This window comes from Patiria miniata, unplaced genomic scaffold (assembly GCF_015706575.1).
Source record: "Patiria miniata isolate m_02_andy unplaced genomic scaffold, ASM1570657v1 HiC_scaffold_10, whole genome shotgun sequence".
In the NCBI taxonomy this organism is placed as follows: Eukaryota; Metazoa; Echinodermata; class Asteroidea; order Valvatida; family Asterinidae; genus Patiria; species Patiria miniata.
The window spans coordinates 6082967-6155055 of NW_024037048.1; the positions used below are offsets into that span (position 1 = coordinate 6082967).

The 72089-nt window shown below is 39.0% G+C and overlaps 3 protein-coding genes and 1 long non-coding RNA gene across 4 annotated transcripts in view; 3 read left to right on the plus strand and 1 right to left on the minus strand.

Annotated features, from left to right (window-relative positions):
- Window positions 1-7229: 7229 nt before the first annotated feature.
- On the plus strand, window positions 7230-18242 carry LOC119740383 (sterile alpha motif domain-containing protein 9-like). The gene is made up of 6 exons (XM_038215661.1): window positions 7230-7477; window positions 8543-8717; window positions 9744-9855; window positions 10102-10257; window positions 11185-15773; window positions 16067-18242. The coding sequence occupies exons 1-6, from the start codon at window positions 7230-7232 to the stop codon at window positions 16184-16186; spliced, it is 5400 nt and encodes a 1799-aa protein (XP_038071589.1). The 3' UTR covers window positions 16187-18242.
- A 4903-nt stretch (window positions 18243-23145) lies between these two features.
- Window positions 23146-26648, minus strand: LOC119736298. The gene is made up of 2 exons (XR_005272305.1): window positions 26530-26648; window positions 23146-24833 (listed from the first exon to the last, which is right to left on the minus strand). It is a non-coding gene; the product is annotated as an uncharacterized LOC119736298 (long non-coding RNA).
- Window positions 26649-29786: 3138 nt separating this feature from the next.
- On the plus strand, window positions 29787-48709 carry LOC119736303. Its single transcript, XM_038210349.1, has 10 exons — window positions 29787-30851; window positions 34067-34140; window positions 35518-35715; window positions 36193-36263; window positions 37177-37354; window positions 39876-40061; window positions 41124-41183; window positions 41987-42070; window positions 43303-43489; window positions 44724-48709. The coding sequence occupies exons 1-10, from the start codon at window positions 30190-30192 to the stop codon at window positions 45196-45198; spliced, it is 2175 nt and encodes a 724-aa protein (XP_038066277.1). The 5' UTR covers window positions 29787-30189; the 3' UTR covers window positions 45199-48709.
- Window positions 48710-62963: 14254 nt separating this feature from the next.
- Window positions 62964-72089, plus strand: part of LOC119736311 (collagen alpha-1(III) chain-like) — a 13822-nt gene continuing 4696 nt past the window's right edge. The window contains exons 1-9 of the mRNA XM_038210361.1: window positions 62964-63045; window positions 65491-65580; window positions 66446-66716; window positions 67245-67515; window positions 67955-68152; window positions 68504-68834; window positions 68995-69030; window positions 69363-69413; window positions 70090-71643. Of these exons, the coding sequence (XP_038066289.1) occupies window positions 62979-63045; window positions 65491-65580; window positions 66446-66716; window positions 67245-67515; window positions 67955-68152; window positions 68504-68834; window positions 68995-69030; window positions 69363-69413; window positions 70090-71643 (2869 nt within the window). The 5' untranslated portion in view covers window positions 62964-62978. The remainder of the gene's footprint in view (window positions 63046-65490; window positions 65581-66445; window positions 66717-67244; window positions 67516-67954; window positions 68153-68503; window positions 68835-68994; window positions 69031-69362; window positions 69414-70089; window positions 71644-72089) is intronic.

The following is a 72089-nucleotide window of genomic DNA, read 5'->3' on the forward strand; positions in this document are numbered from 1 at the left end:
ACGACAAGACCGTTAGTACATTATGTGACAGATTCAAAGGTAAATCAAAATGGTAAACTTTTTTATTTCCGCAATGGTACAAGAAAGAATTTGTACACGGTGACGATTTTATCACTAGAACTAGAAATATAAGGCCGGAAAGATGTGAAAAGTAGAACACAATTTCGGATACAGTCTCATACAGAGTTTTAAAAACTGATAAATGGGACATTGAGCTATCCATGGGTGATTTTTTTTTTTAATATCACATGTGCAACGGCACCAAGCTCGAAAAGGGAACATTTATCGAGAAAAAGTAGTCACGTGACCGCGCATGCAATGAACACTGCGGATAATTTGGTATCGCACTTACAATCCGGACATGAGGAGTGCCCGGAACGTTGGTGCGATACCAAACTTTCCACATCGTGCGTGGTCACATGACTACTTTCGCGATAAATTTTCCTTTTTCGAGCTTGGTGCCGTTGCATGTGATATTTTTTTAAATATTGTCACCACCAAACAAAATCTATTTCTCAACTTATTATTATTTACAGTGATGACCCCAAGTTTTCGAAAACTTAAATGAAGAACACAACCAAGGAAGAACCAAGAGACTCTCAATTGATATTTACAAGTACTGTTATATAGCTTAATTAGTATGTTCAAATATAGGCCTATTTACAAATATTTTAAAAACAAGTCTGACCTTCCCCCCTCCCAATTATGCCTTTTTAGTTACGGATGGTTTACGTGTGCCCCCAGGCTATTGCGCAATCACGATTTTAAGCAAGATGGCAGTATCCGCGAAACGGCTTATGTTGTTATGCCGTCAGTTTGAGATGAGTGCACACAGGTGAATAGGCCTAAATCCATCAGCCGAGCTCATGAATAACAGTATACCCTCAAAATATTAATATTAGAGAGTTCTGAGAGCCATAACATTGGGGAATTGAAGAGATATGGCAATGAACCTATGGCCCGGACACGGGGCTTCCAATTCTGAGCATTTTGGATGAAATTGGGCTCGACAGTGGCCCGCTGTAACAAAAAAAATTTTTCAGAAGTATTTTCAGTAGAATTGTTGACACTTTGAGTTTTCCGTCGTATTTTATAAAACAAGGCCTTGGCAACGATTTCTTCGCTAAAGCAACAAAACTGAACTTTGCTTGGCCGTTGCCCCATCACGCGATATGAGATTAGTTTAACAATGGCTGAATGCAAATTTCTCATTGGTTACTCTCCCTTACCACTCAATTAGACAAGTTTGCAGTTCAGAAAATAGGCCCCAAATTGCCTACGCCGTCCAAATCACTAGAAATGTTTGTGGCCTAGCACTATATTGTACTAATGAGAGTCCCAGCTCCGAACCGGTCTTTTGACATGTAATATTCTGGGGAAAAAATAGATGAAATTTCACATTTGCAAGTAAATAGATCATTTAATTTGAAAATGGCGATTCGATTCAGGACTAATTCCTGAAACAGAAAAAGAAAGTGAAAGATTACATTACCTTAACTTAATTCGATGTGCGACGTGAATAACTCGGAGATTCGTGGACATTTCCCCACATTTTGTTTAAGTGAGGGTATTTATCATTGGTGTTTCTGGCAATTTATTTACTGTTCTGTAGCTGCAGCCAACCACCTATTACCAACTTGAGTGCGCTCCCATCAGAAGTGCACTACACTTTTGTACAATAGTTGGGTAAAACAAATTGTCTAATATAATATCCACTGATGGAAGAACATTACATGACGTTTGCTCCTTTTTATCCGAAATAAAAAACAAAACAATATAAATTGTGTACTATATACAGTTGTGGCGGAGTGATGATTTAAATGAAACATTTCAACGTCATGATGTCAAAATTGTAAAACAATTTTGACTTTTTCCTACATGGCTACAGTGCCGCAGGGCTCTTGTTGAAACGGAAAACCGTTTTCAAATTTGGAATTAAAGAGCGTTGTTTTTCGGTATGTCAAAAAAATTCAGTATGAAAAAAAAGGGGTTTTGATAAGTATTTTCAGTACAATTGTTGACAAGGTTGACTTTATGTCGTACTTTAAAAAACAAGGCCTTGGCAACGATTGAATCGCTAGAGCAACAATTAACAATAAACACGCAGTGATGAGAAAGGTAGACCCGACAAAAGTTTTGCTTAGCAATTTGACCCACGTTGAATGCCATATTTTGATATGAGATTAGGTTAACAATGGCTGCAGTGCAAATTTCTCATTGGGGTACTTCCCCTTCGCACGTAATCACACAAGGTCGCAGGTCAGAAAATAGGCCCCAGATGGCCTATTTTCTTAAAGAATATGTTACTTGGTTTGTTTTTTTAACATTTACTGAATATAAGCCTAAAACTAATGGTTTCTGTCTTTAAATGGTTCTAAATTATTGCGTTTAGATACATAGAGAACATTACTAGCCAATACTTATAACCAAATTTAACATGTTGTTTGTTTGTTTGTTTTGTTTGTTTGTTTGTTTGTTTGTTTGTTTGTTTGTTTGTTTGTTTGGAGCGGGGGTGTTTGTTTGTTTGTTTTTTGATTCGGGGAAGGGGGGTTGGGTTTCCCCGCTTTCTCTGAACTTGTAAAACGACAAGACCGTTAGTACACTTTTCATTTGACAGATTCAAAGGTTAATCAAAATAGTATACTTTTTTTATTTTCGAAATGGAACAAGAAAGAGTTTGCATACGTTGACGAATTGATCACCGTATTTAAATGGTTCTAAATTATTGCGTTTAGATACATAGAGAACATTACTAGCCAATACTTATAACCAAATTTAACATGTTGTTTGTTTGTTTGTTTTGTTTGTTTGTTTGTTTGTTTGTTTGTTTGTTTGTTTGTTTGTTTGTTTGTTTGTTTGGAGCGGGGGTGTTTGTTTGTTTGTTTTTTGATTCGGGGAAGGGGGGTTGGGTTTCCCCGCTTTCTCTGAACTTGTAAAACGACAAGACCGTTAGTACACTTTTCATTTGACAGATTCAAAGGTTAATCAAAATAGTATACTTTTTTTATTTTCGAAATGGAACAAGAAAGAGTTTGCATACGTTGACGAATTGATCACCAGAACAAGAAATGTAAGGCCGTAAAGATGAGAAAAGTAGATATCGAAAACTTTTGCTTGGCCGTTTTGCGCCATGTTGAATGCCATAGTTTGATATGAGATTAGCTTAAAAATGGCTGAATGCAAATTTCTCATTGGGGTACTTCCCCTTGTACGCAATCATACAAGGTGGCAAGTCAGAAAATAGGCCCTAAGTTGCCTTCGCCATCCGAATCGCTAGAGAATTTTGTGGCCTAGCACTATATTGTACTAATGAGAGAGTCCCAGCTCCGAATCGGTCTTTTGACATGTAATTTTCTGGAAAAAAATTAGATGAAATTTCACTTTTGCAATGGAGTGAATAGATCATTTAATTTGAAAATGGCGATTCGATTCAGGACTAATTCCTGAAATAGAAAAAGAAAGTGAAATATTACATTACCTTAAATTAATTCGATGTGCGACGTAAATAACTCGGAGATTCGTGGACATTTCCCCATATTTTGTTTAAGTGAGGGTATTTATCATTGGTGTTTCTGGCAATTTATTTACTGTTCTGTAGCTGCAGCCAGCCACCTATTACCAACTCGAGCGCGCTCCCAGCAGAAGTGCACTACACTTTTGTACAATAGTTGGGTAAAACAAACTGTCTAATATAATATCCACTGATGGAAGAACATTACATGACGTTTGCTCCTTTTTATCCGAAAAAAATTCAAAGCAATATAAATTGTGTAATATATACAGTTGTGGCGGAGTGATGATTTTAATGAAACACTTCAACGTCATGATGTCAAAATAGTAAAAGAATTTTGACTTTTTCCTACATGGCTACAGTGCCGCGGGGCTCTTGTTGAATCAAAACACCCATCCGCCCGAGAATTCCTGTTGCGGCTGGAAAGCAATGGCGAACATTATATATATACTTAGGATATATATTGAGTATGGTTTTATCTGGATCGTGGCCTTTTGAAATCGATCGATAGGGGATTTGGAAAATTAATTGCTTCACTTCAATTAGACGTAAAAACAAAAAGGGCTCATTGCTTGTGACGTATAACTTTGAACGCAAAATCGTCCTCGATGTTGTATCTCTGACATTTGGAATTAAAGAGCGTTGTTCGGTCTGTGACAAACTCAGTATTCAAAAAGAAATGCTTAATGTATTTTCAGTTGAAATGCTGACACATTGACTTTTCTGTTGTTGATAAAACAAGACCTTGGTCAAAACACGTTTAGTTAGTTTTCTGTATTGTAGTCCAGCGGATATGTGAAAACACAAATGTGCACATTTTCATAAAAGCGTGAAATTTGGCAAAGATGTTCATGTTCATGCCAGAAAATATTCAGATGTGGAGCTATCGGAAATTCACTCTTTTAGGGGCGTAGCATCCATTTAAAATAGGGGTGGGACTCATCATGTCCACAGTGGAAACGGTCGTTCCCACTTGTCACAAAAGCAGTAAACTTCACAAAGACATAATGATATTATTATGCCCACCTTCAGGAACAATTATGCCCACATTTCATGAACGAATGAAATTTCCCACAGACATTGACAGTCATGAGAAAAAATCCAGATGTAGAGCCATCGCAAACACGCCCTTTTAGGGGCGTGGCAGCCATATTGAAAAAAAGGGAGTGGGGTTCTCATTATGCCCACCATAGGAAACAGGTGCCCACATCTTATGAATGAATAAAGCTAATTCCCACAGACGTTATTAATCACGAGAATAAAATTCAGACGTGGAGCCATCGCAAACACACCATCTTAGGGGCGTGGCAGCCGTAGTAAAATGGGGGGGGGGGGGTAGTCATGATGCCCCCATGAACAAGTTGTGCCTGCCTTTGATAAACGGATTAAATCCGCACAGAAAATATATTTCATGGGAATCTTTCTTTTTTCGAATGTGAAGCCATCACAAACTTACCCTTTTAGAGGCGTGGCATCCATTTTTAAAATGGGGAGGGGTACTTAATATGCCCACCGTAAAAAAAATTACCACCTTTCATATATAATAAAATCCACCTCAAATAGCTCTTCTAACATGTAGGAGTAGGGCTGCCTTTATAGTTGGAAATGACTGTTGGAAAACCCTTGTTTTCTTTATACACTATGCATTCTTGCCTCATCTATACTCAGTCACTGGTTCTGTCGTCTATAGAATTACTGTCAACCTCTCATCTGCAGCAATGTCTGAATTGGGGTATAAACTGGGGTACCTCAGTTAGTCTTGGAAAGACTATTATTACTTCTTGAAATACATTATATGTTTCCCATGCATTGTTTATGACAGACCCAAAGGCATATGTAGTGTCGCAACCCGTATAAAGTACAAAATGTTGTCAGGGCTGCTGATTTTTTTAAAAAATTTTCCCAATGTAGGCATAATAATACCCCCTATTAATGGCTGCCATGCCCCTCAAAAAGGTGCTTTTGTGGCTCCATATCTGGAAAACACTTATTATCTATATAATTATGTCTTTATGAAGTTTCCTGCTTCTGTGACAAGTGGGAGCAACAGTTTTCACTGTGGACATGATGAGTCCCGGCCCCCTTTTTTAAAGGCATGCCACACCCCTAAAAGAGTGAATGTAAAACATTTTCTGTCATGAATATGAACATCTCTGCCAAATTTCACGCTTTTATGAAAAAGTGCACAATTCATCGATATTTTGTCACATATCCGCTGGACTATTAGTCTGGTTCCCAGACCAAAATATTCTGACTATTCCTGATGAATCTTAGGTCCGGTAGCCTCCGGTAATACATTGTATTACAAGTTACGTCACGCGACTAAAACGAGAGGAATTCCTCCTTTTTCCGAAAATTTCCGAAGTTTGCCGAAGTCGTTTCGTCGAAAATCTGATAGAGCCCGAGTATTTCCGAGTATGTAATATAGGTTTAGTTAACTGCTAATTGCTTATTAATTTTGTTTTAAATGAGTTGATAATTAATATTCATTGCTTTCGTTTAGAAAACTTGATATTCAACGACGATTTTGTGCATCAAGTATACTCGGATCGTATGGGCGAACTTTTTGCAGCGTCACGCACAATTTTGAATTTGACGACCGTTACCGAGATTTTCCAAAACTCGGTCTTCATTCGGCTCCGCCTGCTAACAGTGCTATTTGGGTGCCTAATTTTGAAGATTCCAGATCAACATTAGTCAATGTTATCTTACAGAAACATCAAACTGTATTATCATGACTATGATATTACGAAGCAAATGATTTATTGACAAATTTGATCAGAACATTAAAAGCTACAAGCGATAAAGCGAAATCGGAAACGAAGCCGAGCTTTGAAAAAGGGCCATCAATGTCTTCATGTTTATTTTTAGCCACGGAGGCTGCCTGACCTAAGATTCATCAGGAATAGTCAGAATCTTTTGGTCTGGGAACCAGACTACTGGACTATGGGCTCCGTGCGCCAACAAAGAGGGCGCCTTTTACATAGCAACGACGTCCCATGGGCGGGACATTTAGCTGGTTGACGCGCACCGTTCCTTGTGTGGTGACGCACGTACACACCGGGATGTGTACAGTGGCGTAGCCAGGAATTTTTCACTGGGGGGGGGGGGGGGGGGGGGGGGGGGGGGGGGGACATTTCATTGGGGGGCGTCATGTAGATCAATGATCAGTTTTTTAGAAACTCAAAATCTCAGTAGGGGGGGGGCGACAAGGTTTCATGGGGGGGCTGTCGCCCCCCCCCCCCCCCCCCTCCGTGGCTACACCACTGGATGTGTACTATACACACAGTGGTCGCGCTCCGCGGTAAAATATTGCAGTCGGGCAAGATGGGGTCGTTCGGTTACCCCTTTCTGTACTTTCTTTGCCGGTGAGGGGGTACTTGTGAACGGAGCGGATTGCTCAAAAAGTCTCAAAAATAAAAACTAGTTGGCTGTACTTTAAAAGTATGCCTTCGGGAGTAGACGACACCATTCCTGTGAGCCCAGAAATAAATTCGCATTTAATTATTGATCATTGAATAACTGGTCATTTAAAGATATTTCATATGTAAAAATCGTTACAAATGTCTTTCATATATTCTACTGGTTTTTTTTTTATACTTTACACATTTCAAGACCTAAACTTTTTTGGCACTTTATAAACTGTATTATTATAAAATTATCTTTTGTTCCCGACATTTTTTTTGTCTACTTTGTAGTAAAATTTCGGCGACTGACCATGGCTTTGAAGACGTATGCAGATTGGGAAAATGCTGTGAAAGCCGCCCGGGTCAACTATGATCACTCCCAGTCTAAGATGGTCACTAAAACGAAAGCGGTCAGGAAGTCCAAGAAAATGGCATTCCTCTCTGTGTTTTCAATGACAAGGGCTGCGGCTGTTTCATCAGAACCAAAGAGCAACAAAAAGTCACCTACCAAGTCCCAGACGAAACAGCATACGGTGAAAGAATCTGAAAACAAAAGATGGTATGATTTCAATTGTTTAAACATTTGAAGAGAGAGACAAGCATCTGTCATTTAAACAAAAAATAGAATTATGTCATTTTCCATGCACCCAATCTCAGAAATGTACGTAATTTTCAAATATAACTTCAATGATATTTAGATTCAAATTGTTGAAACATGTTTCCTTGTATATGCATGTTTCAAGTTTCCCGTGCTTAACAATGTCTATTGCGTTATTTTCTTTCTGTTACAAAAATCGTCATAAAAGTCAAGTAACAAAAGTAACTGTTTGATGTTTGACGTGCAATGTTGATTCTTGTGTTTTTCAAACTGCTCGAGGCCTGAACAGCGCGACTTTAATATACCCCCTCCCCCCGCCCGGGCTCAGAAATGTCTCAGGAAGACAAAATGTTGATCAAAATCCATGCAGTGCACCTCCAAATAATGATGCCCCATTTAAAAAATACAAACCCATATCTGAGTACCACCTCGCAACTTGAGGGTCTACATGTGCAAGTCTAGATTCCATGATGGACATTTTACAAAATAATAATTCTATTTTTTCTAGCTCCCATTTTTTAAAATCAGGTTGACAAGTCTTGTTAGAAGTTAAGTCCTATTATTATTTTAGAAAAAGAGAGATTGAATGTGAAATTAAAACTGCATCTTAAAATTTCCGTATAGCTGAAACCAAGGGGTGACCGTGGAGTGTTTAGGATCCGAGTTCCTATATAACATATGAAACAACCGCCTTGAACTTTTTACTTTTGTCAAGTTTCAAGATTGCAAAAAATAAGTAAAAATGTTCGCACTCCTAAGTTATTCTTCATCAGATTAACACTTTATGCGTTGTAGTCGTTAGCAAATATTTGAAAACAAATGTTTAGAAAAGTGGCAACGATATGGAGGTTGTTTCCAATTATCCGCGGTCTCGGTCTCGGTCTCGGACCATATTGGTATCGGTCCCGGTCTCGAAACTTCAGGTCTCGGTCTTGGTCTCGGACTATCCAGTCTCGACTTCAACACTGGTCATTGTTCCAAAGCATATGCTTACGAGTCTATTATCTTTCTTTATTTTATTTTTAGTCTTGCAAAAGACAAAAAACGCACTATACAGATCATAGTTGAGACCCCCTTAGATTCAACATTTTGTCTGCAGCTGCATCCATCAACCTCGATTTCATCTCTGAAGGGATTGCTCCAAGATCGGCTGGGAATCGATCCTGAAAAACAACATCTTTTCACAAGAAAAGGATTCGAGGTAAATATGCATGCAACCAAAGGATGCAAGATCGAGCACATTTCCGCTATCTTGTGGGATCATTTGTGATATCACCTTCCCCTCTGACTTCTGCAATTACCCATAATATTACTGGCCTGTGCATTTCGTGGAGGCTACTGTGGAAAGTTTAATACTGCCTTATAAAACTGGTCACAAAGCGTTCAAAACTCCATTCAATTGATGAAAACGGCTAAAATGTTCGTAGAATAGTCTGTAGTAACATGGAAAATGAAATGAAAAAGACACACTCATCGTTGTAGTAGTTGTTGTGGTTTTTACTATCCCCTGAAGGTTTCTTTTAGCACTTATTTTCCATTCCTTATTTTTCTTAAGGAGTTAAGTTTTGGTGTATGTCTCTTTTAACAAACATTTATTGTATAAGTGGTCACAGCTGGTCTGTTTTACATTTACTTACCTTTGTATTTTAAAATATTGTATATTTCTATATTTGCTTGTCATTTTGTGTTTGTTATTTCATGATGATTTTAAACTGATTTTTTATATTTTTCTTGTTAATTCTAATAATTACTTTGTGTTTTTACAAAGTAATTATTTTCTATATGTTAGCATGTGCAGCATTTCTATTTAATGTTCACCGACCTTGAGCAGTTCTGCTGGTATATTATCTACTCCTGGCGACTCCTCATTTTTAAATTTATTTTGGCAACTGCTATCTCAACTTCTCTTTTGGATATTCGAGGTTCTGTATCCAGCTCACCTTTTCCTGGGCCCCCTCTTTCAAATTATGATAGCAAGTTAGGATCCGTTTGGATAGGATAATTGCAGATCTCCTTCATGTATTCGCTCCAGCGATTCTGGATTTTATTTGTTCCTGTTAGTAGGTTTCCATTACCATCTTCAATCAGATAGGTAACCAGTCTAATTAACAAGTGATAGTCAGTCAGTGAGATGGTAAGCCAATCTAATACACAAGGAAAGATCATATTCCTATTTATTGAAAATTGTTTTTGATAAAAATGTTTGTCAAAATAATTTCCCAAACAGCTTTGTGACGCGCTCTCACTAGAGGACCACAACATTCAGCAGGATACAAACTTAGAGCTACGCCTTGTCTCTGGGTTGATGGGCGGCACGAGGAAAGACAAAAATAAAACACGTTAGTATCGATGCGCATCGTTAATTGGCTGTATTTTAAACTGCATTTTGAACATTACCTTTTAATGCATGTATTTGTCATTTTTAACCCAGAGACAGAAGATCAGTCACAATTCGAAAAGATTTAACATGTCATCAAATCTCACGCACTCTCACAATATTATGTATACGCATCAGGATTAAAAAAATTCAACGGAATAGGAATAGGTTTATGTAACGTTGTTCGTTGATCAATCTGACATTACAGGGAGTACAAAGTCTGGTAAGGAACCATCACAAGATGACTCAAGTAAAGAGAAAGAGCCAACTCCCGGGAGACTAGACGATACTGTGCTGGAAGGAGCTGCAGCTAATAACCAGTCATCGAAACCCCGTGACAGCACTCAGCATACTACCGTACATGGTGATTTGAACAGTATCGTACTCGGGGACTTGCATATCACCCTATGTATAAGCAGTTTACATCTTGGTTTTTTTTAAAATTTATTTATTTACGCACAGTTTGAAAAGTTTCCATTAGAGTTGCATACCCCGTGGTCCTAAAAAATGTATTTTTTTCTCCTATAATAAAGAGTTTTCAGTTTGTATGGTTTGTTTTGTTTTAACGGGAAAAAACACTTTATTCAGATTTGGGGCGACTGCAACCCTCTGAAAAAAGGGGCTTTCAATTCGTGCACAAATGAACCCACCCTGTGAGATCCGAATTATAGTCTGGCCGCCAATAATTAAATTTGTGTGAAGAAGTAAGTCAATAACTAAATGTCGGTGGATTATTTCGTTCGATGGCTCATTCGAAAGTGAATAACTATACTGCTAGGAAAATAGCAATTGAAAAAAATGATAATCAATATTTAGTTTTCGAGGTGAAACTGGAAAATAGCACGAGGAACACATCTTTAAGAGACTATTTCTTTAGGGGGAGACCGTTCGTACGTACATCACAATCCTTCTTTTTGCTAATGCAATTTCTTTTTACGGAATTTATTTTGGGGGGGGGGGGCTAGACAAAAAAAAATGGGGGGGGGGGCTAAAGCCCCCAGCCCCCCGTAGAACCGCGCCTGCAAGGTAGATATATAGCTTCTGTTTATGTTCTACAAGGTACAAATATTGTTTTATACTGTTTTATACTTGCTCCGCAAAGCAAATTATTACGACAACCTTGTTGTTTTTTGCGGAAGCTCGGGTAGCGTAAAGACAAATACCGACATCTTAAGAAGTGGGTTAATCGGTATTGAGGGAATTCGATTTATAAGAAAATGAAGAAAAGTTGTTATGTTGAACGCGTCAAAAGTCGTTGCTTTAAATTCTGTTCTGATGTACTGCATTCCAGATGCTGCCTCGATGGAACTACCGGTGCACATGTCAGACTGGACCGAGTATGATGTGAAACGTTGGCTCATAAGTCTCGGGGTATCGGACGGGGTTGTTAATCAACTATTCGATGAACAAATAGATGGAAGGGTTTTGAAGCTGTACACAGAAGATCATCTGACGAAAGATTTCAGCATAAACAAACGGGACATGCGTCTCATAATGTACGAAAGAGAACACTTTCTACGTCAGCCTGAATCAAGCCCAATCACGAAGGACACGTCATTCAGTGATAAAAAAGAAGAAAGTGAGCCTCTTCAAGATGAAACCCACGTCCATCAGATACAGACGTCCACAGTTGAACCTGAAAAGAAAACTGATGAAGTCTTTAATGATATCCCCCAAGCATCAGTTCGACCGAAAATACCAAAATCCAAAGCAACAATTTCTTCACAAAAGACAGAGAAGGCGGAGCTACCAGATACTCTCCCACCTCATCAGAGTCCTCGTCTAGACATCCTTCCTCCAAGTGGAAAAGCAAAACCATTCGATGAGCGAGACGAACCATTACAAAGACCCGTTTCTCGTGGCGAGATGGCTCCATTGCAGAAAACATCCGAACATGCACAAAGACACGACGAAAGCAAACCGGATGTTGGAAAAGACGTATGCCCAAAACCCAACGATCAAACTCCGCCGTCTTCTCATGGAGATGACGAATCGGAAAGGCAGGCTTTCGGCGAGAAAAATAAAAAATCTACAGCTACATCTCCTAAGGGGGAATCGTCCGATACACCTCCGCATATGTCGGCAGTGGAAATCAGTAAAGATGACGAAGCTAAGGTTCGCATGCTACTCACAGGGGATGAACATGGCGAACTGTCCCAGTCATTCTATCCCGTACTCGTTGCAAATAAGCCGACCGTACTTAATAAATCTACCGAGTCTGAAATCGACCCCTTTCGGCAACAATTTGGATTTATAAAGGACATCAAATGGACAGCTGTCTTAGATTTTGATGCAACATCTCTATCAGATGGACTGTGTAAGCTATATCATGAAAAAAGAATGGTTACCCTGCAGGAGCCGGACCTGTTCAAAGACATCAAATCAGAGGAAGACCTAAAAGAACTAAGAAAAAACATCGGATTTCCAGAAAAGACTATTTGGCTATTCGCTAATGGTCGAGAAGATAACCCAAGTATCCGTACCCCTCACATGGATCTACAGGAATGGAACAAGGAACGCAGTCGAGATGTAGAAGCATCCATCAATTTCTTTTCTCAGCCTTCGGTCATACCAAAGGATCGTGCTTCTATAGTGTTTCTTCTACTATCCGATGATGATCTGGGAATTGTCTGCGACATTTTCAGAAAAATGTTTTCATCCTTCAAAGGCTTACACAACATCACCTGCATCGCTGAAAATGAAAATGTTTACTCACAGTTTGTAAAGGGCGTGGAAAAGTGGGTCACCAAACCTGAGTTGGACGAGAGGAGCGTGGTTGGACTGAAATGGCAAGAAATCAACGGCATCATTATGCGAATGAGTGGTGTGAACCAGGTCGAGGCAAACGAACTGCCTACACGCATGGCAGGAAAATGTTTCTTATCCGAGAAACAGAAAGAGCAATGGGATGATATAACTGTTGTTTGCAAAAACGAGTGCGAAAATACCGACATGGACGAATCCAGTCAGGACTACCAAAAATTTGCGGAAAAAAAAGAAGTGAACTTTTATCGCGGCGCGAAGGTTGACTGGTGGAATTTTTCCATAGGTGAAAGGGAAATGAATCTCCACAGAGGTTGTGGTCACGTGCTGAAGAGAAAAGGATTTGGAGAAATGTCGAGAAAAGTCCGTAAACCGCTTGATAGTTCGAAGGCTAAAGAGAGCTTAATTGTCACAGTGACACTCTTACACCAACCTGGTGCCGGGGGTACTACGTTAGCCCGTCATGTCCTGTGGGAGCTTCGCCACGATTTTCGCTGTATCGTCGTGAACAGAGTTACAAAGAACACTGTAAATCAGATAATGGGGGTAAGAAGGCACGGTTATAACGAGGACTCTACTGAGTCTACTCAGAAAATTCCTCCTGTGTGTGTACTTGTTGATGACATCGATGAAGTTGAGCTGCTCGACTTGATTGATGAGTTAAAGGATGTTTCAAGAGATATGCACCTTGATGGTGGAGCAGTTTGTGTCCTCTTGCACTGTAAACGTTGTTCGGAGCCGGAAACATTGGTGGACAGTGAACGTCGAGAACTCTTCATTGCGTTGACTCAAAAGCTTGACTCCCGTGAAAAGGAATGGTTTCAGAAAAAGTACAATGAATTAGAACACAAGGAAAAGGAACTAAAAACTGCCGAGTACAATCCCGAACATCTTCTCGCATTCATGGTGATGAAGGAAGAATTCAGTAAAGAGTATATCGCACACGTTGTTTCGAAGATTCTGAGTGACATCCAACCGAACGAATTTGAGCTAATTAAGCTGTGTGCGTTTTTGAATTCCTACAGACCAGAGGCTGCCATACCTATATCTTGCTGTGACTCGCTTATGGATAGGCGGTCATTACCCCGCAGCAGACGGCTACTATACTCGACACACCCCTCGACACGAAGGGTTGCTCCATGGGAGACTTTAGTGTCCTCTTCTTTTCAGATCATTGTGGTCGCCGAAGACAAGGAATTAAGGATCTTTCATGAAAGCATAGCCAGAGAAGCTTTAACGCAGACCCTCCAGATTGACAACCAGTCGCTTGTAGACGTCGCCATGGATTTTCTGAAGTCTGAACTGTTCCGTTCATGGTCCCACTCCAAGGAAAGCCTCAAAAAAGCAACGCGCGATCTTCTCGTTATAAGGAAGAGGAAAAAACATGGTGATGACACCGAGACTAAATATGCGGTTCTCATAGAGGACATTCGCAACAAACATGAACCCGAAAAGGCCATCGAGATACTGAAAATTGGCTTTGAAACACTTGAAGATGCCTTTGTAGCTCAGCAGCTTGCAAGACTTTATCTGACATTGCGCAACATTGAAATGGCACATTTATATGCTGACAAAGCACTGCAGCTGGACCCCAAAAACTGTTACTTTTGGGATACCAAAGGCCGAGTGTACAAAACAGCCACGCAAGAAAAGTCGTCCAAATACATGGAAGAACAGCAAGTCGTATGCGATGAGTTCCTTTCCAATTCATATGGAGCCATGGATGCCTTCCACACATCCTACGAGGTTTCCAAGGAGGCGAAGCAAACTGAGTACACCGGTTTATATGCAGAAGTCGAAGTCGCCTTTAGACTTCTTGAGGTCATCGGCACGTGCGTAGAGCCCTTCAGAACAAAGGGTGGAAAAGCGGATTTGAAGAAGTATCTTCTGAACATCAAACCTTCAGACCATCCACAAATAAGCGACCGCTGCCACGCCCGTATTATGAATTTGAAAGACCGAGTAGACTCTGTATTGAGTTTACTGGATGACATGTCAACCTTCTGCAAAGACGATCCTACAGCGAGTACGGGACAGAAACTTGCTGAGATGAAAGAGCACCTGAAAGAATACTTTAAAATATATGAAAGGTATTACGGTGAACCGAAACCAGCACAGCCAAGCAAGTATCAAGATCCCACAAGCCTTGCCGAATATTGGCGCAGACAAGTCAAGGAATCCAAATGTGGCACCTTTCGTGATATCTTTGATCTTGCTCGAAACAAGGAGTTACGTACACTCGACGAATCTTTGCAACTTCTGTTGAAGAACTCGAACCAGTACAACTTTTTTGACTTGAAGACTATCATATGCATACACTTGGCTTTATCCTCAGCTAAAGAGCAGTTGGTGTCAGCTGATGAGGTTTATCAGCAGTTTGTTCAGCCGCTGAATGCTATAGATCATCGTAAAACAGACTGCTTTCCACCTTTCTTCATGATGATGTTTCTGTGGCCAGTACCAGATGTTGACTCGGAGAGACTAGACGGATATGATTTGTCGTATTACATTGACGCACTGAGAAAGAGGTGGCAGGATCTCGCCGGGAAAAGATTGGCACAAGAAAGATGGTCCAGCCGACCCCAAAATAAACCACGTACATACTTCTTCTTGGGACAAGGCAAAGATCTCCAAGTGTTTGCCCACATCAACGAGCTCCACCCTACTCCGGGTAAAATTGATAGGGCAGAACGTGATGATGAGTTTTGGTCGTCTCGTCCTGTCAAAGAGCGGTTAGTCCGTTTGGAAGGAACATTACAACATCATACATTCCTAGTGCACCTCTCGAAGAAGGGCAAAATCGAAATCAAATTGGCAGTTCCTTTTAATCAGCAAGTACCAAGTCGAGAGGCCGTCACGTTCTACCTTGGATTCACCTGGGATGGGCCGGTTGCTTATGATGTTAAGATCAAAGGAAAGGAATCGCGTAATGATGCAGCACCACGCTTTCACCATGCCTACCCGAGTTTGACTATACCATCTGAAAAATCCAAGACCTCGTTGTCAAAAAATCTGTCCAAGATTGACCAGCTTCAGAAGGATCGCCAGAATCTGAATAAAGAGCGAATGGCTTTGCTAGCTTCTCCACAAGAGTATGTAAAAGAGACAACCAGCAAGGTGATTACATTTTCTCTACTATCGTTAATCAGCCTTTCACGGAAGGCAAGTTTTTGTGAGGATTAATCCAAAAGATTGAAATTTGTTCCCAGATTTATAATTATACGCTCAAAATATTCGATTGTTGAATTTTGTCAAAATAGTTCAAAATAGTTATTAGCGTGCTACACCTAAATGCACACGAACGATACATTCATTACCAGTGATGCAAAAATTAACGCATACACACGTATAGCCTGTAACATACAAGGGGCAATCATGTTTAGGCCTATTCCCTTTTTTATATTTGACAGGGGGATGTTTGGACACTCAGAACAAAGAAGATTCAGGAATGCGAACTTCAATTGAAGGGAAAACAAGATGAACTTCGGCGGCTTTTACAGGAAGACACGTCATTGGAGGACGGGCCTTAGCCTATCAATGATGTCGTCATCAGCTGACTGATTGGCTAGGAAATTCCATTTGAGGTTGTCATTGGGAAAGCATAGAACGTGTGAGATATATACAGATGTATGTATTAATTTCCAAAGAGTCAATTCTAACCACCGCTTTCTTCATTGGGCTTACCTGCACGTGCATTAGCAAACAAAATGGTTACGATTTTATACAGGCGGTATATACATGTTTAAGATTAATGGAGCAGAGTGATTTTTTTCGGTGTTTCTTTTAATGACAGCTCACGATGCAACACCAGCTCGTTCAAATCGATTATTTTCTATTAAACGCTGAACAATTTTTTTTTAAATGAAGACACAGTTCACGGCAAACAGAAAAAAAATGAAGCGTAGGGACCTTTTAAGGAAAGTATGCCGTTTATACGGTTGTATCGATCAACAATATCTTTGCTTCACGAAGTCCCTTCACTTTAAAAAAACAATTATTAGTAGGAAAAAGTGGCTATACTTCCTCAATTTGTTTCATTCCCATTGAATGTTCCCTTCACTGACACAATGTATATAAAGCGCAAATGTTACTTTTCTGTGGCTTACGACACAAAAATAATCGAACTAGTTGTTAACATAGGCCTATAGTAGAGCAGGTAATCAAAAAATACCAATGATTGTTTTTCAAATTATTTTTATTGCACTTATGCGGATTGCGAATATTACATGTTTACCTTTCTGACTTTTAACCTAATTATAGGCCTATTTAATTGTTTGTCTTTATTTTGCCAAGTTCGTGATATGCTTCAATTTTCCAGTGAGAATTTCATCATTAAAAAAAAACAATAATTAAAGTTTTCCGTGCAGTATAATATAGTTCTGCGTAAAATTCAAACTCGGTACTTTTTACACTAATGAACAAGGAGATGAAATGTTATCATGTGAAATGTTGATTTTTCTTCTTTCTTATGCAGGGGAAAGTTAGAATTGTTGAAATGTCCATGTAAAGCAAATGGTTCAGTTGATGTCATAAACTTTAATCATTTGTATATATTTTCTTAACGTTAACTTTAGATCAATTCGTATATCCTTACTTGTACAAGCATGCAGTTTTTATGTGACACCTTAATCGAAAGTGTATTTACAAAAAACTGCAAGGACATCCTTTGATTTTACAATTACAACTTTATAAGGACTATTTCTGTTTCGATCTTTCGATGAACTGTAAAAACACATGCTTATATCAACTGCATTAATACAACTTATTCTTGAATTGATAGAGGAAACGTTTTATATATGAGAATATGGATCAAGTGGAGCTGTAATTACGATTGTTTACAAGTAGAACACGTAAAAAAATGTTTTCAAGTTAAGATTTGTTTGTACTAAGGTGGATTGTGAATATTTTTGCATTTATGCGTTTCTGACTTTGTAAATAACTTGTCTTTGGGTTAATGTCTTTATTTTCCAAAATGTATGATGAACTTAACATTTACAGTGGACTTAACATTTACAATCAAGTGAAAACATAACTGAAGTTTTTTGTAGTATACAGGGCAAGTAAAACGAAAGTGACCAGGATTACAAAAAAAATTTCTTAAAAAGCAATCAAATTTGATGCACCGATGAATCTGACTCCAAAGAGCATTTTCTTCCACTCATCTGAAAACCAAAATAATTACTGAAAGTGATCCATGCTATCAGAAGTTATGCATGACTTCCAAAAAGAACCAATTTTTATAGTGTTGTTTGGAAGATATTGAGCTGAGTGAGAATTACAGATTACACACAGGCATTCAAATACAAATGAGATTTTAATCATTTGAGTCAAGACTGAAACATTATTTGACTGTCAGATTTTGTGCTCTGAATATAATGAACAAGTCCACTCGATATTTGTCTATTTTCGTTCATTCATGAAGGTGAAAAAACGTCCATGTTTCATTGTATTTTGATTGGTATTCATCAGTTCGTAGAACGGTAAATGATCAGTGGTGATCAGAGTATGCATATTACGTGAAAATTCCACAGTTACCTGTCAATAACATTTACTTCATCCGTAATTGTTTTTATGAAATGGAGCGAGCCATCTTATTCTTATTCGTTCACTTTCTTTTTGGCTCACCTTGTACATGTAGTTCTGCGGTAAAATGCTGTTCAATTAAAACTCAGTACTTGTTACACTAATGGACAAGGAAATTAAATATCTTGTGAAGTTAATATTTTTAACTTACTCTTTTAATTTCAGGGAAAATTTGAACGATTCACATTTTGTATGTTTATTTTAAGAGAAAACGTGTTGCTTTTCTGAAACTTTGGATCAATCCATGGGATATTTCTGTATTATTTGATACATTATTATACATTGTAATATTTACATATACTAATCAAAAGCTCATATACAATTAATTGTAAACACATCTTTATAGCTGGCAATGATGCAAGCAATTTCATAACAGGGGCGCACCCCCCAGGCTCTCAGAATTTGGCGTTATTCTGCTTAAAACCCAGAGTCTCTTATTCTTGAATGGATAGAGAAAATCTTTACATAGAGAAATATGGATCAAGTGAAGCTGTAATTGCGATTGTTAAAGTAGAAAACGCAAAAGAAATAACAATAGTTGTTTTCAAATCAACGTTTTATTGTTCTATGATGTATATTATGTATGCGTTCTAACCTTTTAATCATTCATTGTTTTGGGGTTATATGTCTTTGTTTGTCGTGGTTTGTTATGAATTTAAAGTTTACAGTGAGTGTTTTGAACAATCAGTTGAAAACCTAACTGAAGTTTTCCGTTGAGCATAATCATAATAGCTCTGCGTTCAAACTCTGTTAAATTCAAAGTGAGTACTTGTACACAATTGAACAAGCGATATTATGTAAAGTGTTGATTGGTCATTTTGTACTGTTTTAATACGTGGAAATTTAAGATAATTGACACGTCAACGTAAAGCAAATGGTTGGGATGGAATATCAACCATTTGTGTATATATATTTTCTCACACCAGAAGAAAACTGATTGCTTCTCTTAACTTTTGGATCAATCCCGCGGCCTAATTGTACACGCTGTATGCATTTTCAGTAAAGCAATCAAAAGCGTATTTACAAATAGCTTTCTATAGGCTTAATTGTACACGCTGTATGTATTTTCAGTATAGTAATCAAAAGCGTATTTACAAATAACTGTATACTTATAGCTAACAGTGATGCAAGCAGTGGCGTAACTGCCCCCGGATGGTTCTAACTCACCCTATACCCCCTTGGGCCTATATAGAATTTGACGTTATATTGCTTAAATCTGAGAGCCCCCCCCCCCCTTTCCAACAAACGAGGCACCCTGGGTGCACCCTGGATATAGAACCCAGGTACGCCACTGGATGCAAATGTTACCAGGATTAATATGAAATTTCACCTACTAGATTACTGATTTCACTTCGATCTTTCGATGTATTGTACAGATAAGCTTATCAAATGCATCAATACAACTTATTCTTGAATTGATAAAGCAATTAGGAGAATATGGATTAAGTGATGCTATGAACAACAAATGTGTAAAACAGCAAACAAATGGTATAGTCTTCCAAAATAGTTTTGTATTGACTGTATGTCTCCAAAATTAGAAAACAATAGTTTGATTAAAAAGCATATTCTTGAGTGTTTTCAGCAACTTATGCATTTGCTTCAAATATAAGTAGCCGGATAACAATCTAACGTGTATTTCGTTTGTGATGGCAAGTTATTACACTAGGCCAATTAAATTGTATATCAGTCTTGGAGGCTGTGTCTTATAATTATGTCATGTAAACGTGAAAAACGTGTTTTTTGCTAAACAATTACTTAGTTTCTAAGCATATTCCTATAACTTTGTGTAAAGGGCAGACGAAGCATATTTTTTAAGATTAAATTTTTGCATGGTAGGCATATGCACAATTATGTTGAAGTTTGTGTCTGTGAAAAAAAAATGTGGCAAAAAATCTAATTCATGTTATGGGACCATACATTTCTGGTAATGTTGCCACCATAATTTCCGTAACTAAATGTTTTAAGCAGTGTTCCCCCCCCCCCCCAAAAAAAAGGGAACAGCCAAGCTAATGTACAGAACTTCCCCCACGTGCCTCGCTACCATCAGTGATATTCTCAAATTATTTTTGACATTGAAAATTTTTTAAGCACTTATTGGGACTTCCGAATGCCCATTGCGCGCAACAGGCCTGTTGTATATAATGTAGTAACCAACTACAATGTAGCAACGAATCATCAACCGATAACGTCATAAAAATTGACCGATATTGTTTCACTAACCGATAATGTAACAAAAAATGACCGACAGTGTAGTAAATGTTACTACACTATTAGTCAATTATTGTTACATCTTCGGTTAGGACCGATAATGCAATAACAATTGACTGATGGTGTAGTACATTTTACTGCACTATTGGTCAATTTTGTGTAACATTATCGGTGGGTGATACAGTATCGGTCAATTATCAGTTGTAACACAGGCCTATGGATATAAAAGGAACGAAACGTTTTCTGTTTACACTCTACGTTCAATGTCGTATCCAAGGGGGGGGGGGGGGCAGAGGGGGCAGTCTGCCCCCCTGGCGGATTTTTGTCACACATGTTTCTGCATCCAAATTGCTCAGAATTAAAAGCCCCAAGTCCGGGCCAGAGGTTCATTGCCATATTTCTTCAATTCCCCAATTTTATGGCTCTCAGAAGTCTCTAATATAGAATATTTTGAGGGTATAACTTTTATTCGTGAGCTCGGCGGATGGATTTAGGCCCCTGTGGGACTTTCTATCATATAAACAGCGAATATATTTGAAGAAACTGAAAAGGCAAGCAAAATGTTCCTAGTCCCATGCATTCATTGTCATTTAACTGCTTGTGCTTTTCGCCTGTGTACACTTTATATAGGCCTACGGCTATATACAAAATTAATACCTCAAAACGAGTTTCTTAAGCAATATAGTGCTGGTCGGCTAGTCTATATGGCGAAAGCCACATGGTCTATATAACATTTGAGCAGATTCGCTAATTAAATTATGCAAGGCAATCGCATCTTGACCTCTAGATTAAAAAAAAAGTCCATATGAAAGATTCCATACAGACATTGCCCTCCGACTATATGTTCGTGAAAACGAGCCTCGGTGAGTCAATTGGAAACACATAGGGCCTATACTTCATCTTACAGTGCAGCTTCGCCCACGAAAGAGCAAAAGTCCCCATTTCTGAATTAGCGGACTGCAACATCTTTTCGTGAATGGGATTGCCAAAAATGGACAATGGCGGGGGGGGGGGTATATTTTGTAAAGACTGCCCTTTTCCATTCAAATGCATTTTTTTCACCAGTGCTTAACCCCCCCCCCCCCTCCCCAGTATTTTGTAAAGAGTGCCTTTTTTTTAAGAAGTGCTCTTTCTTTCTGAACAAGTGTCATTTAAACATTTTACGGAGGCCAAGATTTGCAAGTGTCCGGAAAAAAACCTGTCTACATTTCACCACGGATGTGCAAGTGCCCTTTTCCAGAAATTGTTTACGACCCCCCCCCAATAAAAATGACCGTGCTACGCCCCTGTTGATACATGTATTATGCAAATATTAGTCGTTTTTAAGTGTATTTTATTTAGGCGTATGATTGCAAAATAATGCCAAGATGCTAAATTATGTGCTTTGGGATGCAGCAATCGGAAAACAGGATTTAAGCCGTAGGCCAACATTTGCTGTAGGTTATTGTTTTGGTTATCCACCGTGACGGAGCCCAGTCTCATGGCTTTCGCCATGGTCTATTACATAGAATATAGTAGGCAAAAGTGCCGGTGGCTCCAATGTGGAAACATCAGTCAAGCTTTGGAAGTGGGGTGATCGAATGGCCCTTCTCCCGGTAAAAGAAGGTTGGGAATTCCCCCCCCCCATCCACCGGGACATGAGTTATTTGAATGATTCTTGTAATAAAAGAAAGCTTATGAATCTGGCTTTCATAACCTAGATTTAAAAAGTGCTACTTACAGAACTTTACTAATACAATAGTCCCGACATTTGGGTTTCGCTTTATTTGACTCACCCTGTATACATGTATATAATTATGCCTACTTGGAGCAGGGCTAGTAACTACCGCAAATATCACACTCCCAAGAATGAATGTTTAAATGAAATTATGATGAACAGCTACAAAAATCAGCTTATAAATTTGAAAACAAAATACTCACGGGGAAGAAGTCCTTGCGAATACCCGGTCGTTTAGTGCATTCACTGTTTAAATCGATGTGTTCTTAAAATTCACAGTGCATGCATTGGATTGGATGGACATTACAACCATGCGCGCGTACATTGCGGACGTAGTTTGGCCAAATACATGCACATGGAGTACCGAAGTGTGACGTCATTTAGAACCAGAAAGTGTAGTGCAAATTGAATGGAGTACGCGCGCGTGTTGGTTCACGGGCTGAATCACGCGCTTATGTCTTTTACACACATTGATCTCCATCTCTACTATAATCCAGGAATCTCCGTGTGTGTGTTGGCGTGTCTGTACTTCTTTCTTGTCTTTTTTGTTCATTTCAAGATTTCAAATGGGGACGTCCCCCCCAAATGTTACAAGTAAAAACAAATTTCGTTTCACTCAAAATTACTAAGAACAATTTTGCAAAACCTTGGGTGCTGTTCATCAGCGTTTCAAATATATCAATTTCCTGAAAGATTTTTTTTTTACCAGCTACGTTTCGGCTGCTTCGCTATGAAAACCTACACATGTATATAGTCGAACCCTGATAATAAGAGCACTGTTCATACAACGTCATGCTTATAACAAGCACAATTTTAGGTCTCAAGTCTTTGTTTTTCTTTGTTTTCCAACACTGTTAATACAAGGTACCTGTTATAACAAGGTAATTTGTAAAGTCCCAAGGACCTTGTTATAAAGGTGTTCGACTGTATCCCATCCCAAAGAGATTGCATGTACATAACAGAACAAAACACTCCAGACAATTCTCTGTTCGAATAAGGTCAACCAAATTTATTGCAATATACCAAATAACATTTTGTTTTTCAAGACACTCCACCAAAGAATGTACAATGTATATCTGCAATCGCCTTGAAAGGCTTGACTAGTATTTTTTTGTAACTCATAAACAGTTAAAGTGCGAGTTGAGTATGTAAATATACTTCTATGCTTCGTGCACGAATGGTATTTTTCCTGTGAACTTTAGTAAAATATTTGACGTCAATTTCCTCCTTTATTGGTTGTCGGCAGAAAATTAACACTTCAAATATGCACAATAAAACATACAAGTATAGCTACATTCCAAATGGCTATGTAGTAAATTGTAATCTCTACAAAAATTTAGTGCCTACGACACTACAAGTGAATAAATTGATTAGAATACCACCCTTGTATGGCTCCAATTTTGAACACAAATTATGATTGTGTATAATTCGTACCTCCCTGTCTGTAACTACATGTAACACTCCAAACAAAAACAATACATCCTTTTTTGAAAAGCTCATTTCAAGCACTCAACTTTGACACCTGAATTTTTGTGTGCATAGTCCCCAGTTTTGTCTAAATCTCTTTAACAAAGTTACCATTGATGAAAACAGGACTTTAAAAAAATACATGCAAACTCATTTCAAATTCAATTCTAAGATAATACATTTATATATATGCATTCCTTCCAAAGTATCATGTAAATGGTGAACCAAAAATGGGCAGGAAAAAATAGTAATGGTGTTTGGATGGTGTTATCATCTCGAGCAATGAGGCAATTGTCTCATTGTCTCTTGTGTGGTGTTGCTCCACTTTGAATGGAACTCTGCTCCGATTTAGAAAGATTTATCTATGTCGGGTTCTTCACACAGTTCTGACAATCAGCTTTACCAAAATCAGAGCTTGTGTAATTACTTATGGTAACAAAGATGTGATGACTGTTTCACATAACTGTCCCCTGCATCAGTGAAAGACACCCAAATCGGCGACCATATCTTGGCTCCATACAGAGCCATTCCAGAAGCAGGCATGCAACTGGGAAATCACCAAAAAAAAAGAGGAAATTCAAATTTTCCCCGAACTTTGTACAGTGTTTTTCTATTTTCAATGGCACACATGGGAAGTAAAAAAAGAGGAAATCAGCTGATCCGAGGAAAAGTTGCATGCCTGCAGAAGAGGTTTTGTTACATAGTTGGCATCTGATCACTCTTTTTCAGTAATGCAAGTACACAGTTGACTGTGAGGCATCTTTTATTAATTTGAAACTTTGAATGTAATATTTGGATTGGTTTTCAAGTTTTCTTTGCATCGTGTGATTCAGCTTTTTGGGCAGCCAGGTACAGAGCATAGCCCAGAAATGCAAAGCAGACTCCGGCAATAGACATGGCCGCATTGTAGGCTATCCGTACCCTCGGATCAACAGAAGTCCCAGCTTTAATGGCTTCCTCCTGCCCATCTTTGTTCTAGTAAAAAAACACACGACAAAAAATACCAAATTGACACAAAAAAATTGAACTCTGGAGACAGCTTGAAGGACGCAACTTTGGGGGCTCTACTTCTTTGGCATTGAGAGATCGAACAGTTCGTAGCAGACCCATCCTGTTCCGGCCACCGTCAAACCCATGATTGCAGTGTATGAAAATTTGTCCATGATACCTCCCTTCAGATGCACTGGCAAGCCATCGTCTTTCTGTTAATGACAGACACAAAGAGGGGCCACTAACTAAATAGACTGTACTTTATAAACTGGTGATCATTCAAACATTGATCAAGTATAAATGTCTTATTAATCTGTGATAGGAAAAAAAATTGATCAGGACAATGTTTCATAAGTCAAGTTTAATAACTATCACTGCTGAATCCAACAGGGCCCAACTATATCATAAACCTTATGGAGCCTGTTGGATTGAGCAGTAAACCCCTTGTACAAATGTACATGTACATTTTCAGAGTCAGATTCTGTTGGGTACTGATAAATAATACCAAGTTGGACTCTGTTGGATCCACCAGACAATTAAAAATTAGGCAAAGTTGGATTCTGTTGGATTGAGCAGAAAGTAACCATTCGACTCTGTTGGATTTAGCAGGGTAGCCCTGAGGAACCCTTGGGGGGTTAGGGTTAATTAAGCAAGTGTTGCGTGATGAATTAAAAAAATCTGTTTGATTGCAAGTGAGTTGAAAGGGTTTGAAACATTTCAATTTGAAGCTTACTCTTCTATTAAGAACAATTTCAGTCTTCAACTTCAACTATACCCAACTGGGTAATGTTTCAGATCCGATGACTTGATACATCCTAGCCCACATCTTTGTGTATGATGTTTGGATAAATGTGGTGTCTTGAGGTCAATCCAATGCAACTTTGAAACCTGGGAAAAATTAGTGCATTCCGTTCGTGTACAGTGTACATTTATTCACCAAACACTTATAGTTCATTTTCAATGGCGGTTTTGGAGGATTGAGGATGAATGGTGTTTGAGAAACACAAGGATTTTGGAGGATTGAGGATGAATGGTGTTTGAAGAAGTGGAGGATTTTGGAGAATGGAGGATGAATGCACTTTTGAGCCAGGACTGTCTGACGATTTTGAAGGACTGACTGGGTATCCTTCATTTGAACATCAGTGCAAACGTTGGGAGGATTTTGGAGGATTGAGGATGGTTCCTAGCAAAAAGGCTCCGGGGGTTAGGAATATGTATCAGTCCTTACAATAAGCCATTTGTGAGTAACCTATACCCTTTGGGATTTACATTTGAAAAACATGTGGTACACTGACTTGCTCAGAATGCTTGGCACATTTTAACTTTGAATTCTCCAGACCAAAGACACTGTTGCTATATCACATGATTTGGGGCAAGCTCTTGCATAGTTACGTAAGAGACGCTCAGCACCAATACATTGTTCACAGTGGGTGAGAATGGCACAAAGACACCAGACCATGCCGGAGCTGGGGGTTGCTAGCATAAGGCTTGCCCTGAATCACCTGATATAGTAACAGTCTCTTTGGTCAGGAGAATGCTAGGTTAAAACGTGCAAAGCATTGTATTAAGTCAGCGTTCCAGATTTTATTCAAATTTAACTCGCAAATGGCTTATTAATTAGTTCAACTGGTGACACTGTGAAGTCAGTGTGTAAAATGGTGTGGATTTGCACCTCAGTTTCAATGTTTGTCCTTGGGGGGGGGGGGGGGGGGGGGTTGGGGGGGAGAGGGGTTGGAACTATAGTCCACTTGCATAGCAGGCATTTTTGAGGTGATGCAATTTTATTTCGGCAAGAATGAATGAACAACACATGCATACACCTCAAAGGCAGCAGTGATGCAAAGGATTATGTTCTAGAGGGCAATTTATCCTCCTTTTCTAAACACAATGTATGCATAGTGTACTCACCTGAAATCGCATCTGATTTTCTTTCACTTTATTTTGGAGCTGGGTCCTCGTTGACGTGGAGAAGTTGGCCCTGGCACGAGGCAACAGGGACCTCAGAATCTGTAAAGGCAGGATGATTATCTAATAAAAGCAACTGATCTTCTGATAAATGCCCAATCAATGTGTTTCACTATAGGAGATGGTAAATATACGTATATCATACCACACATCGTCGCGTCAGTTCAACAACGTCGTATAATAAACTCCATTCTGCAATGAAGCTGCATCTCGCGCGAATATGCTCCGTGCAACAAGGTCGTATCTCGACGTCCGTTGACTTTTGTGCGTACATGTACATCCGGGTTATTTTATGTGACATACGACCTTTTGACATTCTGAAACTTGTGTTTCACTTAGGAGATATGACCTTGTTGCACTGACACGACGACATGTACAATACTTATATCTGTAATTACCAAAAATAACAGCGTTGCTGTTGAAACCCCTCAGCCAGAGTCAAGTTATCATCCGGAAACCATTAACCTTTAACTCAACGTGGTGACCTTGACCTTTGGCCTTTGACCCCAGAACCAGTCCCAACATGCCTGTACCAATGGGAAACCCCCTACCGAAGTTAGACACCAACATTTCATTTCTAACTCAAGGTATCATTCGGAACCATTTCCATTGAACTCACCACGGTGACCTTGACCTTTGACCTTTTGACCCCAAAACCAATCCCAACTTGCCTGTACCCAAGGGCAAACCCCTACCTCAGTCAGACACCAAAATCTCATTTCTAACTCAAGTTATCACCCGGAAACCATTTACCTTTAACTCACCATGCTGACCTTGACCTTTGACCTTTTGACCCCAAAACCAATCCCAACTTGCCTTCTCCCAAGGGGAACCCTCTTCCAAAGTTAGACACCAAAATCGCATTTCTAACTCAAGTTATCATCCGGAAACCATTTACCTTTAACTCACAATGGTGACCTTGACCTTTGACCTTTTGACCCCAAAACCAATCCCAACTTGCCTACTCCCAAGGGCAACCCTCTACCAAAGTTAGACACCAAAATCGCATTTCTAACTCAAGTTATCATCCGGAAACCATTTACATTTAACTCACCACGGTGACCTTGACCTTTGACCTTTTGACCCCAAAACCAATCCCAACTTGCCTACTCCCAAGGGCAACCCCCTATCAAAGTTAGACACCAAAATCTCATTTCTAACTCAAGTTATCATCCGGAAACCATTTACCTTTATCTCACCATGCTGACCTTGACCTTTGACCTTTTGACCCCAAAACCAATCCCAACTTGCCTTCTCCCAAGAAGAACCCTCTTCCAAAGTTAGACACCAAAATCGCATTTCTAACTCAAGTTATCATCCGGAAACCATTTACATTTAACTCACAATGGTGACCTTGACCTTTGACCTTTTGACCCCAAAACCAATCCCAACTTGCCTACTCCCAAGGGCAACCCTCTACCAAAGTAAGACACCAAAATCTCATTTCTAACTCAAGTTATCATCCTGAAACCATTTACATTTAACTCACCACGGTGACCTTGACCTTTGACCTTTTGACCCCAAAACCAATCCCAACTTGCCTACTCCCAAGGGCAACCCCCTATCAAAGTTAGACACCAAAATCTCATTTCTAACTCAAGTTATCATCCGGAAACCATTTACCTTTATCTCACCATGCTGACCTTGACCTTTGACCTTTTGACCCCAAAACCAATCCCAACTTGCCTACTCCCAAGGGCAACCCTCTTCCAAAGTTAGACACCAAAATCTCATTTCTAACTGAAGTTATCATCCGGAAACCATTTACATTTAACTCACCACGGTGACCTTGACCTTTGACCTTTTGACCTCAAAACCAATCCCAACTTGCCTACTCCCAAGGGCAACCCCCTACCGAAGTTACAACCCCAAACAACATTTCTAACTCAAGTTATCATCCGGAAACTAAGCTGCCCGGACGGACGGACGGACGGACAGACACACATACATCCGGACGGACGGACGCCCTAGGCGATGACAATACCCCTCGAGCCTCTCGGCTGAGGGGTAAAAAACAAACCCTCAATGAAGCATTTAACTCTGCCTCTCTTGGCCTTCTTGCAAGGATTCATCCCTTTATCTTAAAAAAAGCCCCATCCAATTAAACAAGTTATGTTGTGGATACAAAATAATTTAAGTGGGTGTTAAGGCACGTAAATCTACTGTGTGGCTATATTTTTCCTTTCTAGAAAAGCCTCCAGAGCTACATGTATGGATAGGAAATAAAACATTGCATGCATTGCTTTAAAAAGAAGTATTTGACATTTTGAGGCATCCATGGCATTTGTGAAGTGGAGGGCCCTCTTTCATTGGAATTCTTAGTGTGAATTAATCGATTCAAAATCAATTTAGGAATCTTAAGAATTTTTTTTTGAATTCTGAAGAGTATTTCAGGTTGAAAATGATACAAAATGTATTTTCTTAGTTTTGTTACCAAATTTCAAGTTTAGGCCAAGCTAATCGATGTGGTTTTGTGCTGTAATAAATGTTGTTTTTTTTCTTTCTGGCGATTGTGTAGTTTACGAATTGTGTTACCATGAGACTAGATCAAAAATCTACTTCAAAGTTTATTTTGGAATGATAAAGCAATAGTTTTGAGTTTTGACTCTAACTTGACCGAAACTAAAGGGGGCCCGCAACTACAGAATCACCTTTTTCTTTAGTCTTTTAACGAGTACACGCCGGATGACGTGAATACCCGCCGCCCGGGCCCGTATGCATGCACTTTTGACCAAAACTGAATAACAGGCAACAGCCATATCAATGCACATTGTCAAAATTTGATGCAAGCTAGAGACATGAGTGATGGCGCGATTTGCAGCATGAATGATGCTTTTGTGAACAATGGCAACCGAAAGTCGTCCGAATTCAACCCGAAATTACAAGATAACTAGACGTCTGAAAGTGCATAATTTTTGTTGCCATTAACTTATTAAGCAGTTACATTGGCTCCCCTTGCTAGGGCCTACCCTGGCCTAGCATTAGCAACGGGACTGTCCATGCACAGACCATATGTACAATGTGTGGTAGCCCGACTGCGTCTGGCCGTACAGTACTATCGCAAGCTCTGTAGTACGGCCAGACGCTGAATGCTTCCAAAAAGACTGAATTTTTTTGGCCGCCGATGTAGCGATTTTGCTACATCTTTCGATCGCAATTATCTTTTCATCCAGGACACAAATTTCCAAAGTTAACATATGCTGCATCATTTGAGACGACGTTCACAGACCGTGCATCCTGTAGCCTACACTACACGCTACACAATACTGAGCATGCGCAGACATCAATGATATATGGACCTAGTTTCCGCCTCACACACGTACAACTAAGTTTAATGAAGAAGGTGTCCCCGAACCATTCTAGTTGAGTACCAGCGACCCAGTTCACGCTAATGAATGTTTGAATGCTATGGTGGTACCAGTGATTTCTGCATGCCACGTTGCAAGTTCACACATGTGTTCCATTCTTTGTACAGCTCTGTGATTGATACTTTCGTTCCAAATTTTCCTGTTATTTTCTGAAGTATTTCATCGTAATTATTAGTATTAGTTTTCTATCTTGATTAAGTTAAACGTGTGTGTCTTTTTTTAGTACGATGATGTCATGTCAAGGAAAAAGAAATTAGATTTTTTTGCTTTTGTGGAAGATTTGGACCAAAGAGAATCGGCCATCTCTAAATATTTGTCGTCGAAGTGCGACGCTTTAGCGACGAACTTTATTCATTCTAAATTATCTCTGGACGACAAACTCTCCCTGCTTGTTTCCAAGTTTTCCTTTGCTGAAGTTCTGCGTGTGCGAAATTGTATTGGAAACAGTGGGATTGAAGACTCGGATCTGCTTGCTGAATGTTTGGCAGCAGATGCTGAACTGTGTGCAGCATTAGTGGCTTTAAATTCTCAACAAGAAGAGCTGGAAGGAGTTGAAGCTGCTGCTACTAGTACTACTGCTAGTAGTAGTAGTACTAGTACTAGTAGGCCTACTACTACTACCGTATTTGCTCCACCAGTCTCTAGATGCCTGGTTTGTGAGGAGAAACTCACACGGAATCATGGGATTACAACCGTGAAATATTTTTCATTCACTGGTATTGATGAGGCCAAGAAAATTACTTTGCGGTGTCGTCCCTGCAACCTCACATACGACTGGTACGAGTACGGGAGTAAGACAACACACTGGAAACTGTATGAAGAGCAACGTCCAGCTGTACAGGCTAGTGACAGTGTGTTCGTCTGTCGAAAGCTGTTTGATTTTCAGTGTTCCCTTGCGTAAGTAGATCTTGAGTGGTCTTGAAAACTTAAGTGTACTCTAGTCCTAGAACTATGAGGCAAAACACTAATTAAGGGAAAATCTAATTAAGTACAAAAACGTCCATCCCAACCAAGCTTTTTTCCCACAGAACCGCTGCACAGTTTGCCCCTAAACTCCGTACAATACCTCATGACATATACTCACGTTATGTGCACCAAACAAACATCGGTGGATTTTGTCGGTTTTTTGGCAAAAATGATGAAAAATATGCCCTTTCCGCAAAACTCCGTACAATACCTCATGACAATACTCACGTTATGTGCACCAAACAAACATCGGTGGATTCTGTCGGTTTTTTGGCAAAAAATGATGAAAAATATGCCCTTTCCGCCATGTTCCGCACTGAGCCAACCTGACTCTTGAAACGTGCACGTGCGCAGAATGATTGCAGTCATTTTTGGTTCGATCGCTCGAAGTGCGCCGTGGGGGGTACGTACTTGCACTTGTTCATAAAAACTGCCAAAAACCCCTCAGAAAATTGGGACCATTTCTCTTCATAAAAGATGAAACATTTTGGCCTGTGTACAAAGTGCGTATGGCGCCACTAAGTTGTGTGAGGTCACAATTAACCCTACGTGAGTAAAGTTTGGTAACCGGAGAAGATGTGTATAACCATTGAACTCCATTAGTAAGACGTACATGTAAAACGGTGTCAGGTCAACTGCCCCCTGGCCGACTCGCCCCTTACTGACTCGCCCCCTGACTGACTCGCCCCTTACAAGCTCGCCCCCTGGCCGACTCGCCCCCTGCAAAAAGATGCACCGTACGAAAAAAAAAAAAAAAATGGAGGGGAACACGTACATTGTTACCTAACTTTATTCAAACGCCAATTTGAAGGATTCCTGGTACAAAAGCAAGCGTCATTTTTCCGGAGTCGGTGCCAGTGGGGCCTGAGCGCGTAGTGCCAGTCTATTTCGTTCCGGAGAGCCCGTGGGGCACATGCGCTTAGCAGCCGGCCCCGGCGGTCTATTTTGCAGTCCATTCACGGTGACTGCCGGCGTCAGTGACCGTTCACTGTTTGTCAATGACAATACTTGTGTATTTATCTCGACTCTATGTATATTTTCAGCACAAACCATCTTTCACCTGTCGTTGTTTCCGTTAAGATTTAAAAGTGTTTTAGCCTAAAGGGAACACAGAACTACTTTGCTCTAATTTTCAGAATGGTTGATTTAAGGGTTAGAATGTATTTTATAGAATATATTGTGACACTGAACATGCTGAATTATTTGAAGTTTTGTGTTTGTAATAATGATTTGGGAGGTTCAGTTCTTTTTTTATGTTTGCCAAATGTAGCATTACCGGCTTTAATGATTGACATTTTTTAAATACAAAGAAATTAGTAAGTTTTTTTTTGGGGGGGGGGGGCAGCTGAGACATGTTTGAAGCACATATCAGAGGCATGTGGTTTGGGGGGGGGGGGTATTTTTCCATCTCGAGAAGGTCAAACAATCTTGTTAATTCGAGAGGGGCATCTTTTTGAGAGGCAGTTTTGCATTCACAAGGGAGGAGAAAATTTTCAAAGCTGGATTTGGAAGATTTTTTTCTAGTAAGGCTTGTGTGCTTATGTTAAAGCATCTAAGACGATTGTCCAATTCAAGATTTGGTTCTGAATTTGAAAGTTATATTACTGAGCCTATGTTCGGTATGTTTGATAAAAACACCACTAAATGATATAAATTTGAAAAATCAAAAAATATTTAAAAAAATTGATTTTTCAAATTTATATCATTTTATCTAAAAAATATTTTTTTAAACTGATTTTTTTTTAAAACTAAGAACCCAGAGTCGAGATCTACAAGTAGTGACAAAATTACAATTACAAGCATTGACAATAGGTGAGCGCGAGTATACCTGCCGTACCGGTACCTGCTGCGGCCATGCGCACCACACGTACCTGCCGCGCGCTGGTGTCATGTCTTTTTCCCTTGTATTGGTTAAACCCCCTCACGTGAACAGTCCCGCTCCTAATTATCTATGCATAAGCATGCGCAATATCACCAACGAGTCCGTAATTCATAAAACTTAAATTCATGCTACACCGGCAGTCACCATGAACGCTATGCACACAGTACAGGCGCTAGCCCCACGGGCCCAAAGACACGGGCACTCCGCAAAAATTCAATCAAGCTGCACAATATGGTAAAGCTGTGCTAATGTGTTTTCAATCGAAATTAATAGGATCACAAAGTTTTTTTGCATTTGTACCGGAAACCATCAAAATGGCGTTTTAATAATTAAGCTCCATTAAGTTTCACGTTGCAACTGGGCAATGTGTTCTCCATCTTTTTCCAGAGGGCGAGTCGGTCAGGGGGCGAGCTTGTAAGGGGCGAGTCGGTCAGGGGGCGAGTCGGTAAGGGGCGAGTCGGCCAGGGGGCAAGCTTGTAAGGGGCGAGTCGGTCAGGGGGCGAGTCGGTCAGGGGCGAGTCGGTAAGGGGCGAGTCGGTAAGAGGCGAGTCGGGTAGGGGGCGAGTTGGCCTGCAATCATGTAAAACATGTATGTTCGGCATGTGAGTGTGTGTTAAACCTGTGCAAACAACACCACATATGCGTATGGTGCACTGATTTGTGTGACGTCACAATTAACACTACGTGCATGCGTGTGTAGAGAGCTAGCTGACTTTCACAGGGGGGGGGGGGGGGGGGGGGCTATTCCATTATATCACTCTGTTCTTTCTCATTACTTTTATTGTCTGTCCACATGTAAAGAGAAATGTGCGTTCAACCTGTGAGTGTGTACAATGTACGTGTTCTTCTTTTCAAACCATGGACGAAAAATACGGTGAACACACGTGTGGTTGCTTTCAACTTGTGACTAACACCATTGAATCGTGTGCGTTGTTTGCATTAGCAGTTCTCAAATTTGCTGCAAGCAACCAATTCCAGCGGGCAAGCAACCGATTCCAGCGGTCAAGCAATTTTCCCCTCCTGAACAGGCACATTTTCAACTGGCCCTGCACTAGTTATTATAATCATTTGACTGGATGACCTTTGTAAACACAAGTGCATTTTGAACGATAATAGGGAGTCGGGAAGTAGCTTTAACTAAAAGCTGCCCTAGTTCCGGTTCCCTATTATCATTCGAAATGATTAACTGGTTTTTTCTTCTTAAATAAAACAGGTTCAACCTTTGTGCAGTGGTTCATAATTTTTTTTGTGTCGTTCTTTACAGCAATCATTCATGGGTCAGTTTTGCAGGGTTTGCTGAGTCTTTCAATGATGCATTTCACATGAGCAAGAGTTGTAGTAAGTATCTCAAACTGTATTATTTTTACTAAATCAAAAATGTTCTCACCCTGCTGAGACCAACAGTATCCAACTACATGTATGTCACATACCCATTAGAGCCTGTTGGATTGAGCAGTTAACCCCTTGGGCACATTCCTCATACAAAATGTTTGATTCAGCAGGCAACCGAACTGCATTCTAACGCCATGTTGGACTCCGTTGGATTCAGCAGACAACTGAAAATGAGGCACAGTGGTTTGAACAGGAAAGTCCGGTTGGACTCTGTTGGATTTAACAGTGTAGTTCTGAGGAAGTATTAGGAGGGTTAGGGTTATTTGACTAATTTACATTACTTCATGTATGTTCTCTCCAATGCTGTTATATGTGCACTGCTTTAATGTTCCGTTCATTTGTTATGTTGAACTTGGAAGTAAATCATTTTGTTTTTCACCAAATAAAACTGATAAAAAACTCATTGAAATCCATGTGTGTTGCAAAGTTTGCGGTAATCACTGGCCCATCACCGTGTGGTTGTTCCTACCACCATTAGTTTATGTCCATGTAATGCCTGTGGCTTTCCATACGTATAACTGTGGTCACAAGAAAAAAAACTTGAGCTTTCAGTGTGTACACCTTCAGGGGCCAAAGAAGGTGTACTCGTCCTTTAAGAACGTGTATGTATGCATTAAAAGCTGTGGGTTTTTTCCGATGAGCAAATGTTGAATTGTTTTTTTTTTTTTTTTTTTACATATTTGCGCTTTTGAAGCTATACGGTGCTACTCAGCATCATGCTTGTTTGTTTTTTAAATTGTTATTGCCTGAAACAAAAGACCAGATTTTTTTATAAAGTGTTGAAATTTGATGAAAGGATGAATCTTTTGTTTTTAAACTTCTTTTGGAGGGTGAGACTTCTTCAAGATGGGGTCTGAAAGTTTTACTTTAGGTTTTATTTTGATAATTAAACATATTTTGATTTCTTGACCTTTGTTGGAGATAGAAAAAAATTGAGATGGTTTCATGGGTATACTTCAGTGACCTGTCACAGAATGGTGCAATGGAGGATTTCTTAAAACAGCATTAAAACTTACACTACACTAGTTTTTTTAAATTTTATTTGGAATTATTGTAATTAATTTGCAAAAAGTGCTAGGCTAAAAGAAGAAAACCTTTCATATTTGTTTGTTGCCCCCTTAACAACTTTACAACATCAATATCTCTTGACAGAAACACGTTTAAAAAGTTCTATGTGTTTTACTTCATGTCAGAAATGATTACGTTTTTATTGTATATTCCGCAATCTACATGTACGTAAAACTACAAATTGATCCGGATTTCTGTCATCACTCAGCTTCCTTCTTTACCTTTTTTTTATTATGTGTATTTGTTCTTTTTTAGGACTCACTGCCAAGCAAGTCTCTTCTGTATTTTACAACGGAGAGGTGGAGAATGAGCTGCGTGATATATGTCAACTTGACATGTTCCAGTTGAAGAAACGTGATGGAGACATTGAAAAGGTTATAGAGGCCATCGACGATTTGCGAATTCACAACACTTATGAGCACCCTAACTGCCACCCAAAGTGCAAGGCTAAAGGTACGTGACAATATTTGCATGTGCATATTGTACATCTTGGTTATATTTTTCCCATGCAACATTTGTTTCACAAGCAACATCAGCAGTTTTGCATGTAATTGAATGTTTATCACATATTTCTGATATACTATCATTCATTTGTGATTTTTTTTCCCTATGGAGGCAATGGACAAGTTGTTTATTTGTGTAAATGAATTTATCATTTTAAAGTACTTGTTGCCCCTGCATACATGTTTAGTGTACATTTGCATGGATATGCATGCAAGAAATGCAGGTACGTGTATGCCCGTAAATGTTAGTGTCTTAGTGATTTCAATATGAAGTCATAATGACAGAAAGAACCATGTTGTTTAATGAAATGACACCAATAATTAAACGCATGCCTGGTTTAGACACGTACATGTACAGCACTTTGTCATGTAACCAAAAAGCCCTAAATGGATGAAACATAACCTTGTATAAATTGCTTTGTAACAGGTTGTGGACGAGTGTTTGTTGCTGATGGAATATGGAAATTGAGTTTCCCTCACTGCATGTTCAAGGTCAAGGTACATGTACATCTTAATTTGCTACACATGCCAAAAAAAAACAATAATAGTTCTGCTTCCGGTTTCCCTACCTACCCTATTCTGACAGCCCTTACCCTAATTTTTTTTATTGGAAAAATGAGAAAAAAAGTACCTCAAACCATCATTTTCTACCTTTTACCCTTGACTACACACAGACGCCTCCATATGAACGTACCAACAAAAAAATCGCTACCTACCTACCTACCCTATTTTCAAATGCCATGTAATCGGAAGCAGAACTATATTTTTTTTTGGCCTAAGTGGTTTATTCCGTGGTTCATTCATGATGTAATAAAGACAGCTGATTCTTGGAAGGAAATGTACACAAGTTCTTGCCAATTCTATAATTAGTTATTTTTTAATTGCCACATCTTCTGCATGATTGTGTGAAGCCATGTGAATCACAGATATCTTGGCGTACAAAATAATATACAAACAAACCCTCTTAGCTTGCATAATCGTACTGGTAACTGTATAAAAGTATTCATGTATATGCATTTTTTTTTATTTTGAGTTGCATGTATTCTTTCCTTGCCTACTGCCTGATCTAGATAGCATTTATTTTTACTTATGCTAAGAAAAAAGAAATATTAAAATAGTTCTGCTTCCGATTACCTGTCATTCAAAAATAGGGTTGGTAGGGATTGTTTGGTTACCATTTTTTTGGGGGGGTATGATCATATGGAGGCATCTGCATGTAGTCAAGGGTCAAAGGTACAAAGTGGTGGTTTTGTGTGTTTTGTTTTTATTTTTCCAATGAAAGATTAGGGTAGGGACTGTCAGAATAGGGTAGGTAGGGAAACTGGAAGCAGAACTTTTTTTATTTGTCGTAATTGTATCGTTTGAGGGTGTTTGAACTGTAACCATGTTCTCCTGTATTTTGCTTTAACAGAGTATTGTGTCTGGAATCCCTGTACCAAGTCTACCAAATGTGTGTACAAAGTCCCCCGCCTATGGAAAAGCTTTTTGCCTTGAACACTGCACAGCTGTCGAGAAGGAGTCTATTCCAACAGACTTGCGTACTTTTTTGAAGTACTGCGTGGAGAAGAAAGTAAATTCGGCTACTTCAAGTATGTCCTATTTTATTTTCTAGATTGTACTGGGGTGTTGTGATTAATAATAATAATTACAATTTTTGTTATCCCATTGGCTTGTACACAAACTTTTTCAACAGGCACAACCCCTAAGCCCATATTTACCTGACCTTACCTTACATGTAATACATATCTACTACTACTGCTACTGCTGCTACTATAGCTACTACTACTTCTGCTACTGCGTCTTTCTGCTACTACTTCGGCTGCTACTGCTACTACCTTTGCTACTGCAGACCTGCCAACTAGTACGATTCTGCCGTATTTTGTACGTCAATCGCTGTGTATGTTTTTTTTCAACGTGATTCAGTGTATGCACATGAATTATGATTTAAAGAATCAAACTGGCACTTGGCGGCGACGTGATAAAACATGAATAAGTTTAGATTATACTTGGAAGTCATGAATGTTTCACCTGTGTTATAGGTTTATTTATTTCAAACATTCATTCATATTTACATTCATTCATATTTATTTCCACTTAATCATTTTGAAGGGAAACGGTTTAAACAATAATTTAGATAACAGAATAAGATTAAGTGGTGGGCTTGTCAAGTGGAGAAGTCCATTATGTGTTGAAAAAATATATATTAAATACATTTGTACCTTTAACTTAACTACACAATGAAGTACACTTTAAGTTACACAAACACACATATACAAGGGACCAACACAAACGGGACAACTACATGAGTAGTTTATGTTTAGGTAGACTTGCATTGAATAGTTTTTAAAGCAGTTTGTTTATTAATAAGGTATCTGATCAATATCCTTATTCATGCAAATTGTTTGATTGGGTTTACCACCCCCGGGTAGACCTTTGGTCATTTCTTTTTATAACTTTAATTAAGATTATTAATAATGGAGCATTGAAGCCACATTTATTTGTTCATGTACTAGTAGCCCGTTTATGCATATCTTTGAAAAATACAGTTTTTTTAAAGAAAAATACAACTTTTTGGAAATTCAGAATACATTTTTTCGATCCCAAAGATTGGCAGGTCTGCTACTACTACTGCTACTACTACTACTACTACTGCTACAGTCCTCGTTAATACCAGCACAAGTAACACACCTCTATTGTGGTTCATTACCCATGTCGCGTGCAGTGGGGTATACAGTTTCAGTGCTGTGTTTCAGGCAGACTGATGAGACGAGATGGTCGTGCAAAATGTTGTCGTGCATGTGTTAAATACATGAGGCGGGGTACTGAACATTACCTTTTCAATGACTTTTGAAAGAAAAGATGAATTATTGACACTGGACGATAGTTGGCATATTGATTGGTGTCCAGAGAGGGTTTCTTGGATTGATAATTGGCATTTTTCAGTGGATGAGGAAATGAATCACATATGAATCGAGGCATGAATTGTGTAGGTCATAACCGGAACCAGTGAATTTTCAAAACCATGTGTGAAAAACTACAATACTTCTTCGGTGAGGCAATTATGATCTGTCTGATTTCTTGTTCACATACACAAGCTCAAAGTCAAGGCTGGTGCACGCGTATGGGCCACAGGTCTAGGGTTAGGGCCACTGAATGAATCTCCTCCACTTGCTCTATAAATTCCAGATATTTTGTTTGTGAAGAATTTTTCTTGATGGGAATCGCACTGTCGGTGATGTTTCACAGTCGTACTGAAGAAAGTGTTAACTACCCATCCAGTGTTCTTAGTGTCGGCATTGGGGGTGTAGGGGGGTTGATAATTTGTGATTTTTTTGGGAGGGGGTCGGGTTTGTTTGTTTTTTAAAAACAAATGGGGGGGTGTTTGTTAGACGATTTGTTGTGTTTTGGAGTGATTGTTTGGTTTTGGGCTGTGGATTTCTAGTTGCCCAGTTTTCACCCTGCACTCTAACCTAAACAACTACCCCGATCCCCCAACCCCTCAATCCCCTAACTCGCATCAACCCCTTAACTCCTCTGCACCCAATGTAACCCTTAGTGGGTAAGAAATAACTGATGGTCTCACTACACCGTCCCCCTCCCTTTTTTTTTTGATTTACAATCAAGTCACTACTTCAGACATTAATTCAAAAGTTGCACTTGCTTTTCAATTGTACTTGCAACTGCACACCATTCATGAATTCATGTGAAAAATATTTGTATGTATTTCTTTTATTGTAATAATATTTATATATATTTGTTATACCTCTGTCTTCAATACTTTATTTACATTTGCCCAGAACGATCACGCGTTCAGTATATATAAAGTCATAGCACATTCCCTGTGGGGTGATATCCCACAGGGAGTGTGTTATAAAGTTTGTGCATACGGTTAGAATGCGTACATACGCGTTACATACGTAAAACGCAGCGATCTTGCAGACCATCAGCTGTTTTGAGCATGTGACATGCATGTCAGTTGCCATTAGATCATCATGTCTTTTGTGTTTACTGCTGTTTGTTTTTGTGATTTTTACATCGAAATAAAAAAAAATCCATAACAAAATGTCATATCCCTTATCACAACAGTCCACAATTGTTAATATATTGCAGCTTCCAAGCATGCTCCCAGTGCTGCTACTGGTGGAGGTCCTGCAGCTTCTACACACAGAGCTCCAGCACAGCAAGATCCTGCAATAGGTACTTCTGGAGGTCCCGCTGCAGTGACATGTGTCAAGCGTGATCCTGTATCTGCCTCCATTGCTGATCCCGTTGCTGTCCCATGTGCACGTGATGAAGGTATATTTGCCATGATGATAAATGAGTATTTTATTTTATTTGCAATGACCACCCCAATTCCCCCCAAATTAACACCCAGTTGTGCTGGATTTTCGTAGATACAGATCTATGGCACGCTTTATCTGCTAGTGTCAGCAAAGCTTGCCCCTCACAGGGTAGCAGTTGTTACACATTCAAAATTCAAGGACTCTGCACTGTTGGATATAGTGAAATTGGGAGACTGCATCAGAAATGATTTTGCAAATTTTGATGATAGTTTCCCAAAATACAGCAGTTTAAGTACTGGTACATGTACAGGGTGGGAGATGAAGCATAGGGCATATGCATGTTGTTTATACACAACTCCTGCACATTCTACATATCAACCAAGAAAGAAACATAGTAATTTTGGTAGCTTTTTTTTTTTTGAAATGTTACTATTCGTACATTGTTAATAAATTATGATGTATCTGTGACCATGGTGACTGTGTAATAAAAAAGGACTTGGTCACAATTATTAGTCTTGTTCACATGTGTACGCAGAGATGAATCTTCAATGATCGTTAATGCTCCATTACTTGAACAGTCATGTCACGACTGTTGTAGCCAGCTAACCAGCTGTATTTGGTCTTCCTTATTCCATTGTAACTAATAGGGAACTGTGAGTGTGAAACTTCATATGTACCTTTTTTGTTATTTTAATTTTGTTATTGTAATTTTTATATAAATGATTTACTGTGTCGAGAGGTTGTTTTGGTTAAATCCACATTAATATAGTACGCCGTGCATCCCGCCACTTCCAAGAATAAGCCCAGAGAAACATCCAAACAAACTGACAATTGTGTATTTACTATAAAGATTTGTCGATAGTATGAGTAAGGAATAAATGACGACAGTGGCCTGGCAGAGGTGTAGCCCCTGTTTGTGGATATCATTTGTGGTCGGTCCATAAATGGTGATCAAACCTTCATTTGTCATCATTGATTTTGTCGGGAAAACTAATATTTAATTTGAGTCCCAAAATGTTATCTTTTTTGGTATATTTCTAATGATAGGTTTGTTCCATGACCTTATTTTGTGTAGGTTCTTCCACTGCGCCAGAGTGTGGAGTCCTTGAGGATGCATATGATGACCCTGTCAGAGGTAAGTAGTAAATGTCCATGTCTTACAATTATTTCATAATCACATTATAAAAGCAGATGCTTACCTGAAATTGTTCGTCTGCTTACCAAATCCATGCTGTTTGCTTTTTTTTTTTGTATGTCAGGTCTTGGAAACCAGTGTGAATAACGTTATGTACTTGAGTGATTTTGCAATTGGAATTATCTTGTTCCCTACTCCTGCCTAGTCCGGTCTATTACACAAAAGAATGCACCAAAAAAACCCCCAAAATTATGTTACAGTGATTAGCTCGGAAGATGTAATTGAGAGATGAACTGGGAGAGTCTGTTGTAGTGAAGTTTCTTGAAGATTTTAGAATAGCAAGGAAAAATAGAAATAGGTTTGTAGGTGCTGGTGTTACATTATCACTGCTTTTGGACATGTGAATAACTTTATCAACTTTGACATTTCAATAAAAATCACTAGCTGCTAAATGCCTATTGATTTCTTTGGCGGTTGATGATATTGACAAGTTTTAATTGGAGGTCGGTATTGTAATATTTTGTTCCCAATAACCACTCACATTTTTTGGGGCTGTCTGAACAGACCAAGGATTTTCAGTTTGTGTCTAATGTGAAGTGGATTTTGGTATTTACTTTACTTGTAAACATCATCCATTGAAATATACAATCACTTGGCATACATGTAACTGCACACTTTCTTTATCACAATTTATATTTTCTGCTCACAAATACGTTTTTTGGTCAAAATTTACAAACTTATTTTAAGAAATGTGTACATCGTACTAAATGCACACCATTTTATTACACCCTATTCTCCTACAGAGGACACCATCAGCAATGTTGAACAAGTGCTTGAAAAGATTCAGCCAAGTGTGTCATCTGGACCATCCGTTGTTGACGCCCAAGGTAGGTTGAATTAAAAAAGACAATTTCACTGTAAATAACCATAGCACGTGGGACAATTTAAGTATTCCTCTTCAAGAGCTTTTCTTGTGGCTTTATTGTAAACCTTTGTTTAATCATCTGTCTAAAGTGTGAAAATTAAAACTTACATAATCACTGTCACAACACGTTGGTCCTGCATAAATGCACACATTTCCAGTGTGCTAGCACACACCATGCCTTTATTCTCAGGCACAAAGGCTGAGGACCATAGCAGGGTTGCTGCTTGCCTGAAAAATTCATAAATTCAATTTTACAAATTTAATGCCTTAAAAAGCATGAATTATTAATACAGGTCACACAGTACGGAAATAATGTCGCTATTGGGTTGCCTATACAATTTCCCTGTATGTTGAGCTAAATACACGTGGCCGACACTACACACTTTGTGTGTGTAACATGCAGTATTTTGGCAAAAATCCCAAATAGTCTGATTTCAGAGATTGTTAATGTACTGATTCTCTACAATTTGAATCTTCCGGTCACTAAACCATGCGGAAGGAACAACACTGGGAGGGTAGGGGAGCAAAAACTGTTTCAAAGTATGTAATATGAAACAGCTAAAGAACAAACAGTAATGAACTCGACATGTTTGCAACTGGTTGTTTCTAATGTTTCAATTTTTTTTGGTCTCCCACAAAACTGTAAAAATGGATGTACCCACTTACATCGTTTTATTTCAAACCATTGTGGTTGGTCAAATTAAACTTGGTTCGTGAAGGGGAAAATAGTACATTACATGTATGTTAAAAAAATGTGTTGATACAGAACTTTACCGGTGTACAATAACCACTGGTAATGAAGCTTGTGTTCAACTCTCTAGGGTAACAATACCGTAAATACTGTATTTATTCAACATGGAATTTCTTAGTTTATCCGGTACCTCATTGTAGATTTTGACAGTTTATTGACTTGTTTGCCTCTTGACTTTCGATACCCACTTCTAGTGTCTATGCTACAGGCCCCATGGCTTTCTAGATATAGAATACAAAAATATTAGCTATACTTATGTCCCTAATTGTGAAGCTTGAGTGTCCTACAATGTGAATTGATGTGCCATTATTGGTATAGTTAAAATTGGGTCATCATGTGTCCCCCCCCCCCTTTTTTTCCATATCCAATGGATACTGTTTCAAATGTTAAACATAATTATTTCCAATCATTTATAATCAAATACATATTTTGTTTTTGTCCAGGTACATTGGCTTTTCTTCAGAAACACATCTCCAACATCAGCAAGATCATGGCAGGTTGTATAGAAGAAAAACCAACTTCTTGTAAGAAGGACACTGGTCGTAAAGCACGTCTTCAGAAGTGGTCTCGGGGTCACTTGTTTATAGTACGTGCTGGAGGACACATTGAGTTCTTCCAGTCTCTGTACAAGTAAGTACAAAAAGGGATGAAGTGGGGGCCCTGTACCACACTTTCAATTTGGGCGCTGTTCAAATCCGATGATCATTAACACTATATCACGGAATAATGTACGTAACCCCTAACCAAGCTGGCTCTGTATGTATTTTGTCCAAGGCGGACATTATTACTAACAACAACAAAAATTGGGTGTAAGGAGGGGGGGGGGGGGGTTTCGCTTTTCCATGTATTTGTATGGAAATGGTTTTTTTTCTTACAGAACTGGGTTCATTTTTTTCGGCCCCCTTATACCCCCTCTTGATCTGCGCGTGCCCATGAGCAATTTACATTGCATGGTACATGAGTGATGTGCCCCATGGCATACATTACGGTACCTTTTACTGTTGGAAGTGTCATTTTCACTGCATTGTATGTTAGTATGACCTCTCAAATGAGGTTGTAGCTGCGCTGGTGCATTGTAAAATATTGGGGGGGGGGGGCCTTAACACGAAGAAACAAAAATGCAGCTAATTCTGTACGATCAGTTGGCCAATTATGCACCACAGTAGGAAGAGACCCACGCTAACAGCTATGGAATTGGACTCCTGTAATCTAGTTCAGAGGTATAACAAAACAATTGCTAATTGTGGACGTGCACAAATCTGGAGCTTGGACAATACCGGAAAATATGGTCGGTGAATAGTTAAAGCTTTGTGTTTGAAAATTGTGTTAAAAAACAATGAGGGGCCTTCAATAACAGTTACAGAACAATTAATAGGACAATATGAGATTCATAATAACCGGCTTGTTCACAAGTTAGTGCATGGGGGTGAGGGTGGGGGGGGGGGGGTGGCTTCAAAGCAATCATAGATAATACAGTCGAGTCTCGTTAATACAAACTCGTTCGGACCTAGCCAAATTGTTTGTTATATCCGAATTTTGTATTGAGAGGAACGTCAGTCCCATTCATTGTGCACATAAATGCACAGTCAGGACAAAGGCTTTATGTTTGTTATAGGCAGAATTTGTATTAACAGAGTTCGTACAAACGAGATTCGATTGTACTTGTAACAAGATACTGAAATGTAACTGAATCTGCAATTTCTAGTACTGTGTGTGCCCGCAAGCAATTACTTTCAGAAAAAAATAGTTCTTACAGATGTAGTTTCATGTCCTTCAAATATGCACGAGTTAGCCTTGTATTTTGTCGTAGATGAAACATGCCTGACCCATCTTGACCATCGGTTTCTTTACTTTTCTTCATTAGGTCAGAATCACCATCACAAGTGTTCATCATTCTTCTTTCATGGCTGGATGTGCTTCTCCAATCAATACCACCAAGTGAATGGTCGAACATCGCTGTTGTCTACGACAATATGTGTCACCTGGACAACATGGTAGTTGCCAGGTCACCCCTGCCACTGCCTGCTCCTTGGTCACACATGTGGAGTGCACTAAAAAAATGTGTGGATCGCTTGCATATACGGAATCACACCGATGAGCAGTGCAAGTTAAAATACCACCCAAAGGATCACCTTGAAGAGGCAGACAATACTATGACTTGCGAGCAAACATTTGTGTGGTTGGCGAGGTTCAAGAAAATAGTATGCGCCATGTCTAAAAACCACCACCTGTTTTATCTTCATCGAATGGTGAAGAGGCGTAACTGGTACACAGCGAAGTGCTATGAGCAAGGTTGCAGCCCTGTTCTTCCGGTGGTAAAAAGTGTAAATACCAAGTAGATTACCGTGTTCTCAATAGGTATTTTAGTTGTTTGTGTTGACCACATCAATCCAAGTACATTTTTTTAAATTCAGTCCTTCTGGTTTGAAAATCTCAGGTGTGTGGAAAAAGGCACACCTGGTTTTTTTTAGGCGTGTGCTTTTTCTAGGTGTGTGATTTTTCTAGGTGTGTGATTCTATATTCCAAGCTGGGATATTATTTCATAATATTCATCGTGGTTTACTATTAAGCCATTTTCTCCTCACTGACATACTTCATTTTATCACAAATGATGAAGTATAATTAGCACACAAGGTGTGCGGTACTGAGGGATTCAGGCTTGCGATTATTCGCACTTCTCGGAAAGCTTTTAGGTGTGCGATGGCGTGGGGGTGTGATTGCATGCCTCATAACAGAAGGGCTGGTAATTAAAACAACACAGCATTCTTTTGAATTGTACCCACAAAAAGATGTACACGAACCGAAAACAGAAGTGCTCCGAAGTGTTTTAATCTCAAAGGGTTGTGATAATATTGAAAGAATTATTTACTTAGATTTAGTTTGTTTTAGAAATGCCTTATACTATTTGCCTTTTCTTTTAGTTGAGAACATTTGATGTTCTCACATCGTTGGAAACGAACTTCCATGCTCAACCTTTGATGTGTTGAAACTTATGTAAAGATTTCTTTATACACAAGACGTTTGAAATGGTTTATCACTGGTTATCAGGCATTCATACCTTTGCACTGTGCAGAGTGTAGATGCAAGAAAGAGTTTGTTGGCAAAGCTTTGCAGTTCAGGAGGTCTTTGCTTTTTCCATGCGAAGTAATTCCTGAATATTCCCTTATTCACACAACCATCATCAATATCAAATTATCATCTCGAAAGCACTCAGAGAAGGCACATCCGCCAAGGCTGAATAATTCCCCTTTGTATTATTAGTACACCATATTGGATATCTACTGGACTTTTTTATTGCACTTTCCCTCTTCCCCATAATGTACAACAGGCGCGGTTATGGCGCCTATATTTGTGTAGACTGGTTATTTTCTCCATACACTTAGGTCTAAGAAAAGTCAATGGTGAGCGCTGATACAATCTTACAATCGGGCACACTATATTAATGAAAGTGTACAAATGGTACCCTTCCCACAACTATTTATTTAGTTCGCATGTTTGTCACAGTCTTAAATTTGCTAGTGCCATTGAAAAAAAAATAATTAATTTGCAAATATTACAGGGACTTCGTATCGCAAAAGTTAGGAACTTATCACATTGTGTCTCGGACTCTGAGGAGTACTTGGCGAGTACAAAATAAAACGAAACCCACATGAAGTGAAGTTCTGCGTGTAGCTCTTTTGAAATCTAGGATATGAAAGCCAAGTTGATAAGCTTCCTTTGGGTGCAAAACTTATTCAAATCAATTGTTGTTTTTGAAGTCGCGGAATTTGAAACACAACAACTGTTTTACAGTTCTGTCCACGAACCACCAAAAAAAGTGTGCATCTTTCAGCAAAACGAAAAAAGAAGTCACACACATCCGTATGTAATTTGCTTTCATTTTTGCTGAAAGATCACTTACTCTGTGTGATTCGTTGACAGAACTTTAATAGGGTGACTGTGTTAACAATATCTCAATTTCAACAGTACATATATGTTTTGAATGATTCTTGTACTAAAAGAAAGCTTATGAATTGGGCTTTCGTATCCCAGATTTTGAAAGGGCTACATGCAGAAATTCACTAACACATTGATGCTGACATTTGGGATTCGTTTTTTTGTTACTCGCCTTGCATTCTATTAAAAAGTGTATTATGTAAATTTATATTCTCGTGTCCAAAATGTATCAAATTCATCACTATGTTTGCGTGCTAAATTGATTTGAATGATTTTTGTACTAGGAGAAAGCCGTATCCTAATTGTTTTGGACTCGCCATGTATATTGGTCTTTGTCCCGGTATTTAAAATGTCTGTTTTAGAATCTAAAGACTCTGTCTGGTTTTGATTCGGACAAGGATGTTTTGACTACATGTTGTGACAACATGTGAAGCGCTCATTTACATGTACATAATTGTATTACATCACTAGTGTTGCAATCTATGGTTGTGTTGATAGCAATGTTAGCAGTTTCAATGTAATTTTTTTTTTTAAATCACGTCAACTACAAGTGTTAAGATATGTACACCAGGATATGAGATGTTGAATGTTGAGTCTATTAGAGGAACACATGCTTATTGAATTTGATGTATGATAAAAAAAAAACATTGCTACATGTATGATGTCTGCAACAGTTATTGTTGTAATAGTTTACAATGTGTTCTGTGTTGTTTAGCGATAAGATTAGACTCTTGACAATTTGTGTGCTATCATCGCATGGGGTTGAAGATAACCAATCTCCCAATAGTTTAAGTAGACCTCTGTCAGGAGTCTGCTGTTAAATTCGAAATGTCTTTTATATGCATTTCAACAGCAATGTCCAAAAAGTACATGTGCATGTACAATGTTATTTTTTTTTATTGTCTGAACAAGGGGTGTAAAATCTCCGCCTTTTTCCCTACTTACTGTGTACAAAAGTATAGATGATTTTTCAAATGTAAGCTGTTTTACACCTTTTTTCAGGTGTTTTGAGCTATTCAGTGGTCTCTTTCTCCCCGTCTGAAGTCATTGAGCCAGCATTCTTTGACATGCGGATGTTTGATAATACTGTTCAGAATTCAAATTTTAGGCAGTTGATAGTCGGCGGACCATCGTTGGAAATTTATACAAAAATACTATTTTCTTGTAAATGACTTCACACCAAGTGCCGTAATTTTACAGGATGCTTTATACTGTCATTTACCAACATCCTAGTAAATTACTTCTTAAAACTTGGCAGTTTTATTATTCGATGTTTGCAAATGCTGTATATTCCCTTTAACTCGGCAGTGTTTCATGAACAAATTTGCCTGCCCGACCACTCTGCGTTTGTAACAACAAACGCAAACCTCTATTTTTTTTTTTTTTATTGTTACGTTTTATGTATGGGCTAATTGTTTTTAAAAAAAATTGTAAATGCAAATGTAAGTACATGTAAGAAAATTTGGGGTGAATTGCTTGTGTTTTTTTAACAGTGTTGCTATTGTACCAAAGTTGTGGACACCGTGTCTGTTATTTGTGTTTGCATTGATGCTTGTATTTGTACGCGTTCATGCATACATGTGATTTTTGTATACCTACACAGATTGATTGGACATACCGTATGTGATTTTTATTTGGGGCGTTAATGTATGTTGAAGCTGCATATGTTAAATGAAAGTAGAACAGTTATACAAACATGTTCTATTTGACAAGTGTGTTTAAAATCTTAATCATTGTCCTGATTAGTATTCCGTTTATATCAGTTTATTAATTAGTTAACTTAGTGCGATTTTTACATTAATACATTTTGGAAACCATTTGTTGTGAATGCAAATTTACGTGTTACTGATGAAGTTGTTTGGGAGATTGAATAAATGTGTTATCACGTAAATATTATGCATTTTGAAAATTCGATATGTTTGTTTTGGTTTCCTTTTTAGAAATGTGAAATAATGAAATGATCTACAACTAATACAGAAAAAGGTCATGAAAGAAATGAATTTAAATAAAACTAGTTGAATGAACATTCTGACCTCAAGCTGGCCGTGAATAATAGTTCAACAAAATTAAAATCAATTGGTGACGGGAAGGAGCGTACCAGATATAACAATAAAGGCCCTATAGCAGCTAAACACATCTTTAAATGTCGGTGGTATTAACTGCTTTTCTTTTTCCACACCAAAGGTTTAATTTCTAACGGGTGTATATTTTTACATTTTGTGTTGACAAAAACTACCTTTGCTTTGTTGTCAATTGTCAAGAGACTAAAAAGATATGATTACTTTTTGTTCCTTGGAGCGGCCTTATCCTAAAGTTGGGTTAAGAACACTTACAAGTTCAAGTTGTACGGAAGGTATTAGGACATGACTATAATAAAATACGGCATATTTTTCGCCCGGACGGATAACTCATTTTTAGCTGTTCAAATTAACCCATTTTGAAATTGATTTGAGTTTTTGCTTAATAATTATTTTTAAAAACTTTGGTTGGTTAACGGGGCTGTTAATCTCCCTGAATTTGGGAGGATTTGAACAATACATGGAAATATTCTCCGCATCATTTCTTCAAAACGTTTAATCATGATCATAAACTTTAAATTGATGCTCAACAAATGATCCCGACAAAGAGTAGTACATATCACCGTGACGTCATTGTGACTTATTTAGGTATTACAATCGTAGGTTTTCGCGTGATTGTCGTTCATTTAAAAATCTTAAAGAAAAGTTTGCTAATTGGCTAACTGCCATCATACCGACACAACAATAAATATCTAAAAAAAACTAGATGGTTTTTACGACAGCCAACTTTCCCGCACATTCTTGCAAGTTTGAGTTATTAGACTTAAGTGTTATAACATTGACAGTATCTCTATAATGTTCATCACATTGCGCTAGAATAGCCGGTCAGCATCGTTTACGTGAACATCACGGCCAGGGGTTAGTGAAGGAACGCGCACGCCCCATGGAGTCGAGGCTGCTGTTATCATGTTACGCGATAACGTGCCTACTGTTGTTGCATTACAAAACACTGCATTCGAATTGACCAATCAAACGTTTAGTCCTCATTTAGGAATGAAATGACGTCACGATTTAGTAAAGTCGACTCCGACTTGCTGAGGCGCTAGAGCGCATAAATCTGCATGCTTTGAGATATCAGACGTTAGACAGGAGTCTGGGCTCCATGGATAACGGGTGGTACTCTCACTACAGTTTGCTTGGGAATGAGAAAATTTGGGATACAAACGCCGAAAATACTGCGCGAGAAAAAAACCTAAGAAATAGCGCCCTCTATTAAAAATGAGTGCTTGCCAGATAATACTTTTTTTCAAGTTTCATATGACTTGGTTATTCTAGAGTTTTGTTATTATTTCCCACCAGGAAGCCAAACCTTTTTTTTATAACAGTTTGTCCAACTTGAAATGATCAATGCAAGGATAAAGATCGAATGTTATTGTATTAGCTACATAATCATTGATTGGTGTAGTTAAACCGTACACCAGATGAGAATCTCAGGGAAACATCTTTCAGGTCTGCCACTCTCCCTTTTTTTAGGGGGGGGGGAGGCCTGTCGAAAAAGAAAATGGCCATAAATGACATTTTTTGTAACAGTGACGCAAAATTTAAAGAAAAGAATTAAAAACATGTATCAGATAAGTTGAAGCGTTTTATTACAAATCCACTGAAAAATTACATCTGAAGTTCTCATACATTGCCATGAACTAGAGTTGATTTTCTTTTTCATTACACGTTTATAAAAAAAAAAACCAAGACTCATAAATAAAAATACGGCAATAACAGGAAATGCGTTTTTTATATTCCATGCTAAATGTGGTTTAAAATAATGACCAAAAGAAATACAAATATCGATTTATTTAATATAATCTAATTTTCTTTCATTTATTTACATTTTTATGGGGGGGGGGGCAATTTTAACATGTAGAGTTGTTACCCACACAAAAAAAAGAATTGTATTTCGATGACATAAGTTTGTTCAATATGTAGTGAATGGCCATTACTCGTTTATTTTCAACTGACAAAATTATGGGCACCTGTATCATCACAGACCGATAACATAATTGTTGTATAATGCCAAAAGTCTCATAAAATGTAATGAACCACTTTCTGTTTGCAAACGTTTTGAGAAAGAATTATTTGATATTTCCCTATTTGGAAGCTTTGAATGGCAGCATTACAAATGCAATTATTCTGTTTCCGGTGAAACTGTCTTACCGTTTTTATTATTAGAATATTGTTTTCCAAATCGATTCGTCATGTTTGGTTTATGCTCCATCCGTGCCGTGAAAACAACCAATAAACCCTAACGGCACACCCGCATCCTTTTTTGAGGCTGCATCAAATTTATATACCTTTTTGTGTAAATTTCAGTCCTGTTTTTTTTAATTAAAAAAGAAATGTTTCAGAAGTTTAGATGCTCAACCAGATGCCACACACTTCTATTAATGTTGAAAACATGTTACCGTGAGATAATAATCCAGACGATTATTCTATGATGTGGGGTACTAATCGATGTTTATGTAGCAAATACAAAATATTCGATCTTAAATTTAAAACTGGATCATCTCAAATTGGAAAAAAAACTGTAACGTAGATAATTTGGCTTCCCGATGAGAAATGACCAAAAACAGAAATATAATATGAAATCAGTATCATCTAGCAAGCGGTCGTTGGCCGAGTTTGGGCGGTCTTGTCACAGTTTTTGACACGCGTATATTGCTCTTACAAACCCCGACGGGACGGATAGCTGGTGTGCAGGGGCGGTGGGGGCTAAAATGTACATGGAGGGGGGTTGCGGGGCCGCCCCATCCGTGCCCTTCGCACCGCTCTTAAGTTAATTAGTCTGACCAAAAATCACTCTTAAGTTATAATTATTTTCATGTTTCTCATGTGCCAAGGCATCAATAAAAATTGTTTCATTTTCCCATTTTTAATTTGAAGTACATTTGCACAGCTTCTATTCGATGTGTTAGTCAGTACTCTGATGCACGCTTTCATGTGCATGTACTTTTCAATGGGAACAGTTAACATTTATACATTTTGAAAATGACCCCTCCCCTTCATAAATTCCTGGACCCGACCCTGATGTGCTTCAAAACTGATAACACGTTGTCTTTTTATTAGGTCTGATAATCATTTTAGTGGATTAGACCGGTGTATAGTATAGGCTACATATTAGCATATAGTTTAAATGAGTTGTCAATAATAACTATTCATTTTCGATTATTTGCATGCAACGATGCAACCACCGATTTGGTGATAACGTGCGCGATTTGGTGATAACGTGCGCGATGTACTAGTTCCATGGTTTTTGCGGCTTTGCGCGCGCGTCGCCGTAGCCATGCGCGTCGGCAAAATGAAAAAGTTTATTTTTAATGAAAGATGCATTTCTCAAAACCGCCAAACTCACTGACTTGACTGGAATACTACTGCTGCACAATTGTAACGTGTTTTTAGATTGGGTTATGGTCCGGAGAATAAGCTTTATGTGGCCTCTCTGGACTCCCATATATTTGCACTAAGTTTAGTCGGGCACCATTTGCAGTCAACAGCCGACATTTGAAGCATACAAATCAGGTTAAAAAAAAAAGACTCGTCGCCGCACCACTTTGAGGCGCCCTTTATGACTTTATTACGAAACAAATATATATAGAACGAAACAAATATATATTGAAAGAAAAAAAATTATATATAGAACGATACCAATATATATAGAACGACAATCCAATATATATATAGAACGAAACAAATATATATAGAATGAGAAAGAAATATATGTAGAACGAAAATCAAATATATATGGAACGTAACTCCAATATATATAGAACGTAGGTCATATATATATAGAACGTAACTCAAATATATATAGAACGAAACTCAATTATATATAGAACGTAACTCACATAAATATAGAACGTAACTCATATATATATGGAACGAAACTCAAATATATATAGAACGTAACTCAAATAAATATAGAACGTAAGTCAAATATATATAAAACGAAACTGAAATATATATTGTTGATGTACCCTAACGTGGCGCGGCCCCTAACGTGGCGCACTTTGATTTTTCGCCTGTAGTGCCTAGCTAGAGCAAAAGTTTTAAATGAAATTTCACAGAAAGTGAAATTTCATCAAGTTATAAACACTCCCGTTCATAAATCGCGAATTTATTTACCCGCTACAAAGTTAAAAGAAAAACTTATTTTGGCGTGATTTTCCGATTTTATTTTCAAGTGCAAAGTGAACCCTTTGAAAATGCCCCGAAAAATAAGAAAATAATTTTGTGACAAACATCTGGCTGGGTATGTAAGTAGAGATAATAATGATTTATCAGAATTTATCGAGTTTTCAGAAATTCTTAAATGTTGATTTGGATTATCCCGAGATTTATATAAGTGCGCCACGTTAGGGAACACTCCGCCAAATTGTGCCCAATTTCCGGACGCCACCGTTTTTTAAATTCGGCTTCAATTTTATGAAACCGAAATTGTTCACAGAGGTTAAACAGCAAGCATTAATAAGGTAAAAGTACCAGTATTTCACTGCATGAATTTGAGGTTTGTCAACAAAGAGGTTTGGCAACACTACACGAGGAAATTTGGGTATGCTTCGAAGTGCGCCACGTTAGGGTACACCACCATATACAACGAAACTCAAATATATATAGAACGAAACTCAAATAAATATAGAACGAGAAAAATATGTCGAACGAGAATTGTAATAATTATATAAAAAGAAGCAAGTTGCAAATGGACTCAATTCAGGGTGACTGTAAGGTCAATGCCGAATTCTGCTAGATGTACTTTCAAAATATGATTGATTACACAAAAATCTGCCAAATCACTTATGATTTACACGAAATACATTACCAACACCTATACTCATATGCAGATGTTCTCGTACCTCAACGCTTAGACTGGCCAAAAACATACAGCTTTTTTTGAGGAAATCAGCTGTGCTATATTTTTCCGTCCAAATTACCCATTTTGCAGAATTCTGCTAGATATCTACTTGAAAAAATTCATTTGCTAGTTTGTTTGTGGAACTTTTTTCTTCCAAAACTGCTATATTTTCCCGTCAAAATCACCAATTTTTCAAAATTCTGCTTGAAATCTACTAGAATCAATTCAATCTGTTACATTTTTTTGTCAAACTTTTTAAACTTGTAGCCCACAGGAATCCAGATGTTCACTCTCCGTAGGTGGACGGTAGAGGGCGCTTCGATCTGTATATTTTACTTTTTCGATCTATCTATTTTAACGTTTGATTCTATATATTTAGAAGGCGCTTCGTCTTATATATTTGACGTTTCAATAGGGTTTGACATATTTATTTTTTTTGGGGGGGGGGGGTAGTTTGACCAAAAATCTCGCAAATGATTTTTTTTAAAAGCAGATATCTAGCCGAATTCTGCAAAATTGGTAATTTTGACGGAAAAATATAGCAGAGCTGATTTCCTCCAAAATAAAACTTTATTTTTTCTGCCAGTCTAAGTGTTGAGGTACGAGAACACAGTAAGGTACTGTAGACATCGGAATCCAGGCTAGACACGAGCCATTTAAAAAAGAATAATAACTATTTTTAAAAAGGAAATTTGGTAATTTTTGTTTGGTGGGGGGGGGGGGTTTAAGGACAGTTTATAACATCTGCATATGAGTATAGGTGTTTATAATGTATTTCTTGTAAATCATAGGTGATTTGGCAGATGTTTGTTTAATCACTCAGATTTTGGAAGTACATCTAGCAGAATTCGGCATTGACCTTACAGTCACCCTGAATTGAGTCCATTTGCAACTTGCTTCGTTTTATATAATTATTACAATTCTCGTTCGATATATTTTTCTCGTTCTATAATTATTTGAGTTCCGTTCTATATATATATTTGAGTTTCGTTCTATATATATTTGAGTTTCGTTCTATATATATTTAACTTACGTTCTATATTTATTTGAGTTATGTTCTATATATATTTGAGTTTCGTTCTATATATATTTGAGTTAGGTTCTATATTTATTTGAGTTACGTTCTATATATATTAGAGTTTCGTTCTATATTGGTTTCGTTCCATATATATTTGTTTCTCGTTCTATATATATTGGTTTCCTTCTATATATATTGTTTCTCGTTCTATATATATTGTTTCTCGTTCTGTATGTATTGGGCTCGTTCTATATATATTTGTATTGTAATAAAGTCATAAAGGGCGCCTCATACCTTACAGTCACCCTGAATTGAGTCCATTTGCAACTTGCTTCGTTTATAATATTATTACAATCTCGTTCGATATATTGTTCTCGTTCAATATATATTTGAGTTTCGTTCTATATATATTTGATTTTCGTTCTATATATACTTGTTTCTCGTTCTATATATATTTCAGTTTCGTTTTATATATATTTGACTTACGTTCTATATTTATTTGAGTTACGTTCTATATATATATTTGAGTTTCGTTCTATATATATTTGAGTTACATTCTATATATATTTGACTATTCGTTCTATATATATTGGAGTTACGTTTCATATATTTTTGATTTTCGTTCTATATATATTGGTTTCGTTCTATGTATATTGTTTCTCGTCCTACATATATTGTTTCTCGTTCTATATATATATATTGGTTTCGTTCTATATATATTTGTTTCGTAATAAAGTCATAAAGGGCGCCTCATACACCACTTTTCGGGCAAACTCCATACCAGAAACCGGAGACTTTTTTTGGCCTGAGTCATAAAGCCACCCAAGTGCGGCCGGCGTCTTCATCTGTACTGCGTATACGTCGGGGAGAACAACATAGGGAAGTGCAAATGCAGAGGAATCTTGCCTGATTTGGAACCATGCCGCGCAACGGTAAGTAACTAGTTCTTTACATTCATTATTTAAACCATGCCCGTTACCTCCACATTTTACTGAGCTATATTTATAAAACTTATTTCGCAATCGTTTTCATCCTGAACATGGAGGTAGAATCCGGATTGCATGTCTGTGACGATTGCTTCATTATCAATTTATTGAAACAGACATGTACTTTAAAATGTGATGTTGTCATTCCGGTATGTGTTATTTGAGGTGTCAATCAATTTTGTTGTCATATCATTATCAACATCAACCCACGTGCTGAGGTATTTAGGGGAGTCGTCCACCACCCCCACCCAACCCCACCCCGGGATCCACGCCTTATAGAGCTACATTAAACGACTGGGCAAATTAATTTGTGTTATTGTAGCATACTTTACTAAAGTATTATCATCATCGGCGAAATCAAATAATATAAATGTCGTGTCTAGTAAGGTTTTATTCATACGGCAATAAATACGGTCAGCGTTCTAGGAGCCCTGTAGTTATTTTTTTTTAATTATAAATTCATGATGTATCTCTATGCTTCAATTTTGGCAACGATTTCGTTTTTATCCAAAAAATGAGACTTCTTGATGTATATTACGATGAAGGTTATATGTACAGGGAAGAGTATGCCCTAGCCTGGTTGGGCATTTTTAATAGTTTTGATGGACCTTGCTGATGACCGATGTGTTAGGTAGCATTGCTGTTTCCACAGGCAAGCGAAATAATTATCCAGTGCATGCAGTGGCCTTGGTTGTTATACCAGCAGCAGAAGAGTGAATTAAGAAAACAATGGTGGAAGGGAACGTTTTAGTGTACCGGTTGTTGATAGATTTATATGAACCACTTTATCTGTTGGAGACAGAGATCCGAGGAAAGGCTAATTAGGTTCACATGCTCAAAACAACTGAGCAGAAGGGCGGATCGCGGATCCAACCATTTTTTCGGTGGGGGGTTAATTAAACCTTAATGCTGGTCTCACGGGCTCACCATCCGGCGTGTTAGCTTTTTCGAGAGAGAAATTTCGATTCAACACGCATGCGCCAAATCGCGCAGTAGTGTTAATTTTTTTCGCCAACTGTCTTGTGCGTGCTTATTTCTTTGGGGTTGTACTGGTGCACGTAAGATCTTAGGATATTTGTATGTGTACGTTACAAGGTACCAGCCGAATCCAGAATTGGGCGCGTACAACTCGATCCCAGCATTGGTCTTTAAACTCCTAATAACCAAAAAGACTCGAAGCACGCACATTTATTTTAAACCGTGGTTGCAAAAATGAAGACAAATGTGATATACCACGAATGAGCAAAGAATACAGACCATATATCACACTTTTTTTAATGCTCCATGCACCGACCTGTGTGTTCCTCCATGTATACACACACACGACGCTGGGAACACAAATCAGAATGAAGAACATGGAATGGCTTGACCCAAATGAAGTGTTACATAACACATTCTTGGGTGTCCCTTGCCCTCACTGTGTCATTCATGGACCTGGTAGACTTAACCGAACACATCCCGAGGAAAAGTAAGCACAGGGGACGAAATAATGAGCATGTATCGTGGTCATGTAACGTCCACTGTAACGTGCTCAATTTATTATCCGCCGAATCCATCCGGAGAAGCTGGCACGCCGGAGAAGTGATACCGTGACACCGGCAAGCTATCGGACTTTAGAACCAGTCGATGCACTATTTATTCGAGAATAACAGTGACACCCCCAATGTCGCTGATTAGCTTAACGTAAAGAAATTATCCACGTAATTGGAATCGTCATGTAACCGGATAATTAAATAGCACCGACAGGTGGGCACTTGGACCATGCATCACTAGTGATAAATGCCCATGGGCATTTATTCTTCAATTTTCGTTTGAAAATACTCAGAATTAGTACATGTTCTCTTGTAAATTTTTGGGTGGGTTGGCCATTGACTTTTCGAGATATTCCCACCCAAAGAAGACGACCCCTATTATCCCCAAAGCAGAAAAGAAGCCATCTTGAAAAACGATCCCCTCACAACATAGAAAAATAGTTCCATTTTCGAGTCCAATTGATCCAACTTATATGCTCAGAATTGGAAGCCCAGGGTCAGGGCTTTTATATTTAACACCAGTCACTCTTCCAAGTCACCGATCTTTACACTTCTCAACCCAGCCTTTTATTAAATTAATTTTGCATTACATTACTAATATTGATCATTAATGAAAAAATAGCCTAATACTAAGGCTATTACATTCTTATTTATATCTTTTGCTTTGAGCTGATACATCCGTCTTTTCAACTAAATCTCCCATATATTACTCCCCACGTACGCTATCAACCCCAACACAAATACGCACTAACCAGTGATTGGGTAATCATTTTACATTCGAAAACAAAGAAATGAAATTTATTATCGTGGAACATGCCCAGTCGTCCGCAAACATTGTAAAGAAGCGCCTGCATGATTTATTTTTTATCTCCATAGCCGGGGAGCTGCCATTTTAACTTCCACATTTTTTGGGTTATTCTGGTTGCCGAAAAAAAAATATTGCAAACTCGCAACAATGATACTTTTGTAATGGAAATTGGAAATACGTATTCTGCATAGAAGTGATGTCATTGCCAATCCATAACTTTCGTTGTGGATATCATCGTCCTGCGGTTCAATGTGCTTTCACATATTTCTTTTCCGTAAACTGTGGGGACTTGTAATGCATGGCATCGACGGTAATCAGGACTTGTGATTCGGCGAAACTATATTTGACCCACGTGTAACTTTAACTGTTCTTGTTATCATTGTAAAGCACTGCAGACATAGGCACTGTTTTTGTGTTTTCTTGTATTTTCTTTTGCTCTTCTATGTTTATTTGAGTAGGTGTGCAAGCAGTTACCAGCGGCATATAGTACATGAAAAAAATAAACTGCAGTAAATATTTCACTTTAAACGTTTTCCTTCCCATTTTGTACAGAGTACTTTGAGATGGAAGCTGACAGAATTTGGAAAGTTTTCAGAAGTAAGCAAAAATCACGGATGAGAACAGAGGTAGCATCGTTCACAATGACCGTCGAAAGACTAATAGATGCCGGCCAGAACAGTGGACTTCTGATAGAAGTACGCAGTGCAGTGTTGGGCATCACGAGGTTAGCAGAGTTTTAGAATTGTTTTTGCAATTGTCAAAGGGTAACGAAGTGGGTTTCTTCTTTTAACTTTACAAATTTTGTGACGTTTTAAAGGAACATCGCGGACGGGATGAATTACTTCAAATCCGTTCATCGGCACTGTCTTCCGGCTATGCGAAATATTAAAAAATAATTATGAAAAACACTGCAGTTAATTAAAATCAGCTACAAACCAACTCCATGCAGCGAATTGTATGTTTTCCACCTGAAGCTTAAAATGAAGTGATATAAAAGAATGCTCAAGTTGAAGCGAAAACCAAGTTATTCCATTCTTTTGGCAAAATGCAACCTATTTCCACACTTCTTCATCGAGTTCCTTGCCTGTCGTATTAATATCAGTGATATTCGTTTGTCTTTACATACATTAGGCCCCCCCCCCAAAAAAAGTCTCCGGTTTCTGGTATGGAGCTTGTCCAAAAAGTGTTGCGGCGACGCAGCTTTTTTTTTTTTTTTTACCTGACTTTTTTGCTTCAAATGTCGACTGATTACTGCAAATGGTGCCCGACTAAACTTAGTGCAAATATATGGGAGTTCAGAGAGGCTACATTAAGCTTATTCTCGATCATAAAAACACGTTAAAATTGTGCAGCAGCAGAATTCCAGTCAAACCAGTGAGTTTGGCGGTTTTGAGACATCATCTTACATTGAAAATTGTTTTTTTTTTCATTTTGCCGACGTGCATGGCTACGGCGGCGCGCGCGCATACCAGAAACCGGAGACCTTTTTTTTTGGCCTTATGTTCAATTGCCATTATTTTTTCGTAAACTGCAATCATTAATTCTCATTAAAGTAATCGTCACCCATGCATTCATCTTATTTAGTATTCGTCACTCGTTCATCTTATACGACTGTACTGGAATGTATAGATTAAGCTAATTATTGCACTTTGACTCTCTTTTCAATGACTACATCATTTCATTACCAAGGGCACCAATCCATTCTCAAAACGGCAGGGGGACAGTCAGTGGCTGTGTCACTCACACAGCTATGTTTTACTTCAGTTTCTTGTCCCGAGGTCAAGCAAGCATGGCCCAAAAGCGTACGCGAGATTTTACGAGATTTATTCGAGACTACAGAAAAACACGAAAAGTGCTTGGATACTCTGTCTGGTCAAGATGGCTAAATAAGTGAAAAGTTGAGATCGTGTGCTTTATTTTGATACCAAAAATAACTGCTTTTTGACAATTACAAAGTGTTGTTACGGCCTGTCAAACAAAAGGCCAAAAAAATGGCAAGGCTCAGTAGATAGAGGCAAGTTAACGCTTCTTTTTTTGGGAAACACGTGTAGGAGACTTCTAATGTTTGTTCCAAATTGCCGGTTGAAAAATGAAGACTTTTGAGAGATGTCATGATACGCAATCACATATGCACGCGTGTATAAACAAACGTTAAGTACATGTACGTAGTATGTACATTGTATGCCGATGTTGTCCTGAAAACATTGTGAATAGCACGTGCTATAGCGTGCAACGAATGACCTGTGAATATTAAGCAGGCCATACTCGAGCTCGACCAATCATGTGGGCGCATGGGTCACAAGGTCACACCGTGTTTGGGTTCCTCGCTCTATGCTTTACAATGGCGACGATCTTTTCGCGTTGTGAAAAATGGAAGTTGTTGGAAACATTAGGTGTACATCGAATTACTAAAATATTAACATAACGTTCACGATACTTTTGGTAGATGAAGGTTCTCTCTTTCCTTTGATTACTTCAACATTTGGGAGGCTTTCGTCTTTCGCCGGAAATTTCATGGCCTAATTTTTAGTCGATTTGTCTGTGAAATCATAAATATCGTCAAAATGCATCAAAATCTTAAAAAAAAAATACCTTGATGGATGTATGAAGTAGGTCTTTGACTACCTAAAACAACTTTGTTTTGTTTGGATCGGTTGTGGTTTGCCATGAAAATTGCGAATTTTGCAAATCCCTTTTAACGGCCATCGTACGCTGGCCTCGCGTTGCTGTCATTGTGTGGACGAGAAAATAGAGCAGCTATACGCGTGACTCGGCAACTGACTGGGGGATTCCTTGATGAGTTGTACTGCAACTTTTCATGCGCGAAGCCGTAAATGCGTGTTGTTCTGGTCCCGCTAATGAGCTATATAATCATTACAGTAAACTATTTTTTTTATTCAGGGATGAAAACATTAGGGAAGGGGGAAACGATGGCGCCCACGATTATTCATATATAAGCTGGAATTTTGAGTCGGGGTGATGTAAATCACTGATTAGGTTTTGCCCTTCACTGACGTATTAACACTTTATACTGTGTGTTACCTCCCGAGTGAAAGTTGCAAAAATGATTATTACTTCGCCTTTGTTGCAGATTATGCTTCGTGACTACTACTGCGATGTCCAATGTCGACAGATTCTCCAAAGAATTATCTGACTCCTTCGGAGCACAGGATGGTGGGGGAGGCAGTCTGCTGCACACTCTTACCGCCAGTGACCTCAAGACTTTTTTCTTGCAAGAGGTTGAAAAGTTTTCAGAGTAAGCTCATACATGAACCGACACTTATTCCAGTAATTACTTTTGAAATTTAGTAAAAAAAAAAAAATCCCGAATTCAAATTGATACAACTTGTCTTTAGACTGTTTTCAAGTATATGTAATATTAATTGAAGTGAAGTTTTTGAAATCATTTTTTTTCCTGACATTTAGGATTCGAGCCAAGTTCATGTTGCCCTTCGTATCGCTTTGCAGATTTCGGGGCCAACATGATCAGTGCAACCCCTCTCAAGAAAAAAACCCGACTATTGACGTTACTTTAAAAATGTTATACACAATATGATAGTTTTCAAGTAAACTACTTTGCCTCGCTTGGTTAAAAGAAATCGTAGTAAGATTCATTCATTTTGTATAGCCAGGTATACATAAAACACAAGTACACGTGTAAAGCTAACAATAAAAATGTACTTCATGTATGTGATTTATGCAGAAGATGTAAAGAAGACGGTGGATGCATACGGAAGAAGGCAGCTTCGTGCGTTGGTAAACAACCTGGAACAGATATATGGGTTTTGTCGAAGGGCACACAATTAGATGGAGATGGCCAAGAAATTCCACCGGGTGAGCAGGAGTTCGTGTGGATCGAGCACCTTATATCAGGCAGTGCAAGTTGCAAGCGGCTTGCTGTGCCAACGAGATTCAATCTCTTCAATGCGGACTTGGCCATCCAAGAGGTGTTTTCTTCCTTAGCAAAAACACTCCACGAGAATGCTCTGTCTGCATTTTTCGCCATCGGTAAGTTGTAGTTTATACACCAGGAATACAGGGCGAGTAAAAACAAAAGCAAACAAAGATGGTGCCCAGATTTTTGTTTGGTCCGTCCGAATGTATGTACGTATGAATGTTGTAGTTAGACTAAAGGTTTCGCAAATCTGGTATCATTTTAAAAAGTTGGAGTCCAATTGTAACCAAAATTGGGTCACAACATGGCAACCTTCATTACATTACGGACACACTCTCGCAAAATGTGGTCCAGCAGCTTTCTATACAAAAAACTCGTTGTCTTGGGGTTTTGTACGTAAACCTTATCAGTCAGCCGATCACGCTCAATTGACTTCGGCCAAACCGCAGTCCCATCATAAGAAATAAGTTAACAATGTTATCCGAACCATTTTTTCCGAGAGTGTGTCTCTAATGTATGATACCGATGTCAGATGAAGCCATTAGGTATATAAGAATCGGTACCTATAGCGCGCGATGTACTACTAACCTGTCGACACCGCGCGAACACTTAACAGGTACACGCTCGTCAGTGAAGACATCCGTTTTCAAACGACCGAAGCAAAGGAGCGTTAGATTTACATATTTTTTTTTAGTCTAACGACCACAAGTTTGGGTCGAAGTTAACATAAATTATAACCCAACTAATTGGGTAAAGCACAACCCAATTTTGGGAAGTTCCAGTTTTCACCCTTGCTTGGGTAAAATTAACCATTCGATTTTTTTTCCATTTAAGGCACGATTTCATTTGATTACGCTGAACTGTTTTAACTTATTAAATAGTGCCTTGCGTCTACATACGTGGACGTTACTATTATCATCATTTCAACATACGTGCCTATTTGAGAATACTGCAATGTGTTGCATATAGTGATCTCTGTACCGTACCCAAAGTGATCATTATTTTGTGACCATAACTATCAAAATGTGGACAATTGAGGGGGCTATATACAACTCATCAAAATGGCAGCCTCCACTAGTAAAGCTTCGCGGTGAGTTTCTTTAGATTTTGTTTTAAAAATTCTTCTTTCTCTAAGTAATGGTTAGTTGGTGGCCAATTTACGTTGATGTAGTGATTCAGGAATGTAAGGTGACACTTTACTTTGTAAAATATCATATATTTTTATGTGACTTATATCGCCAAACAAATTGTCCACTTTTGTGGACACCGGGCACTAATCTAATTCTAATTGGCGCCTATTAACATATGTGGACGTCAGGCAATGTGGCACGGGAAAATTTCCGTACTCGGAGTCGGACGTCAATTTATTTGCTGCCAAACATATTAATTGTCTTCTCACTTTGTCATTTGAACCAAGAGAAATCCATGAAGCTGTGTAAAGCTAAAGGTGAAAAAAATTTACTCAAAATGTGTTTTTAGGGTAATCCTTACTTTTAGGACACCTCTATTTTGTACGAGTTCTGTTCAAAACTGACTTTTGCAGATGACTGTCCAGTACCAAAGTGACTTTTGCAGGCTAAAGAAGTCTTTTTTTTTCTGCAGACAAACTCATGTTAGTTATAATTTTGAAAGCACTTTCAAAGAAAATGTGACTTTCCTACCTTTTTTTGCAGTTCGCCATCATGCTTGTAAAATTTAGTTTTTGTTTGTCATCGTCGTCTTTAACCCCTCATAAATCAAAACCCTGCCCTCTTTCTACAAAATCAAACCTGCTGATATTCAAGAGGTGTCATTGCCAAATGTTCAAATGTGTCATTAAATATCAGAATGTCACTTTTGAGTGTCATTTAGTCAGTTGTTTTGGTGAGTCTTTTAACCTTATATAGGAAAGGGGTCCTAAAAGTAAGGATTACCGTTTTTAGAGCACATTTTGGATGCATATGTCGTGCAGAACTAACTTGAAGCAGCCGGTCAAAACTGATTGTAGTGGCTGCAGACAGCGGTACGTTATACACGTGACATCAACAACCATGACGTCGCATGAGCCTGCCAATGATACGTCATTATGAGTATTTATTTTCTCATGAATATTTAGTTTATTTCAATGGATACTTCAAATACGTCCAAAGATTGATTATTGCAACAGCGATCGTGCGCGGCCTAGCGGTTAAGAGTCTCGTGTATCAAGCAAGCGCCAGAGGTTCGAATCCCGATGAAGTAACTGACTGATTAATAAATAGAAATTAAGGAAATGAGAGGGTGAGAGTAGAGGAGGGAAAGTGGAGAAATAACCATAAAAGATGTAACTTTTGGCGCTAGAAAATTAATTGAAAAAAGTGATGTCCGAGTACGGAATTTTTTCCCAAAAATACTTGTATTCTTGTTTTGTTTTGTACTTTCCTAGTTTCCTTACTGTTCATCAGTAATTGTTGTATGTCATTCTTGCCAGTATGTACATGTATGTGATGTTTGTGTACTAGTGAACAAAAATGTTCAATAAATGTTGAAGAATTTCGATATTGTCAGTGGAATATTTACATGTATGCCTGCTCGGAATTTTACATTATTTCCACATTTCATTCTTGCCATTTTCTGCAATTATTGACAGAATGCTTATCACTAACCATCTTAATGAATAAATGTTGCAACTGAAGTTGAATTTTACACCAGACACGTGTCCACAGCTCAGTTTATATCAGTCCTAATTCATGAGGAATATAGGGTATAACGCAACTGTAAATGCCTGACGTCCACATATGTGGACATTTAGTAAATTGAAAATTAAATATGCAAATTGGCAAATGTGAATATTTCGCCAATTAGTGAGCCTACAGTGAGACACACAGCCAGTAGTATATTAGTAGCCAGCAAGTACTCTCAGGCACTAAAGGGTTAAACAAAACGTGTACATGTTGACAGTACATGCTATTTCATCTGTGAGCCTTTGCAAATGCTGGGATATTATTCATGCACTGCGGCACTGGATTAGTATCATTTAACACTGCAGGACCGAGATTGTATAGAGGCAACCAATGAATTGAGCACCTGCATTTGAATGATTGAAGATGGCTTTTGGCTCGTTCACTGGTGGAGCGCGTAAATATAAGGCAAACAATTAGGTTTCAACCATTGAGAGATTTTGGTTGTGTCGTGTGAAAGGGCATACGGGATAATTCTGAGTCCAAAACGTACTTTGTCTTCCAAGTTACAAAAATAAAAAAAAAGGGCAAGAGCAATTCAAATGATTATTTTAAGGTTAAAATATGCTTGTTGATTGGGCTTTTACATCCTAGAACCGTAATTTGTAAAGCGCTACATGTATTTCAAAAAATATATATCTATCACAACGTTTCGGCTGCGTATGTTAAATGTGAATCCCAAGGCATCGATTGCATGTGCCTAGGTGACAATATAAGATGTAAATATTCACTAACAACTTCTGGTCTAATATATACATTTTTTGTACATGTAGATTATGTATTGGCATTGCTATTACACAATTAAAAGTTTAATCCTTATTTTGTTTTTACTGCAGGAAGTGCATGCCTCTGCATGCATTATCAGACGCTGATCGAAACCTACAAATGTTGCCCTATCCCAATAGTTATTGGAGACGTGAATACAGGTATTTTCCATTTTAAAAATGTTACATCAAGTCTTTGGACATTTGTTTCCAGGGAAAGCCCTTTTTTTTCTTACAAAATCTCTGTCTGTAATTTCCCGCCATATCCACATTTTATTCTTTATTTCGAGGGTGGGTGGGTTGAAAACCCCAAGATTAATTTGACAGCAGTTATTTTACTTAGCTCCTCTTTTTTTCTTTTCCAATTGGTTTGGCTTTTCTTTGGGATGCGAGCCGGGATGCGAGCCGCCATCCCCCTCCTCGCAACGCCCACACCGCCCTCTGTTGCCCAAGTTCCTTTGCTATAGATTTTGAATTCGCCACTCCTTTTTCAGCTATGGTTTCATTGCCAGCCTTAGAAAATCTATTTTGGTCCAAAACAAATAGAAATACACTTATCTATATCCAGGGGGCTGGTAGTTGTCTTCCAAATGGGGGTGCTCTTCAAAACTGATCATTGTTATGCATACTATATTATTATATGGACAATTTCACGGTGCATGGTAATGGTTTTTGAGCGGGTTTTCTTTGGTTTTCTTGATACACCACTGATTTAACGGGATATGGCTTACGACAGTTAATTTGCTTCCCGTAAAATGGCGCGGTCGATATTTCTCGATGTAGCCACTGTTTTATCAACTGATATATTATGGATCATCACAATGACCCCGCTTAAACACTGTCCTAAATTTTGTTAGTGTTAAGCTTTGGACATTTAATAACCACACAAGATTTTGAGTTTTAACACCTCGGGCTTATTTAATTTTCCACAAGTGAAGCACCAACGACCAATAAGAATGACTCAACCGTTTTTTGTTTGTTTTTGTTTTTTGGGGTGTTTTACTCTACGTGTCATTTTATGATGTAGGGAAAACCACAGCATGTCGGATGGCTTCGAAGATGATGGGCATGAATCACCACTTGGGATATGCCGGAGAGCGTTATTTGCCCAAACAAACGGCGGCGTCATCTTTCCCGGTATTTATCGATGATGCCGAGGGGAAAGACATCGAAGGTCTCATGACGAAATATTTCAACGGGGGCCTTGACGCTACATGCTCATTTGAAAGCCAGCCAAAGACATGCCCAATAGTAACGGCGAATTGGTTTGTGTTGGATAAAGTTGCAGGAAATGCAAGGTATGCTTTAAGTAAACAAACAACTCCGGAATCCTTTTTGGGGGGGGGGGATTTGGTCCATTGCAAACCTTTCAAGCCTCAAATTTAATATGAACAGCAAGGACGTAGGATTCAAATGTACACACGATTACTTAAACGTGGCCTCCTAAGACCATACTACTGAGCCTCAGTGAAGAAAATTGTTGGAAGTTGCACGCCATACAATCTACTTACATGTATTTGCCATCGTAAGATGCAGAGCCAATATTTCCTCTTGAGATATTGTGCATACAACATTTAGTGAAAAATATTGAACAGCGAATTGATATATTTACCTTTTGAAATTATACTAACAATACCAAACAAAACGTTAAAATCAATAGACGGGGCAAAGTCTACCCAATGCATATGTGGTATCTTTTGCACCTTTTGAACAAGACGTAGAATTCTGCTTTTCTTCAAAATTCCAGCATGTGCGCGAGATGGAATAATTTCACACGTATAGTGTCCTAGTGATTGTCAGCTAATTTTTTGTTTCGATAATTACAGGGCAATGTCTCGCGCATTGCTTGTTCCGTTTTCGAAGAGTGAACGAAGGATGGGCGAGCGACAGTGCCTTGATGAATTGGAAAGGAGCGAGATTGAGGAGCGAGCGGTCCATGCCCTTCCTGCCCTGGTGAAGATTGGCAAGAAACTAACCAAACACAAGATCGACATCCTTACTGTGTACAGATCAAAGGTCGCCAAAGCCACCAAGGGTATCAACTGCGAGGACAGAATACATCTTTGCTACGGTTTGCTGTTATTTGTAACAGAGCACGTAAGCCGGTTTTATGTTTGCCCACTCCAAAAGGAATCATATAGCCCTACATGTAAATGATAAATAAAAATCTAAACATTACAATAATAACAGCAACTTTCTACGGAATGCATGTTGATTTATACATTAATAGCGCCCATAATTTTTGGTTATCAAGTAAAATAGATTTTTGCCCGAAAATCTTTGCAGTATGGACAAAATGACAGTTACGTTAAGAATGGCACAGTTGCACAGTGCACTCTACCTTTCTTATAGTTAATAAGAAAATAACTTATTCTGTGTACACGTATTTAATACTACAAAGATTTTGGGGGAAAATATGTAGCCTACAATATAAGTAAACATCATATACATGTATAATAAAAGTACACTTTGGATTTACACAGCATAGCATGTACAATAAAATATACTATTGTGTTTCTTTTTTGGTATTTCCAAGCTCATTCGCAAAGCTTCGTTACAGTACCCACCTGAAGCTGCGGAGGTGTTCCTTCAGGAAGCAATGGTCCCTCGTATCAAGACGTTTCAGAGCGATATCACGCACACTGAACTACATACTGGTACCTCCCCCGACAATAGACAACTAGACATTCCAGGCATAATAATGCAGGCAACACGCATTTTCAGCTTGGGGGAGGTGAGTGAATAAATTTTGTGTATGTGCAGATGTGCAAGTGGCGGGGGAGGGGCTCTTTTCATGTTGCATATGCGGCTCTTCGTAAATTAAAAAATCAAAGCATGTAGACAGGTTGTACATGCAGCACTTTCAAAAATCTAGTACATTAACCCAGGCAATATTTTCAGCTTCGGGCTTTCATATCCTAGATTTAAAAATTACGTCCCGACATTGCTTCTTTCTTTTTTTGGGGGGGGGGGGGGGGGGGGCTCATCCTGTACAGCTAATCACAACATCATAATATGTACAATATAAAAACACTTTAGACCTACAGACTTCACAATTTTGAGTAACTTACACTTTTCATCCTAGTTGCTGATGGTAATAAACCCACACATTGACTTACGGGCAAATGCAGAACAGGGAACTCCAGCTGATGAAGGCTTGGGCTTCCATATGAACGACATGATTCAACTCTTTCAAAAGAGCAATCTGCCATTGCACTCGAAGGTGGCATGGAGGAGTGCCATTTCTGCCGACCATCTGATGAGAGGCAAGATCCAAGCATTCATGAACTCTGACAGGTGCTACAGCTACATCAGAAGAGGCCGGACGGATGGAAGCACAAATCCACGTAATAGGTCGGCCGTGTTCATATCATACAAGCGCTTCAATATGCAGCAGCTGAAGCAGCTCCAAAAGGGTGGGTATATTGATATAGTTTCAGCTTCATAAAAAGTCCAATCGATGGAAGACACGTACACCACTAATTTTCAAACCATTCCTTGTGAAATGCTACAGCACTTCTTTAGAGGAAACATTTCCTTCATACTACTGACATTTTTTAATCTTTCACTTTTCAGTATTCAAAGTGAAAGCCGGTATAGACGACAGTGAAGGTATGTCATACTAAATACATAACACTGTAGACAATTATTTTTCTAATGTACTAAGAAAAAAGGTTATATGAACTGTGTTGCATTTCTTTTCTTTCATGAACCAATCACAATCCAGTGCTTGTTGCAATAGCATTTTAGTAACTGTACAAAATGGCTGTCATGGGCTGCCAGTTAGAGTTTATTATAAAAGCAGAAATGGAATGGATTTTAAGTATATCATGTGAATTAAATCACTTCAGTTGAAATGAACATGACACAGACAAAGTCATGCTAATATACATTGCATTTTTTTTCAGTGTAAACATCAAGTTAGAATTATATCTTATTTGCAGATGACAGTTCTGAAAGTGAGAGCTCCGATTTTGATATGAATGCACCGACAGGTAAACATAACACTTAGCAATGAAGCAAATACGGAATAATATTTAATGTTACATAACAAGGATCTCACACAAAAAAGGACGAGAAAAATCAAGTTTAATATGTAACCTCAGAAGAATAGTTATTAGGGTCATTGGATATCTTACACTTAATGTCAATTATTAACATGATCAACTAATAACGGTTTCAAGCGTGCCAAATGTCGGCACCAAGTCCCCAACCCATTCTGTGTTGACCACTGCAAGCCTGCTGAAGCCGCCAAAATACAATTAGAACTGCGTGCCTTCATAAAGCACTGTGCAGGCAAGAAAGTGGTTCCCACCACTGAAAGTATAGTTTCATTTATTCATTGAGAAATGTACATTTGGATATTATAGGAAGCAAATTTGTATAAAACCATAAAACTAATTGATAGACTCTTCCGTTTAGAGTTGTATGTATCTGCATTGTGGAAGCATTTTTTTTTCAAGTAACCGTGTACAAAAAAAGGTTATCTTGCAATACTGCTGTTACCAATATGGTCATCAATTTAAACTGAACAATGTTTTCATTAAAATCCACACATTTTATTACAATGGTCAAATTTAAATTATTCTCAAACATTCTATGATGAAAAGTAGATACATTAAGCCTGTGTCTACCTGAGTAATTACTTATATGTAATTTTTAATTTAAAAGATAGTCAGAGTGTTCAGGGAGGCTCCGCATTACTGGCAAAGACACCAGTCCCTGCCGGCAATGCTGATCCTGGTGTCCCTGCCGGCAATGCTGATCCTGGTGCCCCTGCCTGCTATGCTGATCCTGGTGTCCCTGCCGGCAATGCTGATCCTGGTGTCCCTGCCGGCAATGCTGATCCTGGTGCCCCTGCCCGCAATGCTGATCCTGGTGCCCCTGCCTGCAATGCTGATCCTGGTGTCCCTGCCGGCAATGCTGATCCTGGTGTCCCTGCCGGCAATGCTGATCCTGGTGTCTCTGCCGGCAATGCTGATCCTGGTGCCCCTGCCCGCAATGCTGATCCTGGTGCCCCTGCCTGCAATGCTGATCCTGGTGTCCCTGCCGGCAATGCTGATCCTGGTGTCCCTGCCGGCAATGCTGATCCTGGTGTCCCTGCCGGCAATGCTGATCCTGGTGCCCCTGCCCGCAATGCTGATCCTGGTGCCCCTGCCTGCAATGCTGATCCTGGTTTCCCTGCCCGCAATGCTGATCCTGGTGCCCCTGTCGGCAATGCTGTTCCTGGTGCCCCTGCCCGCAATGCTGATCCTGGTGCCCCTGCCCGCAATGCTGATCCTGGTGCCCCTGCCTGCAATGCTGATCCTGGTGTCCCTGCCGGCAATGCTGATCCTGGTGTCCCTGCCGGCAATGCTGATCCTGGTGTCCCTGCCGGCAATGCTGATCCTGGTGTCCCTGCCCGCAATGCTGATCCTGGTGTCCCTGCCGGCAATGCTGATCTTGGTGTCCCTGCCCGCAATGCTGATCCTGGTGCCCCTGTCGGCAATGCTGATCCTGGTGTCCCTGCCTGCAATGCTGATCCTGGTGCCCCTGCCCGCAATGCTGATCCTGGTGCCCCTGCCCGCAATGCTGATCGTGGTGCCCCTGCCTGCAATGCTGATCCTGGTGTCCCTGCCGGCAATGCTGATCCTGGTGTCCCTGCCCGCAATGCTGATCCTGGTGCCCCTGTCGGCAATGCTGATCGTGGTGCCCCTGCCCGCAATGCTGATCCTGGTGCCCCTGCCGGCAATGCTGATCCTGGTGCCCCTGCCGGCAATGCTGATCCTGGTGTCCCTGCCGGCAATGCTGATCCTGGTGCCCCTGCCTGCAATGCTGATCCTGGTGCCCCTGCCGGCAATGCTGATCCTGGTGTCCCTGCCCGCAATGCTGATCCTGGTGCCCCTGCCGGCAATGCTTATCGTGGTGCCCCTGCCTGCAATGCTGATCCTGGTGTCCCTGCCCGCAATGCTGATCCTGGTGCCCCTGCCGGCAATGCTGATCCTGGTGCCCGTGCCGGCAATGCTTATCGTGGTGCCCCTGCCTGCAATGCTGATCCTGGTGCCCCTGCCTGCAATGCTGATCCTGGTGCCCCTGTCGGCAATGCTGATCCTGGTGCCCCTGCCCGCAATGCTGATCCTGGTGTCCCTGCCGGCAGTGCTGATCCTGGTGCCCCTGTCGGCAATGCTTATCGTGGTGCCCCTGCTGGCAATGCTCCTGGTGTCGCTGAGCATGCTCGTGTTGCAGGTAATCGCTAGACACGCGGTCTATCTTTTTGCACGCTCTTATTGCCAATACGGTTGAAGCTGCTCCAGGAAATGAATGTGTACATTCCAAAATGAAACCAGTTAGATAATGTTAATGTGGCAAATTCAATATTCAAAATGGAACATGTTTGTCTGGAACCAGCAATATGTATTGTTTGCCCCCATCACGTTTTCCAAAATTTTGAACATATATTTTTACATTGAGCTATGTTGCTTTTCTTTAAGCCCCCCCAATCATTTTATATAAATCAATTTATTATTGTGTAATCGCCACTTATCAATTCATCCATATCACATCCATGTCCTGTAGGCACCAAGTTACAACATAATTTGACCCATAGTTCTGCATATACAATGTAAGGCACTGCACAAATAAATGACCCATGTGATGTCACATGAAAGGCGGATGACGTCAAATATTTATTT

What these genes read in the sequence shown, in the direction of transcription:
- LOC119740383 (XM_038215661.1), top strand. Translation starts at nt 7,230, where the DNA reads ATGGCTTTGAAGACGTATGCAGATTGGGAAAATGCTGTGAAAGCCGCC. An exon ending in GAATCTGAAAACAAAAGATG is followed by an intron (nt 7,478 to 8,542) that starts GTATGATTTCAA and finishes TTTTATTTTTAG; the next exon opens with TCTTGCAAAAGACAAAAAAC. An exon ending in TAAAAGAGACAACCAGCAAG is followed by an intron (nt 15,774 to 16,066) that starts GTGATTACATTT and finishes TATATTTGACAG; the next exon opens with GGGGATGTTTGGACACTCAG.
- LOC119736303 (XM_038210349.1), top strand. Translation starts at nt 30,190, where the DNA reads ATGTCAAGGAAAAAGAAATTAGATTTTTTTGCTTTTGTGGAAGATTTG. An exon ending in GATTTTCAGTGTTCCCTTGC is followed by an intron (nt 30,852 to 34,066) that starts GTAAGTAGATCT and finishes CGTTCTTTACAG; the next exon opens with CAATCATTCATGGGTCAGTT. An exon ending in ATCCGTTGTTGACGCCCAAG is followed by an intron (nt 42,071 to 43,302) that starts GTAGGTTGAATT and finishes GTTTTTGTCCAG; the next exon opens with GTACATTGGCTTTTCTTCAG.